Source organism: Chenopodium quinoa, unplaced genomic scaffold, assembly GCF_001683475.1.
Source record: "Chenopodium quinoa cultivar QQ74 unplaced genomic scaffold, ASM168347v1, whole genome shotgun sequence".
Classification (NCBI taxonomy): domain Eukaryota; kingdom Viridiplantae; phylum Streptophyta; class Magnoliopsida; order Caryophyllales; family Amaranthaceae; genus Chenopodium; species Chenopodium quinoa.
Genome location: NW_018742815.1, coordinates 5,293,985 through 5,358,817, shown reverse-complemented (window position 1 = coordinate 5,358,817; position 64,833 = coordinate 5,293,985). Strand labels below are relative to the sequence as shown.

Here is a 64,833-nt window from a genome sequence, read left to right as displayed (position 1 = left end):
TGAAGATCTTAAGAAGAAAACAGTAATGAAATTTTCATTATTTATACATATGGAGATTACATCCTATAAATATTACATTCAATGAATTATTTTGATGTTTATTTCTGCACTTACAGCCTCTAACAACTACTGCACATGAGCGTCACTGGCTCAAAATCACAATACCAACTGCACGGAAAGAGGATATCATTGCTTATGTTGGATGCAGTGTTTGTGGTAACCACTGTGACAATGTTGAGGCAACTAAATTTTACTGTGATAAGTGCAATGATACTTGCACTACAGAAAAGAGGTGAAATACCCTTTTCACTAACATCATAACTTGCATCCTGTTCTATTACTAACTATACCTGACTTCTTACAGGGTCAGTATCACCTTCTATGCAGCCGATGATATTGCAACTATCCGGTTAACTGCATATGGGAAGCAGTGTGAAAAGTTATTAGGCCTGAAAGAAGCAGAACTAATTGAAAAGAAGGTAAAAACATCCAATATGCTACTCTTGGTTAATTACCTATTGTCCATACTTTAAAGTAAACCAGACCACACCTTAATTAACCCTTTTCCTTTGTTATGCAGATATCAGGCTGGGATGGCTTTGACAAATTAGCTGCTGCACTTAAAGGAAAACCAGTGAAAGTTGAAGTTGGGCCAACAAGTGCAATCAAGAGGGTTGGCTACCTCAAATGGGTTATCAAAACAGTTGTTCCAGAAGAACCTGTGAATGCCAAATCAGTTGGTACAAAAGAAGTCATGGATGCTAAATCAGTTGCCACGAAAGAAGTCATGACTGCCAAACACAGCTGCTCCAAAAGAAGTCAAGAATGTCAAATCAGTTGCTCCAAAAAAAGTCATGAATGCCAAGAACCAAGGCTTCTTGTAAGAACACGTTATATCGAACAAGAGTAGTTTGTCATTTTGAACATGTTCTTGCTGGACACCTTTTGAAACAATATTAAGTTCCTTTTGCACAAGTCACTGGAAATGATTCTGTACTCCTTAAAGGCTTTGCGATGTGAACTTTTATATATTTTGTGTACTTAAGTAACAACTTATGTATGGTTATCATGCCTAAATTCAAAACTGAGACCTTATGGCTGTACTTTTTAAATGCAAGCATGATGACCAACAAATTTCAGGTCAAGCAATTGTTGCTTTTATGTCCTATATTCCTTAATGATGACTTATTTGGTGTTGAGTGATGACCTTGAAATAGGCCAAACATGTTCTAATTAAGATATTTAAAGAATGCTAAATGATACCATGGTTTTTAATTACTACATGATCAATTTGGTTCCAAGTTAGAAATCAATTTATATAATAAATCTAATTACATTTTACTTCAAGTACTATCAGTGTTACTTAAAACACATTAAAATTCATATTCAGCCATACCAAAGTGAAGAACAAAATATTTCACCCAAAATATATCACACATTTCAACTCAAAATTGCAGCCAATATATTTCAAGCAAAACACTTCAAATTAAAAAACTGAATAGCAAATTCCAACCAACATATCCATACACCTTATATTACTAAACATCCAAAACAGATTCCTTATATAAACCAAGGCATCCAATCCTTACAAGCATGACAAAATTGGATTGAAGCCAATACTTAGAATAATAAAATAGGATAGATAAAGAGTACTTTAACAACTACATAATGTCTAAATTACTAATAACTTAATCTAACTAATGGCTCTAATCAGAATTAAATCCATATGCATCATCATCACTATGAGAGACCTCAGGGGAGTGATAATGGTATGGAACACCAAAATCATCCTCTGAGGTATCCTCTTCAGTTTGTTGCTCCTCATTTCCTTCCTCCTCATCTTCTTCATCCTCCTCCTCTGGCCCTCCTTGCTGTGGATGTGGTTTCCCTCCTTGAACTACATTAGCATTGTCTTCTTGAATTGCAGGTTGTTGTTGAACCTCTCCGGCCCGAGCTGATGACGGGACGACTTGCTTCTCAACAGTCTCCTCATCACTTATATCCATATCGGCCTCCCCACTTTCAACACCATCATCTTGAACCTCATTGAACTTACTACACTCACCCTTGATTTTACATGTTGGCCCTCTAAAACCCACAACTTTTCCCATCCTCACCGGTTCTTCATCCTTATCACTATCAACTCCAATTGGACAGTCAAAAGAGCTCCCAATTTTAGGCTTCTTATCCTTCTTCCTGTTTCGAGCTACTTCATCACACTTAGCAATTTGAGCATCAGCATCCTTCATCTCCTCCATTAACATGTCCAACTTCTTGGTAGCTTCCAACCGGTTTTCAGCCGCTGCAAACATTTGCCTACTCAAATTATCTTTTCTTTTAACAAGAAAATTGCGATACCAATCATCAAAAATGGAATCATCATCACTCCCTGCCATGGAGAAATTCAAGAATAAAGTGAAACAAAGGAGATTGAAATGCAAAAAGCTTTGTGAATACAGAGAACTCAAACCTTGACAAAGAAAATGGAAGATAGAAAGTTAAATAAAAGGGCCTTTTCAATACAGAAAAGTGATAGAGGTTGATGGCTATTTAAGAGTCAAGCCGTCACTTTTAGTGTGTCTCTTCAAATGTCTTTCATAGCATGGAAGACGAAAAAATTGCATTGTTTCATATAATACACGTAAACCAAAAACACACTTTAGATCAAAACATCTTATTATCCGATATTGTTATACATATCAACTACATAAGCATTTTTCAAAAATAGAATCTAAGTATCTTTCTTAATTGTTCAATTTATACAAACACCATATAATAATTTCACTCGGCAATCTAAAATAATCATCTATATTAAATAAAACACATTTAAATATTTTAAACAATTCGCCAAAAAAATCAAAATGAATATTATTCATTTAACAAACATATTTAATTTGGCTTATTTCGTTTTTATTAAATTTCTTCTTGTAAAAAAAAACGGAAAATAGATCTACTTCATTTAATCAACGATAGTTTTTCCAATGAATTCAGTAACCAACAATATTGACTTTGGGCCTCCCACATTTTACATGGGTTATTGTTTAAGATATCTACATACCAAATCCTATTAATTAACACATTGTCATTATTTTGATATATCTATCAGCCCAACATATTGATAAACTTACATACATTCGAAATGTTTTTCAATAGGAAATTTACACATTCGACTTGTTGATACTAAATTAAAGGATTGTTCTATAATGTTGTGATTTATATTTGATTTATTTATCCCGATAACCAAATTGCTGCATCGCGCACGTGCACCACAACTAGTCTTAGAAAACTCAAATCACTAGCATCATGTATCTCCTCATCTTTTTATTGTTCTTTATGGGCCAATTGACGAGATTGGTAAATGAAAAAGACCCTTAGTGACAAAGTGATAAAAAAACACTTTTTCCGGCGACAATTTGGTAAAAAAAGCTAACTACATGCGACAATTTGGTAAAAACAATAAACTCCGGCGCCATTTAGCCCAAAAAATCTTATTTTTGTCGACAACTTTTTAAAAATCTTAATTTAATTTGTTTTTTGTGTTTTTAAATTTATTTTTCCCGTTTAAGATTTTGAATTAATATGTCATTCCCTTTTTATTTTGCTAAATCCCAATACCAAATTTATTTTCAACCCCTTTTTAAAAGAATTTTGTTAATAAGGGGTATGAAACTTCAGTGAAATTGATATTTCAACATTTTTATTCTTGAAATTGTTATTCCATTAAAATGGTTGATAAAAAAACCACGAAAAACGAACTAAATTAAGCATTCGGGAGTACTTTGTTGGAATTTTTTGAACTTTTTTGGGTTAATTGTCGCCTGAGATTATTTTATTTACCAAATTGTCGCTTAGGGTTAATTTTTTTACCAAATTGTCGCTAAGGGTCTTTTTTATTTACCAATCTGGTCAATTGGCCGTTCTTTATGTGACCTTATCTCTTTTCTTTTTGTCAAAAAGTTTAGTATTATTCCTGATTCAATACAAGTATAGTATCTACTACCTCCGTTACATATTATTTGCAACGATTAGACATTTTTCCTCTCTACTTTATGTCAAATCGTTGCAAATAATATGTAACGGAGGTGATAATACTCCGTACAATAATTTTTATTTTAAAATAAATAAATTATACATGACTAATATCTTTGTGCATATTTCAATGTTCAAACCTTTCGTTCTTTTTTATTTTTCTCATGAGAAGAGTATTTTGTAGATGATAGTTTTATTTTTTCCTATCTAATCTATAACAACCCGTAAATTGCATCAATTGTGATTTGGACAGTCTGGAATCATGTCCGAGTATCCAAGTAAAAAGAGTGAAAAGAAGGTGATTTGCAAGATTTCAATTTAGCATTGGCATTAAGTATGAAATGTACTCAGTAGTTTGTTTGACAATTGATCAGTGCTCACACAAATGTACAATATTCCTACGTCATGCACATTTATGGAGCATATATACTTGCTCATATTTTGCTTGTAACCACTGTCCGCTGTAGTATAATGTAGGAAGTGCAACTTTGGATCCCATAGAAGGGGTTTCAGGTGGATCCAACAAATGCTGAAGCTCAAGCATCCTTTGCAGCAGCAGCATACAGGGCTTTGATGTCTTCAACATCATCATAGCTTCCAAGAAATACCGGCGAGCGCTCGTGGATCTTCTTTGGGATCAAGTCAAGTGCCTGCCATAAACAATAACAGTAGATTAATCAGCAGTTGATATGTGTTCAGTTGAAATCATGCATAATTATAATTTCAAAGTGATGAACAAAGCTATCTAGTATTAAAGGGACAAGAAAATTAGGCTAGCCCCACCTATTAAGGAATTTTGAGTTGATATATCAATAAAACAATCTTTATTAAAGTAAATTAAATATGCGGGGTAGTTGTGGTACTACAAAATATTAGTTGTAATAGTATTTTAAATGGTTGATACTTTAGAGGCTTGTGGTGGTTGAGATCAGTAAATTTTACCGATCCCTAAGACCAACCTATATATTTAGTCTACTTTTTGTAAAGTGGATTGTGGATACTTGTTATCCCCATTATTAATCCCTAAGACCAATCTATAAGAATTTTCATATGTGCTAGCCTAAAAAGAACAAGGTACATCTAGTGAATTACCCGCTCTTTGCCTGTAAAAGCTTGTCCGCCTGCTTGTTCCATTAAAAATGACATTGGAAAGACCTCGTAAAGAACTCTGATTCACATAATAAAGCATAAACAAGATGGTTAATAACAATACTTGTAACAAATATCAGTATTTTACATATATATGAGTATATGACCCTTGAGTACAAGACATACCGTAGTTTTCCATCAGGGCTCTTCTTATCACCGGGGTACATAAAGATGCCTCCATAAAGTAAAGTGCGATGAACATCAGCTACCATACTACACGAAATAGGTGAAACTTTTAGGGACGGTCCTTATTCTAACAGAATTACACGCGTACATTATTACACACACACAGATGCAGATATGTATAGCACTACACACAGATGCAGATATGTATAGCACTACCGCTAGCACAACAGCCACCCCAATTCCGTAGGTCATGAAAATGAAACATAAATTATTTAGTAAGCTATAAGCACTATCATTGTAGCACACTAGCACCTTACATAATTTGAAAGAATGATCTTGAAGGGCTTATATTGCAAACAATACTAGATGCATTATACAGCCATTGACCTGATCCTATTTCAACCCGCAACCTTATTTAAAAAAACTCAGTTGGTCAGGTAGTCGGCCCTTTCATTTGATCTTTCTACCCCACATCAACCCTATGATTACAGAATACATCTGTATCTTTTAGTTCTATTGAATGGAAGCATATCAAGGCATAAGTGGCGGTCTCTCAAATTTCTATAATTCTGTACAGGTTATTGATGCAACTGACAGGTTTCAGCAAATGATAGTTCAATCTTAGAAGAAATTGCTATTTCATAATGAAGCAAATTACCTTCCAATGTATCTGAGAGACTTTGGCGAAGAGCCATCAGTAGGGAACTTACATTTTTCTACAAACCTAAAATCGGCAAGGGTTCAGTAATCAGTATAGCAAGTAGCAACGCCAAATACAAGGACAATCATAGATTAAACAAAAGGTTTACATACTTCGTTGTTGGGCCATCCCAGTTCTTTGCATTGCCTTCATTCACTGAATATATCTTACCTTTCTTTGGGATCTGCACAAGAAAAGGAGAAACCAGATCATCGATAAGAAAAAAAAAAAGGATAAATTCTTCTTAGTGCACGCATCTCCTTGCTTACAAGTTACAACTCCAGATTTTCTTAAACAAAAAGTACCCCGTTTACAGTTTCAGATGTCAGTAAATAAATAAAATGAAGGTATTTGGTAAACATTATGGACTTCATTTGAAACTGAAAATGACAAACTGGAATAATTTACAATGACAATCTGATCAGTAGCCTACTTTACAGTTGGTTTCCACATGGTCATCAGTCATCTCTTGCAAAAAGGTACAACAGGCGATTCACATTCACTCTTCTCATCACTCAACTTCTATTTAGTTCTAATACTTTGAAACTAGGGATCCATGTATTTCCTCGTAATTATTCTAAAAGATCAGCTTGATCTTTCATAAGACGGGAAAACTGAAGCAACCATATGACTTTTACTGCTGTAACTCCAAGAGGGTACTCTTATTTAATATCAAGTAACAGAGAATATTACGATATTAATCATGTCTTAAAATCATTTCTCTCTAGAAATATCTTTGGTGTCTAATTCTAGATAAGTAGACAAAGATGGTTTAATATTATGGCCACACTAGGTTGTATAGATTTCATTACTGCTTGAATTGTTTACTTACAAAAATCCTAAAGCAAAATTATAGTACACCATCTCAGCAGTTCATATTCAAACCATCCATTAGCATATTCTTCTGTAAAGACATGCACCAGTAAATGATGAGAAAGTGTACCTTGATGTCTGGATGAGTTAGAATATACTCTCCAAGAGATGGGTCTAGAGTGAAACCATTGACACCGCTTCCAGCGCTCAAGACAAGCTGTAAAAACAGCAGAAATTGTCATATTTATATGCAGATTTAAGGCCTTGTTTGGCAAATGGCTGTTGGCGGTTGGCTGTTGGCGGTTGGCTGTTGGGTGGTTCACTTGGCTTGTTTGACTAGGAATGTTTGGCTGTTTATAAAAGTGTTTGGTAAATTAATTGTTAGTTGTTGACTGTTTATTAGATAATTTGTGGGCCAACAAGCCAAAAGCCAACAAAAAAGCTACTCAAAGCAGCTTTTTCATTTTGGCTTAAAAGCCAGCTTTTTCGCTGACTAAAAAGCCAATTACCAAACACATTTTTTGGCTGTTTGACCATCTAAAAAAGCCAAAAGCTAACCAAAAAGCCAATTACCAAACATGGCCTTAGTTGTGCAAACATATGATCAGTAACGGAATAAAGAAAGAACAGAGGACTAGGCTGCCATTACACCATTCCTCACTTGTTACTAACAAGTAGAAAATTGTGCACATTTAAACAGGTACCACCAAATTGTTAGCAGATTGTAGCAACAATTCAGCACAACAACAAAACTAAGCAACTACGAAGGAAATAATTAGTACCGTGCAAGAGCTCCCATACATGCAATAACCTGCCGCCACCATATTCTTTCCAGGTTGCAGGACCTCGTCAAGAGTTACATTTTTGAAATCTTTCACCATGTAAATCCCAAAGATCTAAGTGAAATAAAACAAGCCAGCTTGTTAATTACGTCACTGCACATAATAAAGGTTATCAAGATTATAAAATAGCTCCAAGAGCGTAACATTGAAAAGGCTGAGATGCTTTACCGTGCCAATTGAAACACCACAATCAATGTTGGAAGATCCATCCAGAGGATCAAATACAACACAGTACCTGAAAACCAAGGCGTAGAGTTCATTTTACACGTCTAACATAAGCAAAGATGATCATAATGAAACAATTGTACTTGGCATGTGATCTTTTTTGTAGTTTGTAAAGAAAGAAATTGCACACAACAAATAGGGAACCAGTAGGGGAGTGGCTATACTCACTTCCCACGTAGAGCTGGCTCAACGAATGTTGCCTCTTCATCCTCCTCGGACACAAGAATGCACTGCAAACACGTTTCATCTTTTAGCAGATATTACTTCAGGAATTCATCATAAGAACCAAGGCTAAGAGTCTCATTCACTACTTACAGTTCGGCCACTACTTGTTAAGGCATTGACAAAAACTTCATTTGAGAGCACATCTAGCTTCTTTTGCTCTTCACCCTAATGTATAATACAATCAAAAGAACATTAAAAACTGGGAAAATATTACAATGTGTCTGAGTGTAACAAAAATTATTTCTGAAATGTTGATACCTGAACATTAGTTTCCCCTGCAAGTCCTAGGAGCTTGGCAAGACCAGCCTGTTAAGTAAACATTGATAAAATAAATAATGAATGTTTATACAAAACTTATGTTCTCTTCACCTTGTTTTTGAAACTTATTTAATCATAGCATATAAAACAGAAATGAAAACTGAAAATTTCCCACCAAACCAGATCACATTTTTTTTTTCTTTTCATTGATTATTGTCAAATATACTTAATTTCAATTGGAAATAACACTTCAATGCAATCTAACAAGAGCTCATTTGATGATGTTTTTTCTATTATACTGGTGTACAAATATGATCAAAATTCAGTCAAATAGGAGCAGATCAGACCAAACCACAAATTAGACTAAATTAAAGCTTATAAAATTCAAATCAAAGCACATTATATCAAGTCAAAATACCACATCCTAAATCTAGTCCATAGCATTCCCCTTTGTGACTCTCTATACACTAAAAGATTAAAAAATACCCCAAATCTAGGATCAAACCCGGTCAACATCACTTCCCTTGCGTGCGTGTGTATAGTGATCTAAAAAGATCATTGATGTAGACCGGATTTAATCCTAAGACACCACCTCCCAAGTTTTTTGTTGGCATCCACGTATCACTTTCCGTTGTAGCTATCTATACACCGAAAACGAATGGGGTGTTTCAAGACGTGTAAGTTAGTACACCACCTTCTTCAATTACAGATAAAATGTATGACTTGGTATTGCATCATTAGATCCTTCTGCTTAGCTTATGTCTATCCAAAATAGTCAATGAAGTACGGATTGAACTAACAATCATCCGTAATATCTAAGCAACAATATTTTAGTACAATTAATCAATTAAATAGAGCTAAAATCAACTTCTTGCACCAACTAAATTATCCCTTATCAAATTTCGTCTAGTATGTAAAATCCACAAATTGAGCTTAATCCAAATAAAATCAAACAATCAACTAAGCAAAGCCGAGAGCCATAATCCCATAAGTGGGGTCGGCTATATAAACCAAATTATCAAATCAAGTCAAACATTATGTTAACTGATAAAATTTTGCATTGGAAAAATTTATAGAACAATAAATTTGACCAAATTCTTTCATCATCCAAACTAAAAAGTTGACAGTGATATCCCAGGTTTAAATAAAAGGGACCATAACTCCATTAACAATCAGAATTTTAATGGGTAAAATCATAATTTAACAATAAGAAAATTTGACCCCACCAATAAATTTAATCTCCAAAATACCATTGACCCACATTTTGTAAACAAATTCTTAGTCTAACAAAGCAAGGTATACACGAGAACGGGGTACGTTCAACTCTATGTATATCCAAATGCATAATAAAAGTTCCGATAAATTAGTAGCCGAAATCTAAGGAAAAGTACATAAAAATGACTCGAATATGACTTAAAAAAGTACTCAATTGAGTCATTTCAGATCATCATTTCAAAAAAAAAAAAAAAAAAACCATAAAATTTCTGATAAAAATTAAGAAGATAATGAACCTTGTTAACAGCAGAGCAGACATATTTGCAACCAAGAACAATGTGACTGAGAAGAATGGTGAAATCGCCTCGAGACTCGGGATGTTTAGTCTGTTCATTCAACACGTACCGTGTTATGGTCATCAAATCCGTCAACCTAGCATCAGCTGCATGATCCATCTTCTTCTTCTTCTTCCTGTGATTTTCTGACTCCTCAAAGTTTGGAACAGTTAATTGGTTGTTGGGTATTTTGTATGTGATAATATAGGGAATTTAAGATGGGACGTCAAAGGAGGAGAGAAAGTGGGGTTTGGAGATGATGAGGTAAAACTCTCTGCCTGCCTCTCAGTCTTGCAGTCTGCAGATAACGAATTTCGTCGTTATTCTGTGCATATGTCTAGACCTGATAAAACTAACCCGACTCGACTAGTACAGGACAATCTGATTGCCACCTCTAGTACTGCTGTTTGTTGATTCGGGATTTTATGACAGCTTTTTGTTTTGGTTTGGAATGGAAGAAGATATTTTTGACACTTTAGCAGTTCATGGAAATATTGTGAAAAGTGGGGGGATTTTATTTTTGGAAAATGTGTAAAATTGTCAATATATATATGGACGTTATGTGCTGGTTTATCTAATATTTTAACTCATTGGTTGATTTTTTTGATGAGGATATTGATGCAATGACATGTCATCTTGTGTTAATTGCTTTGCCAATGGATATACACACATATCTCACATTTTCTTCCTAATAATAATAATACTACGTATATGTTTATTTTGTCAAAATGTTAATTAAATTAATAATTATTTTTGTCATTAATGACAATAATAAGTATACGTAAGTGATTTTAAACCTCTTAATATAATGCTTATAAATTTCTTTAAAAGTATTGGCACTTTTAAATTTCATATTGATATCTTTGGTATTTTACTGATCAACATTTATTATTATTATTATTATTATTATTGATGACAAGAGTAATTATTGGCGTGAGTTTCCTCATTTGAAAAATAAAATTAGATATTCAATGAGTTTTGGTTTTAATTCTTGCGCCTAAAACCGTTGAATATATGTATATTGTTTTATGAAATCACAAATGACATACATAAACAAGTTTTAATTCTTGCACATCTTCTAAACCCTTTTAATATATTGTTTCCGTACCATAAATGAGTTTTGATCTTAATTCTTGCGCATATTCTAAAACCTTTTAATACATTGTTTATGAACCATGATGTCATATCACAAACATAAAATCCCTCAAAAAAGAAAAAAAAAATTATAAAGAATGATAACAAAATCTATAGCTAGTCTTATAAATATAAATGGGAAATTCTCAATGGTACTCTTGAGGTTTCTATTTTTCTCAATGGTAAACACTAAAAAAACAAATTATCAATGGTAATCTTTAATTAGTAAAACTATTCCATGGTAACATTAGTTAAGCATTTTGAGGAAATATTAACCATGGTTAATGTTTTACAAGAAAAATGCCTAAAATACCATTATTGAAAAAAAAAACAACACCCACTTCTTCTCCACTACCCCCTGCCCGCGCACCCCCGACCCCTTATCCCGACGGCCGGCGCCGAGTTGAACACTCTCCCCCTTGCCGTGCAACCCTTAAACCACCCAATCCCCCGTCTTCATCGGCGCCATTTTCAAAACCCTCCTTCCATCTCCTCAACCCAACCTGTATTTCACCGAAACCCCAGAAATACTAAGCCAAAACCCCCAAATTCGAGCAAATTCGAGGCCAACCCCATTTTCGAGCAACAATCGATGAAAAACCCCCTAAAATACCCTGAATCGGGCAAATAACGACTAAAAATTCAAATCAAAAGCTAAAAATTTCGCCCCCCAAAACCCTATAAATTTCAAAGAAAAATCGTGGGTTGCCATGTCGGGATTTCCGTTAGTGGTTGATGGGATTTGTTCTAGATTTTCGTCGGAGGTTTTGTCACTGGTTTCACGAACCCTAGGTCGAGATTGACGAGGTTGTTAAGGGATCTGTTGGTGGTGTAGTTTGATTTGGGTGAGTTGGAAATCGAGGGAAGAAGAGGGAATTGGGGGAAGGAGATGGTGGTTAGGCTGGGAATCGAGGGAAGGAGAGGGAATCGAGGAAGGAGACGCTCGCCGCGCCGGCGCCAGAAAAAGGGATGGAGAAGGGTTGCTGCCCACGGCCGCCGCTGGCAGGGGAGGAGGGCTAGCAATGGGTTGTGGTTGGGGTGGCAAGGGTTTTTTTTTTTTTTTTTATCTAATTAATAGGGTTATATTAGTCATTATGCCTTTAATTAACTAGTGTTAGGCTAATAATTCTGAATTAATGTCATTAATGTTACCACTGAATTAGTTTTACTAATTGAAGATTACCATTGATAATTATTTTTTTTTAGTGTTTACCATTGAGAAAAAAAAAGAATTTCCCAATATAAATATATAGTCATTTTAATGTATGTGATCAAAATTTATGGTGGAACTAAATAGTTAGTCTTATAAAGAATCGCAGCTATTAAGGATGATTTTACAAATCACGTATTAGTGTATTACTTCTTTACTAGTGAGTGACAAAATCTATTGGTTATAAAAAGTGAAAATTACATGGATAAAATGAACAAAATGGAACTCCTGAATCTGTGCAAAACCAAACAAGTATCAAGGCAGTGAAGAATGAAGATACAGAAGAAAAATATGACATTATCTTCATATATAAAAAGAAAAGTTCTCTTATGATAACATATGCATCCAAGGATATGCACAATCTATTAACAAATTTATCAGGGAACTAGTTCTTCCGAGAAATACTCAACAAATGAAATCAATGTCAAATATGACAGTTACAACAGGGCACGAAAATTTGGTGCCTATCTGTATCACAAACCAACACCACCAGTGCAACGTTTGTTCAACCAAAGCTGTGCTCTGAGAATAACAGTCTCATGCGTCCCCTCAACTCATTTACTCTAGATTCTAGACTGTCCACACACCGGCGGGTATATGAACGAGAGCTGATGTTTGGATCCAACACATCATAAAGATACTACACGATACTTGGAGGATCCCCAGTCCAATTGCAATTTGCACGAGCCCACCGCGTTCTAATACAGTCTACAAGTGGAGCATGTTGGGGAGGCTCAGGTGCAACAGCTTTAGCAGCATCTTTTCCAGCAGTATCACTGCCACTGGAGCTTGAAGGGGGTGCTGCCTCTGCCATATATTCCTCCGGTGTCCACCTAGGTGGAACCGAAACTCGCAGTTTAGTGATCCGCGGTCTTTGAAAGGGTGTCTCACCTTGGTTTCCATTAATTACTGATTTTGCAATTCCATTAAAATGGTAGAGATCAAACACCTTTTTTCCCATTAACCCCGAGGAATCCTTGAAACCTCCCAAGTTCCTGTCCAAATCCAAAAGAACCTGCCAGAACTCACTCCATACTATAAAGCCTGCACTGCAGAGGCGGTCAAGCTTATCAGAGGGAAGGTTTATGCCAGTTTCTTTAAGGACCTGATGCAAGCCCTCAACACTAATGAAGCCGCCACCTCCACTCTGGTCTTGTGCATCAAATGCTCTCCTGATTCTTGATTCCCTCTCCTCCATTTCATTCTCCTCCTGAACAGAAGGATGAAAAGCAAATAGGACTGTGTAATGTGACTCACTCCCAACAACCCATATTGGCCATTTTGGGCGTTTTAAATGCAGTCCAACTTTACAGAAGTTGAGGGACTCGAGCAGGGTGAGGAATCCAACTTCCACATCACTGGATACACCCTTCAAAAACATGCCACCTCCTAAGTCTATCCTCTCATCGAACACATTCGCAACAGCCTCTCCACACAGTAATAGGTTTACAATTTCCTGCACCATGTTATTCAAATTAGTAACAACACTCATAATGCAGATGAAAGTACACCTTATCAACATAAGACCAAGGAGTTACCTGTGAGGCATGACCAAAGGGGGCAGTGACTAGCGGTAGGCTTGGATCATCCCTATCAGCTTGAATCGATTCCTGTACAAGATAATAGTAGGTTAAATAAGCAGAATCTAAATGTGACAGAAGGTACTAATAAAATTACAGCATAAGCATCAGATGTCACTAAGCTACTATAAATAATTCAGTATATTCATTGAAATAATACAATTGTGTAGACTACAGCATTGTCAATAGTGTTTCTATGAAGATAAAAAAAAGGGGGGGGGGGGGGGGGGGGGGGGGGGAGGGGGAGGGGGTGTAAACAGAGCATGTAAACCCATAAAGAGAATCACTTGTAAGCAGGCCAGATCTTACCTGTTCAATGATGCAAGGATGTAACTGTTATTATCTTCAGGTTTTTACAGAAACTTTGTTGGTATAAATAGTAAAGGAAGTCAAACAATAAGGATCAGAGTAGACCACAAAAATGGGTCCTTTGGACCAGAATGGGTTAGGTTGATCTGAGACAGTTCCACTTTCGGTTCGGATCTATTTCAGGTTTTGTAGTAACATGATTCTCAGTGACAATTTAGTGATATTTGGTGGGCTGAAGAACTGAATTTAAACAGCCAGGAAATTGCATCTTTGTTCTTTGGCACCACAGAAGTGGCTTAGATGGCACAGGAGACCAAGTACTTTATGTTCACCAAATCAGGTTAGAGTTCAATTCTCTGAGAGGTAATAGTCATATACCCATATCTTCGTAATGCAAAAGGTGGAAAAGTTATTGGCTTCTACTCTATCTTATAACTTTCACATAGGGACCAAAACCTTGTCATTACAGGAGGGCATGGAGGCTATGGTTGCTAGAATCTACTATGGGCCTTAAAATATTCAGCAGTTGAAGTTCTGTTATTGACAGGGGTCCATATGTTGATAGCTGACCAGAGACTGGACAGAATTATGTTCAGCATCAGTCTATCGAAGGTTCAGGAGTCAAGTGATATAGGATGTGGATGACATTTAACATAGACTTCAGAATTCCTTTTGGGATATAGACTTCAGCTTACCAGAATTTCTTTTGGGAGAATGGGAAATAGACTTCAACTTAGAACTATATAAGAAATCCTCGCAAGTATAAATTAGTATATAAATTAACATAGCTTCAGCATCATTAATGGCAGAAACTAGGAAGAGGAAGATCAATGTAACAAGAGGAAATAACAGCAAATGTGAATAATAATTCTACTTTCCAGAGGTGTCTCACAATTTAGTTTAACTAAGCTACAACAAAATACTATCCATGTTCAACATAATTCTTCTCTCCAGTGAGCTCTATTTATAGAGCTTTCCCACAAACAAAGTGTCTTCTCCAACAAGCTACTAACCATCAATTTAAAATGATACTCCTAAATACTCTTCCCCTTAACATTGACTCATAGCGGAGTATGTCCAATATTCATTGAATCCATCCTTGATAAATCCCTAGACAATATCTACATTGGCAGACAATTTGGCTTTATACAACAGTCACACTTTCTAAGCCTCCTAAAGAGACTTCTTACATGCAGCCTTTTCCCTTTTGTACTCTAATCTAAAAGGATAAGGTCCCATATTACATAGCATTGGAATGGGAATTGAAATGGAAATGTAAACAATGGGAAAATAAATATCTCACAACTTTAAGCTCTTTTCACTGATCCAAGGACATTGCTTCCAATGGACATGATTGTCCTTTGATAGATGAAAACAAAATGAAAGTTCTCCTTGGATTGATGAGAACTGATTAGCTTCTTTACATTGTGATCTTCCTATCTCACTTTTTCTCCATTATTGATACTTTTCTTATCTAAAGAAACTATTTTATCGACAACAAGTATAAAGTTCAAGAACGTTACGTTAAAAGTAGTTACTGGCTAGCAGCTCTCATTCTTCACCCATCAAAAATCATCCCCACTCCATTCCAATTCCACTTGATGTAAGAGTAAGACAATTAGGAAAAAAAAAAAGCAAAAAATCACATTTGAACCAAAATGTAAAATAAAAAACAAACTGTTATCTACAGAACACGTTCAAATATTTTTATATATTGACATAAAGCTCTCCCAAGTATGCAGATTTGCAGGTGCCTAAAGAGGGGACTAGGGGAGGGAAAAGACAAATGCAACAGGAAATTAAGGACGCAAAATAATTGAGATAGACATCTATAAGGTTTAACTCTCAAGTTTTCAAGAAATTAGATGATATGATAGAGCAATTAATCACATATAACAGCTAACAGACATACCAGTCCTCGAGAAAGCAATGCTGAGATCAAAAACAGCATTGCTCCCATACGACTTTCAAACACAGGAAGCATCATCTCAAGTCTCTGAATTGCATTGGCAGATGATGTATATGACGTTACTCTCAGGGTTTTCTGCAAATCTGAAGCAGACTCAATAGAAAAACCTTCTAGAGCTTTCAATATCATCTGTAAAATAGAAAGAGGCACGAGCATTAACTCAATAGAACAGGAGAAGGTATAATTATTACCCCAATCAGCTATAGCGGTAACATAGATTTAAGAAGTCATAAGAACATACCTCATCCAGTGGTCCATCACTGTTGCCTTCACCATTTTGGTCGAGGACATCAAGAGTTGCAACCACTGCCTTTTTATTACTTCCACAACGAAATAATATCTCTGCCATACTTTTCACCAGTGCCCTGTAAATTTAAGAAAAGATTTGCGTGTGTATAGTCTCTATTAGATATAAGATTATATAACACTCCAGATTGACCACAGAGAGAAAAGAAACAAGACATTCAAGTCAGTTTTAGTCTACAATCTCAAAACATCACCTCTCCACAACACATAATTCAAAAAGGGAAAAATGCAGAGTCAAGTTCTTGTCCAGAAATGAGCCATTATTAATTTAGGATGGTGTGAAAATTGGAGGGGGGGGGGGGTGAACAATGGGCCCTAAGGGAGCGGCAATAATTGTGCCTAAGGGAGGGGTGTGGGGCAATGTCTTATCATTGCTTGATGTTGGTAGATTTCTAATCCTCTTCACCTTGTAAGTCAAAGTCACGCTTTTGACTTAAAAATAAAGCTAGTAATCCAAAAAACAACAATGACATATAAAGTATAATACAATCACGTTTAAAATAAATCTTTAAGCGTAGGAGCTTCTATTTGTCACCTTTTTCTAGTATCCTCTGAGAGGGAAGCAAAATTTTCTGGGGTAACAGATTCCCGGTTCCAAGATCTCTGTGGTGTTCTTAATGCATTATTACTTGACTCTTCTGGAACAAACAGAAGATATTTTAGAACGAACCCCTGCAAAATTAGGGAAGAAAAACGTTAAGTTGAGAAAGTCGCTAAAAGATGTAATTTTTACGACATCATATGAGATACAGCAGATTTTCTTTGGATCATGCTCAGCAAAATAGGTAATCACAGGCCGAGGCCGCAGCCCATAGATAATACACTCAGCCATTAAAAAAATGTCACAGTTCTGTTAGCATTTTAGAATTATTTTTTTCAAAAACAAGTCATAGGAATTATACCAATATTATGCAGGGACAAATTTGGAAGCTAAATAATATAGTCACCAATATTTGGGCTATTTATTAAATTACCTACCAAATTACCTTTTTCAACAATGTGTATGTGTGCGCGTGTGTTTCCATCATATGAACTTGCAGGAAAACAGGACAGATATGCAATTCTATGAAAAAACAAAAATAGAATGTCGACTGATGAGAACCAACATGAAACTACAGCCTTGCCATTTCCCAAAGGGCAAGAATGAAAGAAAAATACAACCAAAAAATTGTTAAATGAGTGCAACAACATCATGACTACATAGTGTTAGCCCAGCTCCTAATAAAACATATATTACTTTGTTCACCTTCTCTTCCCACAAACTTAAGTGTACAGCAATTTACCCGCAAAAGTAATTCCGTAATCTATGATAATGTGATTTACAGAATCCAAAAGTAATTCCTTAATCTATAAAAATTAAGTACAGCCACTCGCTTAAAATATATGGATAACAACGATAGGTACCATTATCACTTTAACACGACATGAAAGCTAGACCAACACTCGAAACTCCTAGTCAATTGAGGCCAATTAATTGCATAAGCAAATTATTTCTGTGTTAGGTAAAGCAACTCTCATAGAAGGTTGTAAATTACTCAGCAGAACTGATAAAGACACGGCTAGAGAAGCAGATCATTGGTTTAAAATTCACTAAAAACGGCAAACTAGAGCAGTTTAAAAGCTGTGACATCCAAGAGATCTAACATGTTGTGCTAGAAACTATTACACCATATCTTCTACATTTCCTCTTCACAATTTACCTTTTGTTTAATTATTTAGCAATATGCTAAAAGAGTGGAAAACTAATCTCAAGTGCAAAAAGTTCTTAAAACAAATTATCAATCTTTACAGTCATATTCCAGTCCCCTTACAAAGAGATATTGTGTTTTTTTTTAATATCTGGGACAATTGTCAGCCCAAGGAATCCAGCTTTTCACTAGCTTACCACCACAGATAATACAGAAAAAGACGCCGATGAGTGCAGACGATATCAGATGCCATAAACATTGAAAGCACACACTAAACATATAAATAGCACTGAAGAGAGATATATAGCCACTATGGCTTACACGAACCACTAGTAAAAGATATGATAACTAATAGTCCCAATGTAACATTGAACGAAATGAAAAGTTTGTCTAAAGAGTGCCGAATGAGAATTAATAAATCAAAAGCCACAGCAAGAAACCTACCAATAAACATTACAGTTTGTGCAAGATTAAAGTCAAGCTCAAATGGAGCTCTAAATTAAGCTGGTAATTTGATGGGCTTAGCCCAAGCTAGTACGCAGTAATGGTGAAAATAAAGCTCAAAAAACAAAAAAGATCAAATTCATTATAATATACTCCCTCCTAATTTTTTTTTTTTTTATAAAAAAATGACTGCAATTGCTGCAGCAACAGAAGCTAGGGAAGATATGAGAAAGAGGAAAGCAAATTTTGTATTCTGCTGTAAGTGGCTTTGAGCAAGAATAGATAAGAAAGAGCATGTTGTATGCAGGGCTTGTTGTTCATGTAGGAAAATTTAAGAAAGGAAATGTTGCAACTCTTGCAAGTGGGGCACGGTGAGAATAATGATTTGCAAAACTAGGAATTAAGTAAAATCGTAACCAACAAAACGAAGGGTGTATAAATATATATGGTTAATAAGAAGATCAAAAATATACATTACCTATTTGTCATCCACGGTTTAGATTTTGAATGAGAATGTGAATTTGTAATAGAACTCGTCCTTTTCAATAACATCAAGATCTACATTTCCAGATCTTTTACCTTGCTAAGGAAAGAAATCTTAAAGCTAATTCGAGCTAAAATAAGATGAGCAGTTGAGTTCAAAGTCCAGAACACTAAAATTTACTTCTATGAGTCATATCCAAGATAAAAGGTTTTTGAAAACATACAATTCATCAAAAGAATGATCTCACAGCACTTAATATCTTCTTTCTTTTTCTCTACTTGGAATGTCACGCAGTTGAACTACTTGAACAGCAAGCAGCCAAGCACACAACCTAAACTAATTTTCTCATTTTAGATTACACAGAAATAGCTAGGAACTTCTCTAAAGGTCCCTAATATTTTTCTAATAGTATAAAAATAAACTTGAATTTCATGTGCTATTGGGAAAATAGTGATAAATAAATAAATAGATAAATCCAACCCGTCAAAAAAAAAAAAAAAAAAAAAAAAAAAAAAAAGATAAATCCAAAATAACTTAGGACATGTAGTTACATTAATAAACCAAACTTGTGTATAAAAATTGTCCTAATTGACTAAATTAGCAAAATAAATGAAAAAAATGAGCATGAAGCTCAAGAGTACATATCTCTATAATTGGAAATCCCCTCCCCCGAATTAAAAAATAATAACTAAATGCCTAAGGCCTAAGGAAATGTAAACTAGAACATGATTATTAATCGAAATTATTGTTGAAAGTACTTGAGTAATGAAAGATTTTAAATATAAAGTGCAAAATCTATTTTCATAAGAAGTAAATTTTCTAGATTTATTAGATGTGTTTATAGCATTTTCATAGTAATATTTTGAAAAAAAAAAACTTAAAAAGTTACAAATAAATTGAAATTGTTAAGATAATGATGAAATAAATTAAGTCAAAATTTATATAATTAAAAAATTGTCGTTTTGGCAACTTTAAACTATACCACTTGAAACTCTTCATCCTCAATTCCTATGCATTTTCCCTTCATTTATTTTTTAAAAAATATTTAACTTCCTGTAACTTCCAAATTCTACAAATCTATATTTAATTTTTATTAAAAAAAAACAATAAACTACCTATTTCACCAACTTTTCCAACAACAAGTATTTAAAAGAGCCTCAATATCTAAGATTGTTTCGTAGCAAAGAATATGTCTCATACATTAGCACAATTACATTCTAATAACTCAATAATAATGATAGGAATTCCACCAAATCTAATACTGAATAAACAAAAAAGGAGACAGTTAAACTACATTTTTGGAAATTCATATCCAACCAATAATGCCCTTATTGCAGTATTCCTATATACTCGTAATGTCTATAATACTATCATAGATATTGAGCAATTAATTACTCTATAATTTGAATCCAAATATATAAAAAAAGACAATAGTTACAACTTCAAAAATGGTAGTTATTTGGCTTTTTTTTTAATAAAGGAGATTGAAATTTTAATATTATAGATTTGAAAGATAAGAAAATTTTATTAGATATGTATAAGAAAGGTTGGGGGTTTTGCAAAGATGTGTTACTCCCTCGGTTCTTTTTTTTTTTTATCTTCTCACTTTATGTTTTGATATGTTCTTATTTCATCTTCTCACCTTCCGTTTTGATATGTTATTTTTTCATCTTCCCCCGCTTTCTGTTTTGATATGTTCTTCTTTTATCTTCCCACTTTTGCTTTTTTCCTTTAATGGTAAAAAAAATTTCCGCTGTTATCACTTCCTACCCTACTATATGGTCAACATAAAACTATATAATAATACTATGTTTCTAAACAACTTTCTCTCTTCTGCCAAAAAAGTAAAAATAAGGATCCACTTTCCACTTGCTACTTCATTTTATATCAATAATAAATGGAAGATTAAAAAAAAAAAAAAAAAAAAAAAGAAAAGAGCAGAGAGTATTATTTTTTTAAATAAAAGTAAAGAAGTGGCGAGAAAATCGTACGCCAGATTGTGAGTATTGTGACAAGTGTCATATAGGGACTTTGCTGGTGTAAGTCTTTGTATGAAATTAATACATTTTCCAGTGGATAACCATCACGACTTCAGATAAGAACCAAAGCACTGTAACAACATTAGTTTAAAACAATTGATTCACGAAGAAAAGAAGAAGTAAAAATGGGTAGCATGTGAGATAATCAAGCCATACGAGCAATTTAACTCCAAGATTAGCTTACACTTGACATAATTGTAGTTCTTACAGCACTTGAGACTGAGCTTGGTTCAAAAAAATTCAGAATACTGACTAATCATGCTAATATTTGTTTAATCAAATCATGCAAACACAAAACCTTATACAACAGATCATTTATAATTTTCACAAGAAAACACCAGGAAACTAAGTGTCAAGCCTCTAAAGGCCTAATATCATAGTGAGCAAGAAATCAACTCATACTTGTATTGTTGCTAACACGCCACATGGGCCTCCTTCATGCTGCACCAGGCCCATAGAAGTTTCTGGATCAGGGCTAAACCTACAATAAGGATTTCTATCAATTAAGCTGATAAATATAGCCATAAAATACCTTAAACTTATCATCCTTTCTAAAATACTTCGCACGAAATAGCAGATAAACAGAACCCAGAAAACCATAACAACAAAATAATAGAGTGCAGTATAACTAGAAACATCAAAAGAATAAAGTCACATCAAACTGAACATTATTAGATTTGATGAGTAGTGGACATAAACCTAGCGGCAAGGGGTCTAATAACTAAAACACATAATTTCCTCCAACAAGAAAAGTCCCATACTATTACCCGATGCCTCTAACAAAATTTCCTCCTTAGAGGGTTCAGGAGTGGAAGGTCAAATGTAAGCAACATAACACATAATGCATATAGGATAAATTTACCTCAAGACTATCTTGAAACTGTTTCCATTAGATCCTTAAACAGATGACAAGGCTAATTTGGAGAAACACTGCCTATAGCAGCAGAAAGATAATCAGATATAGTCGACACATTGAAAGGATGCTCAAAAAGATTCTTTCTTTCCTAATTCCCAAGTCCATGTCAAAAAGCATTTTTCACATACACAGGTTCCGCTTGGTTAGGTGGATAACATATTTAATGAAAAATTTTTAAAAGGGAAAATAATTTTACAAAGGAAATTACTATTGCAGACTTCGGCCCTGGTTAGTTCACTTATTTTGTTGAATTGAAATTATTTTCGTTGTACTTAAATTATTATAATTGAAGTGAAATTATTTTTGTTTAATTGAAATTATTTTTATCAAACCTAAATTATTATTGCTGAACTGAAATTATTTTTACAGATTCTCTATTATATTTCTCCATTAAAGTTACTGAAATCTACTACATTGAAATCATTTTTACTAAACTAAAATTATTTTTACCAGACTGAACTTATTTATACTAAAATGAAACTATTTGTACTCAACTGAATTATTCTTTGACTAAATATAATTTTTTTAGGGCCTTACTTCTTTTTGGTTCCCTACAATAAATTTATATAGAAAAGGATTTTAAAGTGGAAGGGACATGATGGATGAGAAGAGAGAAACGGAGGTAATAGAAAAGTAATACGAAGTAAAATGTGGACTCCCTTCACAGCAAAAGAAAAATGTTTCACCTTCAGGAGAGTTATTATCCACCCCTTTTAAACCAAACATTGGAATCATTTTCATAGAAAATGCTTTACACCCAACACTCTCACAAGTCACACGAATACTACAGAAATTCATTCAACTTATAGGACACATGACTCACTCCGTCATCATGAGTTACTCTTCGGTCATATACAATCACCACACTGTATTACATTTTTCGCAAACAGATTCAACGGGCAATGACACAGCAAAGTCCATAAATCACGAGATTTTCTCTTTAATATACAATCTCTATACTGTAATACATGTTTCGCAAACAAATTCAACTATTAATGCCCCACAAGGTCCATGAATCACAAGATTTTCTCAATTTAACATACAATCTCTATACTACAATACATGTTTGGCAAACAAATTCAATAATTAATGCCCCAACAAAGTCCCTAAACCACGAAATTTTCTCAATCCAATCCTCAAACAATAAATCAACATCAACAATCATTTAGCAAGTCATAAAAACAAACCCTCGAAAATTAAAAAGAAATGGCAATCATACAACCATAAACCATAATTCATGAATATACATTGAAGTAAAGCACGCAATTCTCTGTAAAGCTCAAACAATTTAATTTCTCACCCTAAAATTGTTCACAATCACCCTAATAAAACTTCAAAAAAATCATAAAAAAGAAATGTGAACAAAAATCAAGAAAAGAAGAATTACCTAATACCCTGATTAGTCCACTGAGCAAGAACCTCCTTAGTAACATTCCCACCAAAAACCATAAAAAACAACTGATTCGCCTCGTCCACCGATAACTCCTCCCCTAAATTCTCCCCCATTTTCACCTCCCTCACCTTCACCTCCTCCGCAATCTTCACCTCAATCCCACCCTCGCTTCCGCTTTCGTCTCCGGTCCCGGGGGCACTAACACTCAACAATGGCGCTTTCGACATACTCGTAGTCATCATCATCATCCTCTTCTCCGCCGCAGCAGCCATAAGCTCCCGTTGAAGCCGCCGGCTCTTCAACTCCGGTGACTCCTCCTCCACCTTCGGCGAAGCTCCGGCGGAAGTTGTAGTAACGTCTCTAGGCTTACTCCTCTTCGGCTTCGGCGGAGAATTGCTCGGCGGTTGCATACTCATCCTCAACGCCATCTGCAATTCCTCTTCCTCTTGATCCGCCATTGTTATTAATCAGATCGAATTTCACAATTTCTTGCCCTATTTATCAATAAATCAATCCAATTAAATGCTGAATGATTTTCTTGAAAATCCCAAGTGATTTCGAATCTGATGAATAAGGAATCAAATTGAAATCAAATAAAAAGGGGAAATCTTTGATTTGTAATGAATAAATCGTGAATTATTGATTGAAATTATATGAATTTAAGAATTCCTAAAGAATTTGATTTCATTTAAGAGAGAGAAAGTGAGTGGAGAGGAGAGAGAAATGGGAGATTTTCGTGTTTCGACCATCCGATTAACGGTTGAAGGTTGGGGTTTAGCGCTTAGGACAAAACGGTGTCGTATTAGTAGAAATGTGAGGGGTATTTTCGGTATTTCAAAATTAAAGTTGACCGGATATACTTTACGTCAAGACAGAGTCTTTGATTTTCCTTTTTTTTCTTTTCTTTTTTTATTTTATTTTATTTTTTTATTTTGTGGGTTTAAGAGTTTGAGAATTGCACGTGTTTGGTTTTTAATAAAAACGTGGTATTTGTTGTTTAGTGTTCGTTCTACTCGCTTAGTTAATGGAGGTTGGAGCATAACAGATTAGCTAATCGCACCTTACATTGTTTTGAACCTAATGCTGATAAGTGATAACTTATACAGTTATACTGCGAATATTGTGTTTGATCATTAGATTTGTATTACTTCCTTAACTTTTAGTTGCAACTTTGAAATATTTTATATCTCACCAATAATACCTCAAAGTTGCAATTAAATGTTAACGGATGTAGTATTTTTATTTTAATTGTTTTTTATAAAAGTAGTAGTTGTTATATTAGCATAAGTATGAAACAGGTAGCTACAACTCAATTTGTACACCTATATCGCCATCCATATTAGTTAGAATTACCTATATCGGCATACTTTATTATCCACATGGAGAGCTGCTTACGATCACGTGGAAACAGCCCACTTGATAATAAGATTGCTACGTGGATTGACACGTGGCACCAACTTTGGGGATTTCTATAAATACCCAAGCATATTTCACTTTTAAGCTACGATTTTGTTTCTCAATAACTCTCTTTATCTCTCTAAAATTCTCTCCAATCTTTTTTTCTAACTCATATCATCTTTTTATTGACTTTATCATCGGAGCGATTATCCCAAAATAAACTTTGGGCTAACTAATCCACATTGACTATATAGGTACCCAATTGGACGATAAACCTTTTCTGACCCTAGAAACAAGTTACAGAAACTCAACAGGAACAATAGCCAATATAATCAGTCAAATGAAAGTGAATAAGTGATGAATTCACATACATTATAACGTATACTCTTGCTATACTCCTAAACGGGAAATGGATTAGGGGCTCACTGTGAACTATGATAGGAAAATTGTCAACCTTTTTCAGACATAGCAAATTTATGTAGTAGATGCGAGAGGAGAGAGCTCTACATAATCACCACTTCAGTCGAGTACGAGTAGCTAATCCATCCCACACTAGTCCTTTAAGCAAATCTTGAATAATATGAAACAAAAAAGACTATAAGCTATAAATTAAATCAGTATCAGACTTTCTTGCAGAGTTGCGATAGCACATACATGATACATGAAGCACAATAATTCAGCAGTAATACATTGCTATAATGCTATTTATTATTGGATGGAGGGACGACATAAGGACATACATCATTGATCTTGTACAGCCACCACCAGTAAAGATCTGAAATCAAGATAACATCTACTTACAACAAAATTTGGCCAACTATAAGTTAAACTGTGTAAAACTGTTTTAGAAAAAGTTGGAACTGCTAGTGGGTCGAATTAAACAGCCTACTTATCTTCACTCCCAAATTGCTTCTGTATATCTTGAAAAGATACTGTGGCGGATCCCCTCCTTTTGGCCTTCGGTTGAGATGCATGCTCTCTCCAACCCGTCATGAAAATAACCTGCAGTGTTCATTCCCGAAAAGGCGAAAAGGAAAGATTATGCAAATAAGAATTATTGCACTCTCATCAAATTTAATGACTCCTCTGGCATATACTGTGAGGAGGCTAATCACAAATAAAAGTTCCAGCAAGAGTAATTAACATTGGGAAAAAAAAAAAATCCTTCATATCATCTTTTTAAAATTTTGAAGCACTAAGGTCAGGAAAAATATACTTGCACTATCCAGTCTACAGAACGGCAAGAAAGAGAGAGAGAGAAAGAGAGAGAAACTATAGAGGACTACATCCAAATTCCTAAACTGAAAACAGCAGACAATAGAACAAGGTATTATTCTTAAGACATGTGGACAATGTAACATTCATATTATAACTTCAGAAAAATCTAGCTACATGATGGGAATACTGCATAAATCACTTTTACTCCCCTTTAATATGAAGCCATCAAGACATGCACGACATTAAAACATGGTAATGAGAACCTCATTCAAAATCTGCAGCCTCTTATAAATTCCTTCAATCAAGGCTCACGGAAGAAAAGGAGTTAAAAAATGATTATGGTGTCAGCTTCACATAATCACATGTTTTCCTCAAGGTCATATGCAATGTATATATGTAATCCACCAGAAAGTTAACAATGATTCCAAAGGGCTAAATATAACAAAGGCCAGCTCCAGGAGAAGTACATAAGCTGAAGGGTAAAACGGAGATGCATTTGAGCAGTAAAGGAAAATAGTTCATACTAGCAAAACTTGATCATAAGAGTTGAAACCAGTGAATGAAGGCAACAGTTATAAATTCACATGCTTTTTACGAGCACAATTAAATGAAGACTTGCATTTATCCCAAGAAGCATGGTGAAAATATAGGAATAGCATTCAAGCAGACGGCCAATCGAGCAAAGTATCCTTAATCACCTGGAATGTTGCAGGAACAGTGCCATCTTCAGCTCCAAACATGGATTGATAGACAGCAGCCGTTGCCAGAGCAGTATTTTTTTTAAGATCTAAATATAATTGCATATCATCAATGTCTCTATAAGATGCAGAAGAATATAAGAAAGACTACAATAGAAGATTTTCTCACATTGTTCCTCTGTACAAGAGCATTAGTTTCACCCATAGCACGAAGATGCTCAATCAGCTGCAAAGCTAAATCAGCAGACAGTTAACCACCACATAAAATAGAGGTTAGGATGAAAAGGTAGCTCACTTTCTCAATTCAATTCATATTACTCAATAGCATGTTACTTTGAAGCTGATAAACAAGTTAAACAATTGCTACGCACATGTAAAATTGGAGAAAAGAAGAACATTTACTACATTTGTCCCACATATAACTTCTCACTTCTAAGCATAGGCGGTTCTGGGCCGGAGCTAGGTGGTCGACGGAACAGGGCCCCCAAATTTAAGGGGCCCCAAAATCTAGATATATGTAATTAAGTTTGGTACAAAATCATGAAATTGCAGTTGGTGTAGTGGTTAGAGCAATTGTGCTGTATGTACAAGGTCTTGGGTTCGAGCCATGCATGATACAATTTTTTAATTTTTTTTGGGAACTGCAGCAAACCCATCTAATTCCCAAATTCTTTTCCCAAAAATTCAGATTTCTTTTTTCCCAAATTTTTTTCAATCTACTATTCTAATTCCAAAAAAACTCTATATCTTCTAAAACTCTATTAATCTCCCAAATTTTCCTATATATGCTTTTTATTTACTTTTTCAATTTTACAAATAAAAAAGAATTCTTTAAGATAATCTTAATTCCAAAGTTCTTTGCAAGTATCGTGAGTAAAGGCTATAGCTAGTAATTGGAAAAAATTTCATCACAAACCTCTTCGAATTCAACACCGGATACGATTTTTTGTTAAATTTTAATATCTGGGTATGTTGAATTATTTCATGTTGTTTAATTTAAGTGCATTTTTCTGATTTTTATTAACTTGCAATTTTAGAAGGCATTTATGTTGAAAAAATTTCATCACAAACCTCTTCGGATTCAACATCGGATCGAGTAGAAGGCCCCATTTTAAAAAGTTGAACAGGGCCCCATAAATAATTTGCAATTTTAGCCCCGGCACTGCTTCTAAGTGACAGAGTTTCAAAGCAATGTTAAAAGTAGGATGAAAAAGTAAAAATGGAATGATGAGGAAAGGTAGTACAGGAAAGTATTGGATTTGAGAGAGTGACTAACTTGAAAAAAAAAAAATAGGAATTTATGGGACATCCCAAATTGAAAGTTGGAAAATTGATGGAGACATTGCAGTTAACCTTTTGTTGGAAGAAATTTCCTAAAATATATTCCCTTTATCTATGATAAAGAAGCCACAAGTCTTTTCAAACAGCCCCATTAAATTAGGAGATAAAAGATTGAAGTGATATAGGGAAAAGTTATTAAGTTTCCTCCCAGCTCCCTTTTATGAAAGTAAAATAAACAAAAATATGTGCAAAACTTCCTATAAGCATCTTTCTCGAGCAATGCCACAATTTCTTCCTTTGAGATGAAAACCCCCAATCCAAGCATGGCCTAATAGTTGCAATAAGAAGAGAAAAAAAAAAGTTCAGGATGCACGTGAAAGGCGAAACTCACAAGGTACGATTGTTGCACATTTGCGCATTAGAAGCAAAAGACTATTAGCTGGACTAGTAGCAGACATCTTAACCAATCGATTTTTAACTAAGGCATTTAACTGGAACTTTGGAAGTGATAGGATATTTTTAACTCAAGGAAAGAAAGGAGGAGATCAGATAAGAATAGAAAAGTTTAAATCTATAGAAGTGTGGTTATAATTTGATTATTGACTTTGAACTAATATTTTCTAGCACATTATTCATGATTTTCTGAACTCTAAAACTGAGCATTAGAAGACTCACCATTCTCATACTTAATAGTGTATTCATCTACATCAACACCTGGAAGAGCAAACCCTGCCCTTGTCAAAAGGTTTCCTGCATCTCGTACCTGAAATTCCAAAGTATATGTATTCCTTCATTAGAGGGAAAAAATGCCCATTCCTGGGAAGACTTTTATCAACCTTTTACAAATCAAACAAAAGAAAGTCACAGCCTTGATCTGACTGCTAGAAAAGCTGTCAGTTCAAGTGACATCCTGGCAATTGGTCACAGATGCCAGATAGATTAAGAACATATAAGTAGATGATATAAGTGACCCTGAAACACAACATCTTATGATTCTCATATTTCTCATGCAAAGAACCAAGAAAAACTGATAATTAAAAAGTACACAAGGCTTGACACTAGAAAGTAAGGACAGAATACCTGTGCCAGGGGAGATAGACGTGGACTAATGCCACCTTCACGTTCCATTTGTGCCACAGTACATGCTATCCTCAATTCTCTAAGAATTTCCAAATATAAAAATAATTAGAACCCTCAATACCCAAAAGGCTATATTATCCATAAGTATGAGTCAGATAAACAACTTCAATGAATCTCCGCCAAGAATAGCAGCTAAAAAGAGCCCATCAGGTTTCAGTGCCAATTTACTCTGCAATAAACAGCAATTTAGCATATCAAACTCAAAACAAAGAATAACATATCAAGTTGTACATATTTTCCAGAAAAGGGGAGATTATAAATGAATCTATTGTCAGTGAAGCTATACCTGTATCATGGCTCCAGGAAGATCATTTGTCCAGTGCAGTCCTAAACAGCTGATGACTAGATCTAATGAACTTAGAAATCAAAAGGCAAAAGTTAATATGAGGTAAACAGAAGTCAACATCTTATATTTAAGTAAGCACTATAATATACTTCCTCTGTTTTTATTTATTTGCAACACACCCCCTCGGTACGCATTTTAAGGAAGATATTACACAAGGTAAACGGACAAAATAATTTTACTGACGATAAGGAGAAAGTGTCAGCTTGTTAGGGTTTAAATATTACCTTAATCCACCTGTTTACCTAATATAATCACTTCCTCAAACAGCGTGCTGAAAACGTGTGTTGCAAGTATTAAAAAATAAATAGGAAGTGTATAATTACAGCCTAAAGGCTGTGGATAAGGAGCTAAAATGGAAATACTAAGCATAATCAAGCTTTGATTATACCTATCGTCTATCGATGCATGATTCAGCCATGCATTCTTATAATAATAATACCATATTAGGAAATATGGTTGATGCTTAATTACAACCCAATGATTGTATACTTGTATATCATAATTTTTAAAGTAATGAGCAGAAATTTAGCTGAATCTCTTATAATATAAGGGATCCTCAGGATGTATCAATGGCATTGTCTAAATCCCTCAAAACAGATATAGTCATTTTAAGAAGTCGCGATGATCAAGGAAGTAACAAGGCATACCTTTCTTTCACTGGTAGATACTCTTCATCACCTACAACAAAAGCTGTTTCAACATTTTGGTCAGGCATATCCTTCTCAGCATCTTTACATAGTTTCACCATATCTACTGACGAATCTATCATTATGAGTTTTTCGACACCACCTGACAAAAAGACAAATTTATCATATGATTAGTCTAAGACACCAATGCAGAACTAGTTCCTACCTCAAAACATTAGTTTAATAAGGATTGAACATAAATATTCCACATAAAATCTTTCATTTTTTTAGGAACAAGTAAACCTGGGTAATGGAAATTTTTGAACTGGCCAAAATCAGGCACAAAACCAAGCAGGCTGGAGTGCCCTATTGCACTCCATGCCTCCAGCAAGATTTTATTCAGAAACATCCAGGTATTTAGAAGAGTAACCAACAAAAAGGACGGGCACTCAGTCACACAAGCTCAAACATTCATTCATAGATTTAATTTGTTTTCACTTGACGAATGGAGCTTGTAATTAACAATTATTCAAATGAGTAGTGTGCTTTGACTTCACACAGCCTTAATACTCTACACTCTAGTACAGTACATTATTGATCAATAAACCACTAAATTATTCTACATAGCAATTACTCTGACAGAGAGAAGTATCACAAGCTGATATGTTCTGAATATTAAAAACAAAAATTTTAAAATAAAATTGATGAAAGCAATTTCAGGATTGCCTAGGATTTTTATAAATCACAACAAAGGTGTTCTTGAGCTAAAATGATAAATGATGACCATCAAGCAAATGTTATTTGTATTCTTTTAAAAAAAAAAAGGCTTAAAGATGTTCTTGCCCAGTTTGCTTTCAAATTGTGTGCTTGTTTAAATGTCATAGAGCCTAGTTTGAGCTGCTTTTTACCTTCACCTTTTTACTCCCTAATGCATTTTATTACAATTTATTCATTTTTTTCCTGATTTTATTAAACAAGTACACTTAAAACATAAGCCCTTATCTCAGGAATGCCATTTATTGGGTGCATAAACTAATGACACACTACAGCCCTGATAGACAATAATTATTTTGTAGTTTCAAGCTAAGATCAATAATAACCAATTGACACATACTAAACCTTGACGGACTAATAAATAAAAGTCTAGTCAATGCAACACAAATGATACCCTAATAAAATGCTACTGTGACGGAAAATTCACGAGTTTCAAAAACATTCACCATTCAAATACAAATTTCCATCAACTGACCTTTTTATAAACAAATCATTGTCCAACAGTGAATAAACAAAAAACACTTTAAATAAATAAATAAACCCAAAAAAAAAAAAAAAAAAAAAAAAAAAAAAAAAAAAAAACACTTGCCCAAATGGCATACTCCGTATTCTGTAATACCAAAATAAGAATAGCAGCTGGTCAAAGAAGTATTGAAGTTGCAAGTCTTCCCATTGGATTAATGTGATCTAGTAACTTCATGGCTAAGGATTACTCTTATAGCAATCTCACCTTTTCCATTGATGATGAAAACAAAAATAAAAAGCAGTAATAAGTTCTAACAGTACTGAGGTTCATATCTTCTTAGGATTAAAATTAGCTCAAATAAAATTCCAATGAAGCTTCACCTTCAGACCTTCAATTGAACTCCCAAAAATTGCAAAAAAAAACCACTGGATCATAGAAAAAATTACTAAGACTTGCACTGAATTCCCTTAATGAACCAAAAGTCAACATTGAGGGATATTTCCCACAAAAATCAACTAAACAGCTTAATGGTGTTAAGATACATCATACATGTGTACATTAACTTCGCCTAAAAAAGTCACTTTCACTCACTATCCAATTGCAAACAATGAAGCAGCCGACAGCCCTCATTGACGTGCATATTTTACTCCCAAATACTACAATTGAGTTCAGTTACTTCAGTAATCGCCTAATTATGGTTAAGTCGTGTCAAATTAGACCTATTATAACTTTATAAGTAAACAGCTTTCTTCCAAGGCCGCTACTCATGTGTATTCTATTTCCAGCTTCTCAGACGCTAAAAAATGATTGTAAGGACCATTTATCCTGACCCAGTGACCCTTATAGCCTCCATTTTTGCCAGTTACATCGGAGGTGCTCAAACAGGACCTGTACACCTAGATCTAACCAAGAAATATGAACTTGGTAGGATTTTCTGATTCCATAGAGGAAAAGTTATACACTTGGTTACTAAATCTATGAGCTTTCAGCAGATTTCTTGTATATACAAGTTAGGCCCAAAAGTTTTCCAGCTTCAAATTTCTTATATTCCAGGATCATTACAGTAACTTCTAAGAGGACAACTTCTTCAATATGCACAGTAATTCCTTTTTGCTAAGTCCCCTTCCTATAGGCGGTAAAAGACCAGGAGTTCTGCCTAGAGAATGTAGCAAATGCAGGAATATTAAGTTTAAACTCTTACCCCGCCCACGCAACGACTGCCTTATCGCCTTTAGGGAGCCTCCTAGACATAATGCTGTGGGAAATTCTCTTTTGCAGTCCTACAAATTAAACAAGAAACTATAAGATTTCTAGCCGCAACACCTTCCAGTGGAAATTACGGCTAAATTGCACTGCATGATCTTCCTCAGGGACATGTTTTGAAAGATACTTACAACAGAAGCATATGTACTATGTTAATGGTAGCAAATTGCTTTGATCCGACTACTAGTCTCATTAAGACAGTGCTAACTATATCAAACCTAAAAGTTGACTTATTCCACAAATAGCCCAACAAAGATCATAAATAAATTCCAATCTGATATGGTCTAGCAATCATGTACACGGTAAAGTTGGTTCATACACTACCATACTTGCATCATATTCTTAATTTTTTCAAAGAATAAAAAGATATAGGATTGTTTGGAATTAGTGGCATAAACCATGGGATAAATCAGGTCGAAAAGTCAGAGCACTGCTACATATGAGCAGATAGAAGTCATAGAACACAACTAGAAAGATAATACCCGCTAAAAATTTGGTCAACAACTGCTGTTGGATAACAAATGAAAGATCAATTAGCCAAACAATTTTACCAATTTGCACAGGGAAATTACATACTTGATACTTCATCGCATTGAATATCTAACAAAAAGTCATATAATTATTAAAAGAAAAGAAAATGAAGGAAGTAGTTCCCACTTTCTGTCACTGAAGAGACATAATATTTTAATATTACATGAAAAATAATATACAACCAAAACAAGCACGGGTAACTTAGTAACACCAAAATTACCAGCCCAAATACCAACATAAAGGTATAGCGCCATGTAAATGTCTCATTTCAATCCATTCGGTCCCTTAACTAAAAACGAGCAAACTAACCTCTAGGCGATCCAGAAGATTATCAGCCACGGAATTGATAAATGTATCTTTGAGCGTGACAACCATGCTGCTCGATCACGCTGCAAAGCAAGGAATGAAATTTTTTTATGGTAATCCTAACATAATCTATTATCATAAAAATCTAACAGATTTTTTTGCCAATAGCACTAAGGTCCAAAGTTGTTGTAATTGCACACTCGCCAACGCAACTATTATGAGAGATACAAAGAATAAATGAAGTTCACAGTTTCACTAACCACTACTCTATACACAAGCACCATGAATTCACAAAATGACACAACACAATCTTGCCAAATTACTCAATATACTTTCACTCGGTCAAATAGGTTCTGTCTAGGCATGAATTGGTAATGATTTATTTGGATACGGATCGATAACTCGAGTCCATGCCGAATGGACAGAATGATTACAAGGCCAATTAGCCAAAGGCCCCTGAGATAAGCAACCTATGACACTTGTATTACTGTCTAATTCCTAGATTCTGATACATGTTCCGATAATTTCAAAACAACCGAATAATTGATCATCAATAATATAACCTAGAATATTGAAATTCAAAATCAAATCCACAATAATAACAAATGCAATCAAAATGCAACCAATAAAATCATCATATTAACAACATTATACATTACAAAACAACGTAAGTCAAAAAAATCATTACTCATATAATCAAATAAAATTTGCAATAAAAATTGAACAAATTAAAACAATTTGAGTTCAAATTGTGAAATGGACCTGTTTGCGCTTGAGATCACGATCGAAAATCTTGACTTTAGAACTGCTAATTCCATCCAAATTTTGGGTGCAAAATGAACTTCTACTCTCAAATGTAGTTGCTTTAATCCATGTTGATAGCAATTTTTTCCGAAAAATTGAATTAATTGCTCTAATTTTTTTCGAATATAATTGGGATTTACCAAACAAATTGTAGAAGCTAAAACCCTGCGCCAATAGAGGGAATTAACGGCTTATGGATTTGCCACGGCAACTATACAAGTGGGGTGAATGGCTTGAATGCGGTAACAGGCGGGTTAATGAGAGCTAGTTCACCGTATTTTTGTCTTACTTGGAGCTAAACTTGCTCTTACGTGTGTATCGCAATTTATAATTTTTTAACTTATTTTTTTTATCTAATCTAATTAACTTTTTTTCGATAAGGTGAACTTTACATGAATTAAACTCCCTCTATTTTGAGAGTGAGGGATAGCTCAAGAGGTTGTGTATTTTCATATTATTCTATAGAATATGAAATTAACTAGGTTAGGTCCCATGCCTTGCACGGAAATTTTCAATAATCATTTTTAAACTATCGTTATAATTTATAATCAAACAAAATAAAATCTAAAAATATAGTTGACAAATTTTGATCAAAATAAGGGATTACAGGTATAAAATGTGTAAAAAGTTATCAAACTTATGTTAAGAATGTCTTTTTTATAGCTATAAAAATATTTTGTGTTAAAGATATGTCAATTTTTTTTTAAGTAATTATATTGTATAAATTTAGAGAGCTATATTTGTATAAGATTTGTTTCTTAAAAAATAAAAAATAAATAAAAAACTAAGGACACACCAGGAGATGACACGTGTCATTGCTGGTGTGTCTTTTAGTATATAGTTATTGATTATTGATAAAATAAAATTCATGGTAGATCCACTAGGTGAAATAAATTAATTAAAAAAGTTTTCCAAATAAGAAAATGAAACAAGTATTTAAAAAACGATCGAAAATGAAAAGTGGAACAAGTATTTAAAAACGGAGAGAGTATATTATTATTTTTAAAACGGAGGGAGTATATGTTACATTGCTTAGGCATTTCTATTTTGATATCCCGCATCATCTAATTCATAAATTTCTCATGTTAAATTGTTAAGTTACAATATTTTCATGTTTTCAAAAAAAAAAACAAAAAAAAAAGTTACAATATTTTCATGTCAAGGGAGTGAAGAGACACATAGGATGGTGTTGGATAAAAAAAAAATCTATTTTAAGCAAATTAACACAATCTAAGAACAAAACAAAATGTTTTTGTAAGAATATGAGCAGTGGTAAAATAACATGAGCTAAATGTAAAAGCTAAGTAAGCCCATACTCGTGAGTATTGTAGTTATTAATAGATCTATGGTAAACCCTGGTCCATCTAAAATAGGTGGATCACTAGCCCAAATATCACAATCCTTCATCACAAACACATTACAAATAAAGCGGCCCAACCTCTCCTTTCTTTCTTTCAACTCCAACAACACTCTGACATAATAAATTCTGAACTTATAGCCATCAACACAAACACTACGAAAAATTCTCGTTTCTCTCTCCTCTGAAAATTCAAGCATAGCAATGGATGAAAAGCAAGAAAACAATGCAGAAAGGTAAATAAAATTTCTGAACTTATATTTTCTTTAAATTTCTTTGAATTTGCAATTACTCGTTCGTAGTTGTTATAATTTGTTAAAATTTCATTCGTAGTTTTTGTAAATTGGGTATAATTTTTGAACAATTTTCACATTTTTTAGGGACCCAAATTCTTCTGATAGTGATGAAGATCAATTGTAAGTAAATTAAAACCCTATATAATTGTTGAATTTTGAAATTAAATGATGAATTGAAACCCTGAGTTATTTGAACAGGACAATTTCTCAAATCCGAAACAAAAGGAAGAGGAAATTGGATATAACAAGTCCAATTGTTGATCCAAAGATTTTAAAAGAGATAGACAAGAAACTTTCAGAAAATTGAGAAACCGGGTAAATTATAGGCTTAAATATTTCGTGTTTTTAGTTCATATAATTCGTAATTGCTGTTCAAATGATTTGTGGTTTAAGTACATATAATCTGTGATTATCGTTCAAATATTTTGTGGTTTTAGTTCATATATTTCATGATTATTGTTCAAAAATTGATATTGTTATTTTTTAAACTAAGAAGCATTTATTTTATTAGTTCAAATGTTTTGTGTTTTTAGTTCATATAATTCGTGATTACTGTTCAAATATATTGTGGTTCTAGTTCATATAATTTGTGATCAATGTTCAAATATTTTGTGGTATTAGTTCATATAATTTGTTATTACTGTTCAAATGTTTTATGGTTTTATTTCATATAATTTGTGATTCCGGTTCAAATTTTGATATTGTTATTTTTTAATCCAAGAAGCATTTGTTTTATTACAGCAACCAATCTGAACTTCAACCCAAATCCACCACCCAACACCAATCCAAGAAGCTGAGAATCAAGCTCAAAAGGAGGCTGAGAATCAAGCTAAAAGAAAAGTCAAAAGGAGATTGAAAATCAAGCTAAAAAGGAAGCTCAAAAGAAGGCTAAGAAAGAGTCTCAAAAGAAGAAAGTTCAGAAGAAGCAAGAAAATGTTAAGAAGAAGAGAGAGGAAATTCAGAAGAGTGAAATTAAGGAGAAAAAAAAAGAAAAAGAAGAGATAATGTTGATGATTTCTTTGATCTAGACAATGTTGTGGATCTAAATTATGATTGAAAAAGAAGTAAAAAAAACAAATTAAATAGGGAAGAGTGATCTTATAAAGAAGGAAAAAAAAAAGTTAAGATGGCAGGATTTAAAGAACAAGGTAAAGTTGTGTTTAATTAAAAGAAGAGTGTGTTTAATGCCTGGTCCACATAGGATAGATGGACCAGGGTCTATGTAAGAATTTGTACCTACATCCTAGTGTAGGTATTAGTACCTACACCCCCCTCCCCACACACAGTATACAACCTATACCTACATCTTTTTTTTTTAATAAACCTATACCTACATCCTAGTGTAGGTATTTTCACTTTTTCTCTCTCCTCTTATAAATCAATTTTCCTGTAATTTTACTAATATTTTATATTTCTCTCTCCTCATAATTTTATCCCTTTCTCTCTCTATTTTCTCACTTCTAAAATCTCCCAAATTTGTTTTTTTTAAAAAAAAAAAAATCAAAACACTTAGATCTCTACCAAAATATAGTATGTAAGAGAAAAAATGGCAGAAAATTTCTACAAAAGAACGACTAACAATCAAATTGTAAGTTGATTTTAATTTGTTTATTTTTGATAAAAAAAAAGTATAAACCCTAACTTTTTATTTGCCTTATTCTTCAATTGCTTTCTCTAGGTATATGAAATTCCTTGCCCGGCTAACGATTTCCTTAAAAAAAAAAAGGTATATGAAATTCTAGTATTACTTCATGATTTCTTATAATTTTTATTATAACAATGGTTTTTTTTTTTATATAACTTTTGTCATAACAATGATTTCTTATACTTATAGTAGAATGATGTTTGGTATAATAATCCACTTTAAGTTAAATTAATTTGTGGTGTATTATTAGCTTAGAAATTTACTGGACAAAAAAAAAAAAAAAAAAAAAAAGAGTTTAATTGCCCTAATTTTCTAGATTTGATATATTTCGTATGATTATAGAAATATAAATTTAGCTCATATATAAATGTTCATTTTCATTTTGATAAATGTTCATTTTCATTTTGATAAATGTTCATTTTCATTTTGATAAATGTTCATATATGTTCTAATATATGTTCATGCACATATTAATATACGCTCATTAAAATTACGATAAATGTCCTTATCTCCATTTTCTTCCTATATTTTCTATTTATCTAATAAGGAATATCAGTCTATAGTAAATTTTCATTTTAGGTGGAACACTGATCATTTTAGATGGATATCATGTTCATTTATATTCAATTAATTTTGATACATGTTCATTCTCTTTACATTATATGTTCATTCTTATATTGAAAGATGTTCATTTGCATAGCAATCTAATTCAATATTTATTCTCATATATAAACATGTTCATTTAGATTTATACTTATTCATTCATTATCACATTAAAAGACATTTGTTTCAATTTTAATACTTGTTTGTTATCATATTGAAAAATGTTCAATTAAATTTTAATATTTGTTCATTCTCGTAATGAAAAATGTTTATTTAGATTATGATATTACTTGTTTATCTTCATATTGAACTATGTTCATTATTTTCTGGCAATATGTTAAAATTTTGTATTTTAAAATGTTTATGTCTTGTTTATAGGACGTGTGTTTTGATTGCTACTAACACTTTACTTTATAAAATTTTGATCTCTTATCACACAGGATAATCAATGAAATAAAAAAAAAGTTGAATACGATAATGTATGTATTGATGAAAAGATATGTACCAAGGAAAACACACACATATCATAAGAGTACGTAGAAGGCTATCTATTACACAAGGACTATGACTCTAAAAACTTTTTATGTATACCAAATGTTAAATTAGAGGCGATGTTCGATTTAGTTTGTAAGACACATATATATTAAGTATATGATATGTACATTTTTGAAGTTTAAGATTTTCACTTTTGATTTTTTTTATAAAAGTTTATACTTTTAATTAATAGATTGAGCTTGTGTACATATATACATTTGAAAAGATAAAAAAGTTATGCTTAAGAAACAATAAATATATAGTATCATCGTATTAACAATATTAAACATTTAATGATACAAAACTGAACATTTATATCTACAAAACTGAACATTTATATCTACAAAAATGAACATTTATATATACCAAAATAAACATTTTACATATGATTTGAAATCGAAAAATTATAATATGAAGTCATTATGATGAAGAGAGGGTACAGGTAGTGTTACCTATATAGGGGTGTAGGCAAAAATTTGTACCGGAATAGCTCGTAAACTCGTAAAGGCCGTAACACATTAGTAGAGTTTGAGTAAAGTCCAGTATACACTTTTCTCCCAAAAAAAAAGAAACCCCTTCTTTATGTGGAAAGCTAAACGTCGCCCTCGAATATCTAACTAACGCCCGCAAAATAAAATAAAATTACAAATTTACCCTTATTTTAAAAAAATTACTCCCCTCAAATAGAATTTGATACTGATCTCCAAAGGTTCAAGCTTTTTCCATATTGACATACACTATCAAGTATCAAGTGGTGATACGAATCAACATTCAATCCCAGCTTATATATTTATAACACAATGAATTAATCTCAAACAACAACAGATTTTTAGTGCTTAATATAATTCAATATCAAACACAATCAAAACTAACGCCAAACTATGAGTAATTAGTATATCATGATACTACCAAAATTAACATCATAGATTAATCGCATGATTTACATCATAGATTAATTGTTAGTTCGTCCCTCATATTTCTTAGTCTACCCTTGATTTACATCATAGATTAATTCGTATCTCATCATAGATCCCAGTAGACATTATAAATATCAAACAACAACACTAAAAACCATTTAATTAAAAACCAATTTCTAAAAAAAAGGGGGAACCGCCCAAATTTTTCGAACCACCGAGGCTCAAACGCCCAGGTGTTTGAAATTTCTAGGCGTTTCATCTCAACCGCCCAGAAATTTCGAACAACCATACATTCGTTCGAACAAACTTGGCGTTTGAGCCTAGATTGGTCGAAATTTTTGGGCGTTTGAACCCGATTTCAGAATATAAAAAAAAAATAAAAAAAAAATAAAAAAACTTGTCTCCGGCGACCGCCATTCCCTTGTTCTTTCTCGTTATTTCCACGGCTAACGGTGTAGATTGAGAAATTGGAGGTAGAAGGAGGTGGTGGTGGGTGGTTAAAAGAGGAGGTGGTAGTGATAAAAGCTTGAATTTCAAGGTGGTTAAAAGTTGTGGGTGATAAAAGGACGTGGTAGTGGTGGTGGTGGTGGTGGTGGTGTGGAGAGTGAATTGTTTTTAGTAGAGAGAAAAGGGAGTGAGGGTTTGGGGGTTAAATTGTGGGGGGTAAATTCCTTTTTTCTATATAAGGGTAAATTTGTAAAAATATTTTACGTTGTGGGCGTTAGATATAGATTCGAGGGCGATATTTAACAACCCCATTATTATACACCATATACACGTCACGTGTTAGGCCAAAAAAAGCCAAACAGAGATTCATCATTCATGAGCGTTAGATTTCTCGAACACACACTTTGATCATCAAACATTCAAACCTAATTTTTAGATGAACGAAAGCGACGACTCTAATTTCAGAGAGGTTAGTTAATTTTCAAATTTTCATTTTACTTTAAAAGTATAATTAACTTTGAATTGTAATTAGTTTTGCAATTATTAAATTTCCAGTCAAATTTCTTTATTTGCATGATGAATATCTTCGATTATTCCAGCTATTCTACCAAATTCGTCTAATTAATTAAATTTGCTCAATTCGAATTTCAAAAGTGTTTGTTGTCAGATTATTATGGCCGATTATATGTTTCTAGTTGTGGTTGATCTGTATTTTTGATATCAAATTCGTGACTATTTGAAAATTTGGTATTGAAGTAGATATTGATAAAAAAAAAAAAAATAAAAAAAAAAAAAATTCAGCAACATAAACCATTGATTAATTTGAAAATTTTAATAGTAAACAATTTAAGAGTAGGAAAACTTTTAGTTCTATATAGTTTAGTATGTAGGAAGATTTTTTAAGAGGGGTCGATTTGTTTATTCGAGTGCTTTTATGTTTCTTTTCAAGAGAGTCACTGACGGATTTTAGGCTAAGGAAGAGACTCAGATTTAGTTAATGATTTTTTAAAATAAGCAGTTATATTTTTCGAGGGATTGATTTTGGCTATGGCTAAAGACAGTGATTTGCTACTGGATAAGCAATTTTTTTCTGTGTATAATTGTATGGCTAATTCAAATTACTGTTTTTGTAATTTTATAAAGAGAAATGCATAGAAACATGAATAAGAAGATGTATATGATAAATCTTCTAAATAGGGAGATTTTTGGTTTTGAAAAGTAGGGAGTTCTTCGGTTGTGATTATTTTGGGAAACAAGAAAAGGAGGTTTATTGTAGCTGTGGGATGAAATAGAATTTTGTATGTAGGAATTTTGTGTGATTATTCTACTGAGAATAAGAAAGAGCTTGATATTGGGTATAAATGTCAGCATTACACGATGTAAAAAAAAAGTCAGTATTGCACAAAAATTGGATCTGGAAATATGGGTGAGAAACTTCCTGTTTAACATAAAGAATATTGTGAGGAGGATAGACTGGTTGAGATGTTGAGTTTATAGCAACATTATGGGTAATTAATATGACACTTAACGATGTAGGTTTTAAGGGTTTACATTATTGCTTAATCTGAATTTCTATTTCAAGCTGGGAGAGATAGATAGGCATTACAACAAATTAACACTTGTGCCACATGTAAAATCGAGGCACAAGTCTAAAATTGCTGTAGCAATGCAATTTATCCTCGGAAATATTGAAAATTACTCCCGTGGCACAAGAAGGCGTGGCTAGGAGCTTTTAACATGAAAATATAGGGTGTGAAAATCTTGATTGTTATTCCATGGGTATTCATGTGGCAAACATATTCCCTTGACACAAATTTTATTGTGGTAAAAAATTATTTGCCACAAATATTACCGTGGGTAATAAACTTCTTTGTCACAAATATTACCGTGGCAAATAATTGCCACAAATATTATTGTGGTCTTGTGGCTACCAAACTCACTAGACATTAGCTTTTGCTATGGCTAGAAACATGGCTAAATGTTTAAAATGACGAACTTTACCTATATATGTCACATTTGTTATTGTGAAATAAATATATATTGCCCAATAATTTTAGAGAAATAATAAAATTTAATACTTATATTTGATATACATACTTACAAAATATACTTGAAATTAGTATTTATCATTATTGTCAACCAAAACCAAAAAAAGAATAAAAAGCCTTTACAAAAATAATAAAAAGAAATATTTGTTCAAAATAACAAGAAAAAAAAACTAACATATTATTGTTATAAAAGCATAAGAAAATTATTAGAACAAGAAATCAAGAAAATTATTAGAACATAATTATAAAAAGGCTAATATATTAAGTAAATAAAAACAATATAATCGTGATATAGTTGCCTCTCAAGATCACAATGTAACAAACCTAGCTAGAGGGCCACGTGGCCTGATTACATGTGAGAGGAGGCGCAAGAAGGAACTGTTGAGGGGTGCAATAGTGGAGCAGTAATTTCAGAGAATGTGACAAAGTGTGGTAGGGGAGTATTGGGATCCTTGCTCTCTTTTGCTGACTGTGTGTACATATAAAAAGGGGAAGGGGTATCAGTTTTGGGGTGGCTTGAATGTGGTAATTGGGCATTGAGATTGTAACCTGAAGTTACAATTTTGGAGAGTAGTGGCCTCAAGCCACTACCATTATGAAAGTTTTTGTCTTTGTTAATGAAAAGCTTCCAACCTTCCCTCAAAATAGGTTTCTTTGTTTTCTATGCTTGATTAGTAATTGAATATTATTTTTGAGTAGTGAGTGTAGCAGTGGTTTGTTATACACACTAAGAAGATTAAGATTTAGCTATAGATGTCTCTTTAGTTTTGTCTTATTTTTAAAAAAAATTATCTTGATGGTCTAATTATACTTGGGTGACGGGGGCTCTAGCTATATTTTTCCTTTTATATTTTTATACAACTTCTGCACTCAATATATCAAATATAAAAAGATAGATGGCAAACCCAGACCAATAACTATCTCACCAAAACCTCATCAAACACTTCATAACCTTTTCTTTGTAGATGTTGTTCTGTGTTTCTGTTATGGTTGTGTTGTACAGTAGCCTTGCACTGCTATAATTTTGGCCAAGGCATCCCCGTTCTCCCTGCCTGCACACTATAACCCACACCAACAAGGCAACAACCCCCCTTGTCCTGTGCCCACTACCCCCTTCCTACACCTGACCACGCCCCACAACTGCTTGCAAGTCAATTGCCACTCCTCCCTGGACCTGTCCAAGACCCACAGCTCTGCTACACACTTACACTACATCACCACCCCATGACTAGCAATTAGTCCTTAGAACATAGTCCAAACAAAATAGAAAGGAACATAATAGGTCTAAAATAGAATTAATAGGGGATGTAGGAATGACAACGGATCAGATTAGGGTCGAATCTAACAAGATCCGAATACAATCCGAATGATAAAGGAACTACAAATTTGGATCCAAATTCGGATCCAAGTTTGGACAAGCTTCCTCCAAGTCCGAATCCACCAGATTTTTGGCCTTCAAACTGCGGACCTCCGAATCCAATTAAATCCGATTATCTAACATCATAAACTATTGTAACAGAAAATGAAAGATGTAATATCGATATCCATCCTTATATATTTACAACAAATGACAAACAAAGAAGCCAGGTCCAATGCTTGGAGTATGATGATGATTTGACGACTTTCTCCCATTGAAAAGTCAAATATTGAAAGGCAATCAATTATTGGGTAGTGGAGACTCTTGTATCACCATTGTCGTATCTAATTTCTTCTTGAAAATAAGAGTGAGTAAAAGTCAAACAATGGAATATATTATCCTAGAAATTTTCTTGGATTATAGTAAGAAATTAAGGGAAGAGGTGCTAAGAAAGAGGGGATAGAAAAAGATATTATATAGGAGATGAATGGAAGTGGAATGTGGCAGTTGGGGTGAAGGACATAGTTAGGATTTGGTTTCATATGGAATATTTATATACTGTATAAGGAGTCAGATGAAATAAAAAAATAGACGATACCTTTAAATGGTTCGTGGACCCATACACAAGATCCGAGTTCGATCCACCACTCATTCGGATTTGGACTTTTGTTAGTGGACTCGGATTCAAATTTATTATTATCATATTCGGATTGGAGATTTTTCCTCGAATCAAATTCGAACTAAATTGCCATCCCTAAGGGGGTGTTTGAACCTACTTAACTCAAATTCAACCACTTTGGGATAGTTTGAGCCTAAGTAGGCTGAATTATAACAAATAAAGGCATATTTGAACATATCCCACCCAAAAGAACCAAATTGTGCACAAATTAGGTTTCTAGGCATAAGCTAACCTATTTGGATAAATTCGAAGCAAAAATAGCTGATAGAGAACATAATGGGACCGAAATGGAACTTATGGAAGTATGGGTCAAGATTAACCTATCTAGCTCAAATTTAACCAATTTGGGTGTGAGCGTATCTAAGTAAGTTTGAGCCTATGTAGGTGGAACTGGAATGCAAAAGGAATAAATGAACATATATGCAGAACCTAATTGAGCACATGTATTTCTCACATTGTCAAAAAGCTAGCATGTCATTCGATCAAAGTTTTAGATTCTCACATGGAAATAAAAACAAACTTCTTAAATTATTTAAGCACAGTAGCATAACTAAGACATTAGACTGTGATTTCTTAGTGACATGTAGAGATAAATGGAAGTTATTATAGGTAAATCAGCAATAGGCAGACAATAATAATATCAAATAAAATCACAATTGTATTTAGCCAATGTCTTGTCTTGAGTGAGTTGACTCCAATTACCACAACCAAAAAGATTGATAATCACGGAGAGATTGTGCGATGTGGAGAGAGGTTCATATTATTACCATGCATATAATATACAAAATAAACCATTTACCCAAATATTAATCAAATTGCATTCTTCTGAATTTAATCAGTTTTATTTTACAAAAAAGAATTAGAATAATAAATACGAAACTAACAATATTATAGAATCTAAACCAAATAATGGAAACCTATATTACAAGATCTAAGCAAGTACTTCTAATTTACAATGCAAGTGTGCCCCCATAACCATAATCATTTAGATAGGCAATTAGAACAGTGTTTGAAAAGCGCCTAGAGGCGCAAGGCGATAGAGGGTAAGCACATATTTGGCCTCGGCGAGGCCTTTTTTATTAGGCACAGGTTAGGCGCTTGAGGTGCACGAAGAGCGCACGGGGTGGTAAGGCACACTCGATGACTAGGAAACAAAATGTTACTAATACTCAATGAACTAAGAGTTAAAATGGAATAATTCATATGGAACCCACTTTATAAAAGCTCTAAAAAAACTCAATTCAGATTATATTCGTATGATTGAATGAAAAGTAAGTTTAAATCAATAATATCCATAATTAAAAAAAAAAAAACAATTAAAACTTGTAGAATTGAGAAGTATAAAGAAACAAAAAATTACTAGGAGATGACTTGTTTTAACTAATTCTATCATCATTAACTTCTTTAATATCAATGAATTCAATTTAAATGATATTAAAGCCACATATTAGAAATATTTTAACCACCAAACCTCTCCAATTCAATTGGTATAATTTTATTAAAATTAAATTTATCTAAATTAGACTATTTAATTTTATTGGAAGCCTGATTAAAACTCGAATGAGCAAACTACCTTGACTAGGTACAAGTACTGCTGTGGTTGGTGGTGGTGGAGCTTCGAATAAGGTGGCAGCTTGACGGATGATATGATGAAGATGTTCGGTGGTGATGAGATGGTGTTAGTATGAAGGTAAATTGCAGACAAACAACCGTGAAAAATAATAGAAAAAAGGAGGGAAAATAAGAATGTAGGCCCCTTAGTCAACTGGCGGGAGTAGGAGAAGGGGTGGTGATATCCACTGGTTTCGACTTTAAGGGGTGCTATTTTTTAATTTTGTAAAAAATTGGTGGTTTGCTAACATAGTGTGCTTTTTGGGGTGGTTATTTACGATATTTCAAAAATAAGAAATTTCTCGTAGACATAGAAATCTAGTGGCGTGGAGGGGTGGACATCGGAAGGTTCACATTTCTCTTGACTCAGAAGTTGTCATTAACATGTTGGTGGAGGATGTTCCACCTCACTCTCCTTTCATTCATCTAATCCGAAAGTGCAAGGCACTAATTTCAGAACGGGCTTGGGATGTCAAGATCTCACACTGTTTTAGGGAAGCTAATCGAGCGGCAGATTGGCTTGCTCACTTTGGTGTGACGATATCTCAAAAGCTTGTCATGATTGAGGCAGTCCCGAAGGACCTTCATGTAGTTTTATTGGAGGACTTGGGTGGATTGGCGTTGCCAAGGATGGTGCCGGAAGGAAGAGCTCAGTGGGGATGATCTCGTCTCAATTGTGGCTGAATAAGTGTCATTTTGACATACTAGTGTAGTTTATTTTCTGTTTTTCTTTGCTCTTTTGTTTTTGAGTTTTCCTTTCCAGTTTCTTTGCTTTTCTTTGTATGGGGCTTGCCCCTCTCCTTCACCAAAAAAAAAAAGAAATCTAATCATTTTAAAAATATCTCAAATAGAAAAAGAGACATTGTTAATTTTGGTACCATCCATTTTTGTAAAGTGTATAGAAGGGAGTATAAAAGTGGTTCAGATTGATACAAACTAAAATAACTGCAGGGCATTGGCTTAATCAACAAAGTCGTTAGGCATTAACATTACCATGGGGCTAGATTCTGCATGGCTTAATTTTCAAAATGCAAAGTGAATCAGAAAAGGGAACTAGAGTAGAATACAAAATCTACTTTTTACATCACATGCATAAAACAAAGCATCAAATTAGATTTTGAAATTCAATATATGTCAATGTGGTGATTGTTGTAACCAAGAATGATTCTCCCATCATCAAGAAATTCAATTAATTACTTTAAGAATACTAAAAGCCAAATTCCACAAACCTTTAACCATGTTTGGAAATCCAGTCCCTATGCTTTATGTATTATCTGTTATATAAAGGTGGTTGGTAATACCGCTTTAGTTGTTACTTGTTGGTTTGAAAGCTTGTACTTAAAATTTCTGTAAGATAGGACCTAATCTAGTTCTTGGGAGTTTGGTGTTTGATTTCTGTGAATCGACATGATTTATATTGAGTGTTATTTGGGGTACAGATCACTTTTCATATCTTCCTGCTTTGCTAAAGTATTGATTAATGGAGATATACTATGGGAATATAATGTAGAAATGATGTGGAATTTGTTATAGTCTATCTTGTCTATTGTTAATTTTATTAGTTTGGCCTGTGTAAAGTTACTTACTTCATCACTCTTCACTAAGTTACCGGCTCATTTCTTTGTCTTCTTTGTATAGATTACGAGGATGTAGTTTTGGTTGCTGTCATCTAAGGATTTCATGTTGTGCATAGATTTATTGAATACAAAGGATGTAGTTTTGGTTGCTGTCATCTAAGGATTTCATGTTGGGCATAGATTTATTGAATACAAAGGAAAGTAGGATTGGAAACTTGAGGTTAGTAATTTTGTTCTTTTATAAACAGTGCTTTACATATTACTTTCTCTTAAATTGCACATTACATGTTACCTATGTTGAAATTAGGTTTAGCTAGTTTTCTTATGCGAGAAATGAATATAAAGTTTTTCAAATCCTAAGTCCTTAATGTTTCCAAATTGATTGAGTAGTTTTATTCTCGGATAAATGATATTAATTAACAAGTTCTTTCTAACGTCTTGTTATGTGATTTATAAGGAATAATGTTATGCTAATTTTGATCCATACGCAACTTAAAATTTGATTTGAACATAACAATGGAATAAACATTATAGGATAAACCTTGATGGAAAAGTTACACATGACATAGGTTTACAATAGTGTAGTGTAATATAACACTATCTACTCATATGTGTCACTAGTCCTAACATACCTCTTCCATAGCCAATGCCTACTCCAAACCTTGCTAACTATGTCAGAATTTTTATGTTAGTTGTTTCTGGTACAAAGAAGACTATGAATAAACCAACTATGACATCCCAAAAAATAAATAAAAAGAAAATTGCTTTGTTTAACTTGCAAACTAATAATAGATAGCGTTTTGGAGTGGTCCTAGTGCCATTGCAAGTGTGGATCCTATTTCTTTTGAATCTGTTGTGAATGATACTTTCAGTCAACCAGGGGAGGTTCTTCATTAGGGCTCATAAGGGTTCGGCCTCTATTAATTTTATAAGAGTTATTAGACTAGCGTGATAAAAATATTATGTCAAGCTAGTGACAAATACAACAACTTTTTCAAGTTGGTTCAAATAAATGGAAATTAAAACCTAATATAACATAGATACTTTTACTACTTAATTAAGAAAAATTAATATTTAAATTTATTTTTTATCGAGACCTTAATTTTTTACGCTCGAATCATGACATCATTACAAATTTATTTTATTATTTACAATTTAACAACTACAAATCAAAATGGTATGTATTTTTTAATAATTATATTATTTTTGTACATATATTGTACATATATTGTACGTGTATCATGATATGTTGTTTGCATCTATTGGCCCATATAAGCTGTATAAAGTAAAATTTTAGATCAAACTCGCATATTGTTTTCTTATAGTAATTTATTATTTAATTATCATATTTTAATTGTATATAACAAGCTTCTATAATAGTTGTTCTTTTTTTTTTTTTTTTTTTGGAAGGAAGCCTCTATAATAGTTAAGTAAGGACGATTGATGTCATTTTTTTTAAACTTGACACCAGTCAGATTATTGTTTTTTGTAAATAGTTATATATCTATAATTTTAATTAGAATTTATTAAATTTTATAACTTGGCCCCCCATATAGTTTAGTATAAGATCCGCCACTGAGCCAATCATCTGGTAATTGTAAAAATGAATCCATCGCCACGTAAATGCCTCCAATGATGAGCGTAGATTGTGAAAAGTTAAAATATGTTAACACGTGAGAATTCTTGTAATATTCAATGCATAATATCACCTGCAAAAAGTTGTAGATAACATTAATTTTTGACAAGTAAGAAAATTTTTTCATTATACAATTGCGTAATATTAAGATTTCTTCATGATGACTTATCACATGAAAATAAATAAAGGTAGATATAATGAGATGATGCTAGTCATTTCCCATTTTAAAAATAACAAATGCGCTATGATTCGGTTCGTTCATTAATAGTTCCGACCATTAAGGTTATAAGATATATCATATTGCGGAACTAGTAGATATATGATGCTTACATTTGGAAAACGCTAAAATCCATTTATTTAAATAGTATTTCAATGAAACATCATAAGGAAAGTAAATTAAATTTACCTCCAAAATCATTCTTGACGAGATGGAGAACAACAATACCTTTTTTCTACCAAATATCTTTACCATGCCCAGGCTTAGGAGGCTAGTGGATATTTGTATTACTACTATGAATATGGGAGGTAAGTATGTAGCTTGCTGTGAGATGTTGGCTGATTGTAATAATATGGGACCATAAAATTGGATCGTGCCAACGGTAGTAAAGATGGGTAAGGTGGCTATAAAAATGGTGATGATGAGTGGTGGACGGCTTAACTGTTTTATTAGTGTTATTGGAGAAGTTGTCTTGCTTCTAATTACTAAATCCTCCAATTTATCCAATGTCTCTTCAATATTATCTTTCCGACTCATTCGTTGGAGAATCCTTTTCGCTTCATCTTTTTTATTTTTCTCCAACATAAATATTGGGCTTTTAGTGAGGCAAAAAGATAAGGTGAAGATGATTAAAAACATAACCCCAACAACTGCAAATGAAACCCTTCAACTAAATAATGGATGGTTTGATATCAATAGGTTTACTATACTAGATCTTAAGGGTCCAAACTTCATTGCTATTTTTGTTAATAGAGGGCATGTGTCAGGGGTGATCTCCGATGCAATTATAAAAATGACCTGTAATTTTAACATAAAAAATGTTGTTAGAGCTTTAACTAGTATGACAATATGTTATTGCAAACATATAATTAAGGCATGTAGGTAGTCCAAGGAAAATCATATATAAATACTTAAGTTCTATTGGAAAAATACCCGTTTTTTCTTGCACTTATAATGTAAGTGATTATAACAATGAAACTTAAAAGATTCAATTATTCGACAACATGCATTATAGAGAAGTCGTTTCCTTTTTTTCTTGTGTATATTTTTAGCATAAGATGTTAATTTATACATCAAGAAACTTACAATTGAAAATAATACCTCCGTTACATATTATGTGCAACAAAAACATCAACACGGACTCTTAGACAAAATTTGTATGTGAGTGGTTAATGGAGAGAGAAATATAAAAAAACATGTGATGAGGAGAGAGATAGAGAGAATTGACAATCAATAAAAGGAAAGAAAACATTTGTTGCAAATAAAGTGTAGCATCCATTTTTAGTAAATGTTGCACATAATATGAAACAGAGGTAGTATTAAAAATTTATTCTTAAAGTGAACTCAATATGATGTTGGTTTACTCTCCCTAAAACAAAATATAACATGAGAAAGAAAAGGAGAAAAGGGAAAAGGAAAAGAAAGATAACCAAATTCATATTCATGATTTGGTTATATCGAGAGAAGAATGATGGAAAGCAGAAGAAGAATAACAAGAGTATTGTATGTGTGCATTAAATAATATGGTAAGGTAGTTATGATGTGAAATAAATATAATATAGATGGTGAGAAATTGTTTAGGTTTATAAGTACCATTATTAAGGATACTAATCGTAGTTGTCCTTGTACCTAATAATTTAGTATTGGTTTTATCATTGCTCTCTAAATATTATTGGTTAAGTTTTTCTTCCTGGGTGATTAGGATAGTGGTTTTTTTTTCCCTTATTGTTGAAGAAGGGTTTTCCACATCCGTGTTGTATTTCATATTTTGTACTTTATATACTTCATATTAAGAGAAGATATACAAGTATTGTTTTAGGGAATAAATATTATGCTTAAAACTTTAAAAATAATAGGATGAATATTTTTTTTTACCACATTAGTTGTCTCTTGTAATTCTTGGTTGATTGTCCTTTCTACATCTTGTGAAATAATATTATGCAAATGTATGGAAAAAAAAGTCATTGAGTTAGCCAAAGGCTTGTAATTTGTTTAAGGTATTATTGCGGGTGTCTAATTATGTATCAAGCTTGTCATCTTTCCTTGTCTTAAAGTGCTTTTTAGACTTCACTGAATAAGGATTTAATTTACGCATTAGAATAGATTGGTACATATATAGGCTCTTATTACGTGTGTTTCAGCCGTTGAGGCCAAGAAAGGCAGGGTAAGACCTCCTGACTTTAGTTTTTTCTTTACATTTCTTGCAAAGGTTTTTGCTAGCTAGTAACATTTACTTCTTAATTTGCAGGATACTGCTAAGAGCTTTCCATGCTCCATCTCCAAGCTTTTCAAAAGGCAAGGGGAGGATCTATAAAAGACTCCAGCTGCCAAGATTGCCCGGATATTCTGCCATTAAAATTCTGAGTGAAAGCTCAGAACGCTTGCAGAAGAATGCGCCGGATGCCTCTACGGCATCAAATAGACGGAAGTGAATGAATGCCAACTATGTTGCATCCTTCTCACCAAGTACTTCTTTTGGTGCAGATCTTACATCTGACGAGCCGGATCTTGTTTGGTTTGCCAAACGGATGGTGAGGACCCTCACCTGGTTAGAGAAAAGTTCCATACCTGACTTTGACCGGATAATGGGCCACCACAAGATTGGATGACTTTGTAAGACAAGAATTTTAGGATGACTTTGATGAAGTGGTGCAACAGGTTTAAGGAGTGAGAAGTTGGTCATTGGGGGAAATTTCAATGGACATGTGATCTCTCACCTATTGACTTATGGTCCTAAGGAATGCTCGAAGGAAGAGTTACGTTGATTGTAAGGTGATCCCTAGTACAACAACTCAACATAGACTTGTGGTGCTTGATTTTTGAGGTCGTAGATATGTAGGGACGTGAAGACCTCAATCTCCATGTGAATGTATTGTGATTAAATAATTTAAAACATTCTTCTTAAGGACTTTAATTTTCCAACTATTATTAAATAGTCTATGATGTGGATAGTGTTTATCAAGTCTTTTGTTTAATGGCCTCATTGATATAGTAATCCCTTTATCAACAAATAATAGTTCTATTTCACCCAAAACTATTGTCCCTAGAAAAGAGTCTCATTTCTCCACTTTTTTTTTTTACCTAATTCACCTTAATAATCATGTCCCACTAAGTATTTTCTTCTACGTTTTTAATCAACCAAAGCCTGAAATCATTTGGTAAAACAAAAGGGTATGAAATCAAGAAAGGGAAAGGAGGTGAAAGGAATTAAAAACCTTTGTGTTTACTATGATGTTTGTTTAATAATCAAGAGAGAAAAAAATTAACAGCAACAATCACCCTCCACAACTAAACTTGCAGCACATGAAGCTCCACCGGGCTACCACCATCCATTTCATTAGAGTAACTTCCCTCTATCTATAATTCTCTTATAGTTCTCTTTCTTATTTCTATCTTAGATCTACATTTTTCTAGATTAAGAAGGGGGGTGTTTGGTGGATGGGGTGGGTAATTGATAGTGGGGTTGGATTTATGGTGGATGATGGTTGATTTTTGGGTAGGTTTGGGTGAGTTTCCAAGGTGGCGGTGGATTTTTAGTGGATGACAGTTGATTGTTGGCGGGTTTCTAAGGTGTAGCGGTGTAGGTTCGAGTAAGGTTCGAGTAGGGTTGTGGCAGTGAGGGCGGAAATGGGGGTTTCATGGGTTGTGAAAGGGTGGTGTGGGTTAAGGTGGGGGTTTTGTGGGTGGTAAGAGTGGTGGTGGTGGGTTGTTGGTGGAAGGGTTGCGCCAATGGTGTGGGTTGGTGGTGGTGTAGGTGCGCTGTCGTGATTGGTTAGTGCCTTTAGTGGTGCTAAGGATGGAGTTGCACTACAAAAAAATGAGAATAGGCAACACTTAAGATTGCAACACTTACAAAAATGTTACTCTTAATAATCTAACGCAACAATATTTATTTGTTACCTTGAACTAAAGTAACGGGAAAAAAAAATGTTACTCTAGACCATATAAGGCAACAGTTACTTAAAGTGTTACCTTTTTCTTGTCTAAGACAACAAATATAATAATTGTTGCATGAAAAGATAACAATAGCAAAACTATTGTTTGAAAATATAACATTAATATCTATGTTGTCATCTACAGCCACATTTATATGTGTGTGTGTGTGTGTATATATATATATATATATACATTCAAAGTCTGGTGGGAAACTCAACTTGTGACTTTGAGGTCACAAGTTCGAGCCCTACCAACTACTAAATGTTTGGGAGTGACAACATTTAGAAACACTTTTTAATTATCTCTTTAGATGGCAACATTTTTCATTTGTTGTCTTTGTAAAAGTGTTGCCTTATGTATCTTTTTACCCTGCCTTTCAAAATTGTTGCCTTTGAATAAAAATGTGTTGCCTTATGAATAGACAACGGGGGCATAAATTACGCCTCATATGTGTTGCCTTAGCTACAAGGCAACACTTTTTTAATATTAGGCAATGGTTTTCCATTGTTACCTTTTATTTATTTTGTTGTAGTGGAGGTAGGTGTATGGTGGTGAGAAGGTGCCAAGGAATGGGAATACCAAGGGGGTTTGGGGAATCAAGCTAGAATATTTTGGGGGAATGAAGAGGGCAAAGGGATGAATAAAATGTCATTGCAAACACCAACAATGGGAATCAACCCTCTTCATTCTCTTTCCCTTTATTAATACCCTGTACCCTCCCATTGTCTTTTTTTTAATCACCTTTCTAAAAATGTCTTAAATGGGAAATGTGGCTTTGATTTGGGAATATTCAAAAACTTGGTCGATTGTAGCTATTTATAATGTTTTTGGTCATACGAATAAGGGAGAGGTTGTCTGGTGTTTGTTTTTTTTATTTGGGGCAGAAGGAACGAAAGATAAAAGGTGGTTAGTAGATAGAGTTGTGGTTTTTGGGAAAAAAAAAGGGGAAGGTGTTTTTTTTGGAAAGCATGGAAGAAAAGGAAGGTCAAACAAAAGGATGAGTGGCATATCTGCATATGTTTAGTTGTGGTTAATTTTTTTTTTTTTTGAAAAAATTCCTAAATGGACACTAAATTTCATTAATGTAAGTCATACGGCATCTACAATTGACAATGAACGATAATGAAAACGAATTTAACAAAATCAAACAAGAATTAATTGGGGAAGGGCTAAGAATCCAAATACATAAATATAACAATTCGGCATATTCTCGATTCGTTGTCTCATACAACTTTTTGAGTGGATTCGTCGTCGCTTCGCAACTTTGTGAGAAAGTAAATTCTTGTGTTAATTCTGTAACCCGAATCCGAGCCACAATCAATAGTAGCCCCGCACAACCGGAGACCAAATTAAGCACAAATAAAACCTTGTCTTTCGAAGGAGTACGAAAAACCTTGTCTTTCGAAGGAGTACGAAAAACCTTGTCTTTCGAAGGAGATCGAAAAAACCTTGTCTTTCGAAGAAGAAAAACCCTTTCTTTCGAATTGTGGTTAATTTAATTGTGAATTGTTTTGGGATGAGGCTATATGAGCAAGGGAGAGGAGGATGATTAAATATGGAGCAAAATCCAAACATCAAAGCTGAGATGTGGTTCTCATTTCTAACTCAACAACAAACAAAGTTAAATCTATTAACTAATACTAAAACAACATGCTGACATCATTTTTCTCCAAAATTGTAAACATGTTGTTTTCTGATAAAAAAATTTCCTGCCTAAATGCTTTATGACATCATCTTTATTTTTTTATTTTATGTTAAAGCTAAACTATTATATTATTGGTTTTGAAAATTGTTTTATGAATTATGACTAAAAAATCAAATAGATGATTTTAACTACTATACAAACCTGTTAATTGTTGGAAGCTAAAATAATAATTTTGATGACATTGGTTCTAATTGTATATTGTGTATTTTTTTCTTCATATTCATTAATATGCATTCATAAAAAAAATTCTTTCAACTTTTTCAATTATTAGCTATAAATAATGTGGTATATATGTATCCTTAATTGTAAATTGTTTTTATATATATGTGACTCTAATTTTTATATACAACGTAATGCACAAGAACATAAGTTATAAAAAAAAAAAATTAATTCTAACCGTGCATTGCACGGGAATAACCTAGTATGTTTATAGTCTGCTTTCACCTCATGTCCAATTAGGTTTTGCTATTCCCTTGTGTGAACTAAGTGTATTCTCTATACTTGTAATAGCTACCTTGTGCTTATTGTAAAGCTAGTTCTCTTTCCTCGTGTTACATTGATCTGTCAAACGAGTAGGATGACTACATGAGTTAAATTTCTTGAATGAGTCATTATGTATATCCATAAAAAATACAGTGGTACTGATTTGTGTAAGATCTCTTAAGAGATGCAGCTATCTAATTAGTTTCTAGTCATGGTGTGTAAATAAGTAATCCCTCCATTACGAATTACTTGCAACAATTACTAAAAATGGTTTTTAATATTACTTGCAATAAACTTTTTTTTTCCTTTTATAGTAAGTTTTTATATGTGATTTTACAAAATTGCCCTTACTTTTTTTTAAACACCCTAATTAAACTAATTATTTTAACTTATTAACTTAAATCCTAACATTGATTAACTTAATTATTTCCATCAAAATCATTCCCCTTCCATCTATATTCATTCTCACCACCACCACCACCACCAATCTCCATTCTATTCACCAAAAATTTTGTTCTTTGTTCATCTCCCCTCGATTCGACCACAACATTCTATGGAGACACCACCGTCGTCGGAAGTCACTGCTGTCGTGCTTACTGTTGTGGTCGCCTCCATTTTCTTTCTCTTCCTCTTCTTATTGCTTTTCCACTGTCAGTGAAGCACATATTTGAAGGTTTTATGGTCAAATTTAACCATGAAAAATCTAGATCTAGAATTTTAATTGTTTAATTCGACCAATTAGAGCTTTAATTGATGATAGAGAGTTGTGGGTTTTAAATTTTTGGGGTTTTGGGTTTGGGTTCGAGTTATGGGTTGTGGATTTTGGGGTTGTGGGTTGTGAGTTTTGCTATTGTGGGTGGTGGATCTGAGTTCGTGGGTTGTGCATTTCGGGTTGTGGTTCTGGGTTCGTGGGTTGTGGGTTTTGGGGTGGGTGGTGGTGGGTTGTAGTGGGTTTGGTGCTGCTGGGTGGTTAGTGGGTTTGCGTTGTTAGGTGGTGGTGTTGGGTGGTTTTGTGGTGCTAGATGGTAGTGTTGGGTGGTTTTGTGGTGCTAGATGGTGGTGTTGGGTAGTTTTGTGGTGCTAGGTGGTGGTGGTGGTTCTTGAATTCAAGTTGTTGGAATATGATTTTTTATTTAATTTGTTTTTTTTTGGGGGGTGGTAGATTAACACTTAAGTGTATGCCCTTATTTTTCATTAATCATGTTTTCAATATTTTGCCTAGAAGTCCGCAAACTCCCTCTTTGTTGCGAGTAATTCGTAACGGAGGGAGTATAATATTAAAGACTCTTTGTTATAGAGGGATTAAATTTGCACAAAAAGAGGTTTATATTCTTTTGTCAAATGTGTTTATCATGTACGAACATGTTGTGATTTGAATAGCTTCCTGTGTGCTTTTGATCTTCTGTTCGAAGATAATGAGACCAACATAGTCCAACATGTATTTTAACAACTTCTTTGACTATTGTTAGTTTGTTACACTATCAGATTGTTTTATTGTTGGTTATTTAGTTACTTAAAAATTACTTTCCTAAAAAAAGGTACTTTTGTACCAACTTTTTTGATCTTGAAGATTAGATGTCTAGAGGCATATTGTCCCTTTTTGTATTCTTAAAATATGTGTTTTAATTAGGGTTGTACACAGTTTGTTCTGGACCGTACCCAAACCAGACCAAACCGTATATTAGCGGTTTGGTTTGATTTACGGTTTATAAAATTACGGTTTGGACTCGATTTTTTTTGTAAATATGGTTTATGGTTTGGTTTGGTTTTGCAAAAATTATAAACCAAACCAAACCTTAAACCAATAAACCATATTTTAATATTTATATAATTTTTCAATAATTTTTTTTTTTTTATATTATATAAAAAAAAATTAAAGAATAAATAAAAAAAAACCATGAAAAAATAGATAAAAACTATACCGTCAATACTCTATAATTAATGACTATAATGTAGTACTCATATGAATATCTTTTATTGTTATGTATTTATTTTTATTATGTGTTAGCACTTGATATTTTTATTGCAACTTTGTAGTACAATTTAATCCGTTAGGGCTACTTATTTAAACATTATTATAAATTAGTGAAGTATTATTTGACAATTTTTGAAAAAAAATATCATCTCATCATAAACCGCAAACCAAACCGTATTATTACGGTTTGGTTTGGTTTGGTTTCAATACTAATATGGTTTAGTTTGGTTTGAAAAATTTACCAAACCGTATTTTGCGGTTTGGTTTGGTTTGGACTCAAACCGCACCAAACCAAACCATGTTCACCCCTAGTTTTAATAGATTGATTTTGGAGAATAACTTAATTATTCAAAAGTACAACAGATAATTCTTACTTACCGCATCAACAATCTCTTGTGGTTCTTGAGATGTTGCCCTTTCTTCATCTTCTGTGATAGTGCTCTGTCAATAGAGCAGACAAGAGTTATGAAGGTTATGATTTGTGTAAGACCTCTGGTGAGATAAATGTGTTTTTATTGGTGTCAAATTTTCTATTAAACTCATGGATGGTGTTTGCATGTTATCAAACTGTATCATTGGAGAAGGATTGAATATATGCGTCAGAATTGATTTGTGCTGCGTGCTTAGCATATTCTATCATGTTCAAGTGAAGCGATTTTTCTAGTGAAAGGGAAGAGATTAATTATTGTGAAGTAAAATACATCTTATGTGGAAATTCAAAGCTTGTGTAGTTTCAAAAGATCCTGAAGTCTACTGTGTTAAATTTTTTTTCACAGTGTTGTTTCTTATGGTAATTTATTTATTTGATGGAATCATTACTTGATGTGAAGCATAGATTTCTCTTAGCAACCATAATATAACTGTTAAGATAGCTATTTTTTAACGGAACTGTTAAGATAGTTTGATACCAGTAAATAACGTAAATGAGCAACCAAGATTTGTGATTTTAATGACCATTTTGGACAAATAGGTGTTTTGGTGTCTAATTTGCTGTAAAACCTTTTGCCTTGTCAAGTAAAATCTGTAAGTTTTAGATTGTTGACAAGGTCCCTTCTTTAGAGGGAAATAATTCATACTGTATGGCTTTTAGTCTCTTCTAGATGAAATGTATCTTCTGATTCTTAGGAAATTCTCCTTTCTTCTTCTTGTGTATTTCTCTGCCAAATTCACAACCAAGTCATGAAGGTTATAATATGCGTTAGATCTCGTAGACCATAATGGTGTGCTATTGGTGTCCAACAATAGTGACTTGTTACATACTACAAACCCCTTCCCCCCTCCCCCAAAAATAGTGATTAAAATGATTGGTACGTAGTCTTTTTTTAAGCATGTCCATTTGTGTTGTGATTAGTTGCAATAGCTTGAGAAAAAGATTTTGATATACACCAACAATGTTGTAATCAGATTGACTGAGAAACAGTGGATAGAATAAGAAACAAGAATAAGTAACAAGAGGGAAGGAATAAAGATATAGTACAGAAAGGATATTAGTTTGATTATCAAAAGACTAATAACAAATGTTTGAAGGGAATAATAGGAAGACTAGTTAAACCTAACTATCTTTGTTTTAAGGAACAGATTGCAATAATCTGTTACATTTTTCCTCTTGAAGAATAAAAACTAATCTCAACTCAAGTACAAACATGTTAAATTTAACAACTTCAACTAGGAAATTAAGATACTTGGACTCAAATTTTCCAGAAAACTCCTAAGTAGCATCAGCTGCATTAGATCTTTCTCAATGAATTAACTACTGAACTTGAGCTATATTGTGATGCTTGACTGTTCTTTAATCAATAACATCTCTCAGAACTAGTTCCAAATCAAGCCTTTTTCATTGTACCATTTTAGAATATGAGTCAAAGCAGGAAAGTCTCCTTAAAGGTCTTCAATTAAGATACATGGAAAACTGGATGCACTTTGGCTGAATCTAACAGGTTCAACTTAGAGCAAGTTTAGCCCCAAGTCTTAAGACTTGGATGTGACATCATTTTTGGTGGTCCCCATTGAAAATGATGTCATCAAAATCTTGTTAAGACTCACTAAGACTTATACAAATTTATCACTTTAGCCTTAAGACTTAAATATTTGATATATTATATGTAGAAAAGTTGAAAAAAAAAAAAAAAAAAAAAAAAAAAAAGAGATAATAAAAATAAAAGTGAAGTGGGTCCCAATCTCAAGTCTTAAGTTGAGTCTTGAAATTTCAAGACTCAACTTGAGACTTGCTTGAGATTTTTGAAGAAAAATGGGAAAAGTCTTAAGTATAAATTTTAAGACTCAAAATGATGATGCCACCCCAAGACTTGGGGCTAAACTTGCTCTTATTAGCAGGCCCTCTGATTACATCTACAATCTGGAAAGGGACTGATAATTAGCAGGAAGCTTCTCATTCTCATAATTTTTAAATTTTTTGCTTGTATGGCTGAACTGTAACCAAACCCAAGCTCTATTCTGAAACTTCTTGTCACTTCTTTCATTAGCCTATCTTTTCATTCTCTCCTGTGCACTTCCAAGTTGATGTTTCAGAGCTTGAATCACCTTTTTCTGTTTTTCAAAGACCTGTCCACCAATCAACCTTTGATTGTCCAACGAGATAGGATAATTGCAAGGGTGGTGGCTGATTATACACCATTTATAAGGTGTAATTCTCCCAATGAAAGCCATAAACTCCAGTCTTTTGGTGCTTCACATACACCTCAAAAATGTTTCTGTACATTTATAAACACCCAATCTGGCCATCCATTTGAGGATGGTTTAGCAAATCTGACCCCTTAATAGAATATAGATCTTGTTAATAAATGCTTAATTAGAAAAGTTGCATATCTATCACTCACAATGGACCTAGGTCAACCATGCAACTTGAACACATTATCCAAATACACTTGAGCTGGATTAATTGTAGTCGAAGGATGTTTTAATACCATAAAATGGTTGTACTTGCTCAATTTGTCCACTACAACAAATGTTACTTCCTATATGAGTTAGGCAGACGAGAAATTAAATCCGTAGAAAACTCTACCTAACCTCTGATTATATATATTTTTTTAATATCTGGTTTTTATAAATTTTACACATGAAAATGGAGATGAAATTGTTTTAAATCATGTGTTGAAGATTGCGAAAAGTCGAATGGAGCAGAATATTGGGGACGGAGGGAGTAGTGTCTTGACTTCTAGTTCAGATTTTGTTTTTACTTTTCTAGGCAAAATTCCAGCCTATAACCACATGCTTAATTGCTTAGGGCATTGAAGTCAAGCTCCATCAATAACTTCATAAAATCCCACTTAACAGTGCCTAAAACACTGAACGATGAGTCACTGAACACCTAACACCATATCACAACTTAAGTCACTGAACACCTAACACCATACCACAACTTCCCAAAGGTATGGTCATTAATGATGACTCATCATGTTAAAGCCGAATTGAATGTTCTGCAATTCATGAAAACTATCTGCAAACTGACTGTGATGCTAAGTGGTGCCCATCAGCTACTGGGACAGATTGTGTAGCAATATTCTTCCTTTGAAGCTGCTAAGTGCTCCTCCCCTTGAGAATAATCAACCATCTCACTCAACCCTTGAAATTGCAGGCGCCAGAGTTGATATTTCAATCTGGGTTTGCTTTACACTTATCATGGAATGAAGGATAATTCTAGAAATGAGAATTCCTTGATGAAATTTACAGCAGAAACGTAGAAAGGGGGATAAGTCGGCTCTGATACCCAGTAGAAAGGGGTATAAGTCGGCTCTGATACCCAATGGGATAGCTCAAGAGAACCTATTAATGTGCACCAGCAATGGTGTATTCCGATTGACTGAAAAAAAGGATAGCAGAAAAAACGCAGAGAAGGGAAGAAAGATATAATAAATAGAGATTGAATATCAGTGTATTGATCAAAAGCGTGAGTACAATGATAAACTATTTATAATTATAAGCTCACTGATCCTCACAAACAATCAACAAGAATATAATGGGAAGAGTATTTAAAGTTAACAAACTTCTAATATTTTAAGGAATAGACTATAACAATCTGTACGATTGATTAGTTTTCAAGGCTTCTTAGGGACTCTGTCTTTTCAACTCTAACTAGATAGACATTTGGAATTTTTTTGTTTAATATAAAGTTGCAGATCCCTATAAATACTAGTCTTTCCTCTAATGATCATATATACTAGATGTATGGTTCATATTATTCTAGTAATCATGAAATTTTCAGTATAAGCTAGATACAGTGGAATGATCATACTTATGTAAAGCAGCCTTGTATTTTCTTACCAGATCAGCTGCATCTTCTGGCTCTTGGGAAATTGTCCTTTCTCGCTCTGGTGCATTGCTCTGCCAAATTCACAACCAAGAGGCATTAAGGTTATAACTCGTGTTTTATTTTGTAGAACATAATGGTGTGTTATTGGTGACCGATTTGCTATTAGTGTCCTGTTCTATTAAGCCAGTCAAGTTCCATAATTAAGAATAACTTAGTAAGGATGAGCAGATTCTTTCCTTACCCGTTCATTGATATCTTGTGATGCTAAACCTTCATCCTATGTAATATTGTTCTATTAGATCACAGTTATAGAGTTATGGAAGTTAATATCAATAATAATACTAGGTATTATCAAGAGTTAGGAGGCATCTAATCAACATGTTCCCCAAAATAGTGCACGTGCGCACACTATTTTACATGGACTCAGGAACGGGTGTTGGACACGACACATGTCCAAATATCCGATCTGGGAAGTTCCAAAATTTTATGACATGGGGACTATGTCCAATATTTGGACACTGGTACAGGATCACGTCAATAGATTACATATATATATATATATATATATATATATATATATATATATATATATATATATATATATATTACAAAAGCTTTAAATTTTTCATTATGTCCGACATTTTTTTTTAATACTTTTCTCAGAGCCTTTGGCGCACCGGTTAAGGTGTCGTGCGTGACTTTGAGGTCACGGGTTCAAGTCCTAGGAGCGACCTCTTGTCAAAATTGACAAGGGAAGGCTTTCCCCCTATACGCCCTTGAGGTGAGACCCTTTCTCGGACCCTCGCCTAGCGGGGTCGCCAATGTGCACCTGGCTGCCCTTTTTTTTTTAATAATTCTTTTCTCGGTAAATTCTCCATTAAATTGGCAACCTTTTTCTCTCCATCAATGGTGCTCTTTGAACAAGATGTGTTTTTCTTTGATGTTTCTCCTCTTTTATCCTCTCCACGCTTAGAGCATGTTTGGTTGGAGTGTTTTTTGATTGGAAACGGATTCAAACAAACCATCACTGTTACCAAGTGTTTGGTTAGAAGGTTTAGGCAGGTAATGGTTTCCACCCATTTGTTAATTACCTCTCTAAAACCTAAGGAAACCATTATCCTTAGGCCCTGTTTGATTTACCTTAATTTTGCTGAACTGAAATTATTTTTACTGAACTGAACTTATTTTTACTAAACTGAAATTATTTTTAATGAACTTAAATTATTTTTACTGATTTTCTATTATAATTCTTCTTTAAGAAAACTGAATTAAACTTATTTTTACTGAACTGAAATTATTTTTAATGAACTTAAATTATTTTTACTGATTTTCTATTATAATTCTTCTTTAAGAAAACTGAATTAAACTTATTTTTACTGAACTGAAATTATTTTTAATGAACTTAAATTATTTTTACTGATTTTCTATTATAATTCTTCTTTAAGAAAACTGAATTAAACTTATTTTTACTGAATTGAAATTATTTTTACTGAGCTAAAATTAATTTTACTGAACTGAACTTATTTTTACTGAACTGAAATTATTTTTACTTAATATTATTTTTTTAAGGTGAAGAGAACAGGGCGTTACTCTCCTCAAACAAAAACAAAGGAAGATAGGTTTAAGTGATTTTTTTCCAAGATTAAACCAAACAAATTAAATGAAAAGGTTAGAGTTAAATGATTTCATTCCTCTCATTTATTTTTTTTTCCTTTCCACTCCATTTCCACTAGTCATACCAAACGCCCCTTTAATGGAAGTGTCCAAGTGTACAATGAAGTGTCGGACACGTATCTGTGTGACTGTGTCGACTGGACACTTATCTGTGTCGACAGGACACTTTGTGATTTTAGCCGTATCCGATTAACATAGCGCGCGCATACACACAACGAACAAACAAAAGAAAGGCTATAATCATGTGGCTACTAATCGATTTAGATCCTGTTGAAGTGTGACAGATTAGAAACTATTCCCTGCTAAGTTAAAATAATCATTCTTGTCTTAATGAATAATTTTCAACTTATTTAGAAACATGAGGCAGGAGGTGTTGTAACATTATCTTCACTTTAAGGATGTGCTGAATTTACTATATTGTTTCTACCAGATCAGTGATTTCTCGTGAAGCCGACCATTTTTTGTTGTTTAATAATGTTATAGCGAACGAAGAGAACAACAGTTCTGGTCTATGGAGGTGATATTTCGAACGTTTTTCCAATTTGAGCTCTAAACGTAAACTATTGACAAAAATGGTTGCGTGGCAAAACTATTTACCAAACTAAGCTTCCAGGGTAAATCGCTGTCTCGGACAGCGTTTTACCCCTGGTTTTTTTTTTAAAAAAAATTCAACTGGTAAACGCTGTCCCAGACAGCGTTTTACCTTCTGTATTTTTTTAAATTCAGTAGGGCATAAAACGCTGTCTCGGACAGCGTTTTATCCTTGGGTTTTTTTTAAAAAAAATTCAATGGGTTGTGACACTAGTGTACAGGTTGTGGAGAGTCACCTGCCCGACCGAGTCATGAGGCAGTTTGGACTACGCCAGACTATCCCACAGGGGTGTGACACTAGTGTACAGCTTCACGGCATTGATCGTCGGGGAAAGGGGGAGACCAGCTGGGCGCTGGAGCATTGGCGTTTCCTTCAGCTATGGGAGCAACGGTTGGAGTTCATCGTTGGAGGTGATCTAATGCAGGGGGCTATGGATCCCGACGATCCGTACATGGTGTGGTACAGGCGTATCACACGACGCTTCATCAACCCCAGCTACGCACCACCATCCACACATTACCATCCAGCATATGACATCATTAGCGGATATGTGAGTTATTATTTTTCTACTCCTTTTCAACAATTTCCATATTTGTATGCCATAGATCTGACTGATCGATGATTACTGCAGGCGGCGGATATGGTGGCGATGGTTGATGCGCTATCAGTCTCCCTTGAGTGCGGACCCACTAGAGCCCAGGTCGAGCAGGTGCGAGATATGGGCGTCGCTACCTTACGGAGATATGGTCACGCTCATCTCGCCCACCGGCGGGACGGTCATGATGGCAACTCACAGTTCGATCTCGGCCAGAGCAGCGGTGGATGTGATCCTACGTCACCCAGACACGCAGAGGATTACAACATCCACAGTACTGCGCCCTCTGGTACCCAGGAGGACCCCTCGTCCAGTCAGCTGACTCCCCCACCGCCCCGAGACCCATTCACCACCGTCACTCATTACAGGCGGCGACGTGTCAGACGGAGGGCCGACACTCAGGAGGCAGGACCTTTACCCCGAATAAATGAGTCGGGCT

The 64,833-nt window shown here is 33.7% G+C and overlaps 3 protein-coding genes, 1 long non-coding RNA gene and 1 pseudogene across 4 annotated transcripts in view; 2 read left to right on the top strand and 3 right to left on the bottom strand.

Annotated features, from left to right (window-relative positions):
- Positions 1 to 4,328: 4,328 nt before the first annotated feature.
- Positions 4,329 to 10,437, bottom strand: LOC110725867 (fructose-1,6-bisphosphatase, cytosolic). The gene is made up of 12 exons (XM_021905330.1): positions 9,879 to 10,437; positions 8,368 to 8,415; positions 8,200 to 8,274; positions 8,053 to 8,114; positions 7,828 to 7,894; positions 7,600 to 7,713; positions 6,948 to 7,034; positions 6,118 to 6,188; positions 5,963 to 6,028; positions 5,305 to 5,391; positions 5,122 to 5,197; positions 4,329 to 4,679 (listed from the first exon to the last, which is right to left on the bottom strand). Exons 1-12 carry the CDS (start codon positions 10,035 to 10,037, stop codon positions 4,566 to 4,568), a joined length of 1,026 nt encoding a protein of 341 aa, XP_021761022.1. The 5' UTR covers positions 10,038 to 10,437; the 3' UTR covers positions 4,329 to 4,565.
- A 2,077-nt stretch (positions 10,438 to 12,514) lies between these two features.
- LOC110725866 (ubiquitin carboxyl-terminal hydrolase MINDY-3-like) lies at positions 12,515 to 24,173 on the bottom strand. Its single transcript, XM_021905328.1, has 7 exons — positions 23,384 to 24,173; positions 21,483 to 21,561; positions 16,961 to 17,097; positions 16,361 to 16,484; positions 16,063 to 16,248; positions 13,800 to 13,871; positions 12,515 to 13,717 (listed from the first exon to the last, which is right to left on the bottom strand). Exons 1-7 carry the CDS (start codon positions 23,845 to 23,847, stop codon positions 12,902 to 12,904), a joined length of 1,878 nt encoding a protein of 625 aa, XP_021761020.1. The 5' UTR covers positions 23,848 to 24,173; the 3' UTR covers positions 12,515 to 12,901.
- A 1,276-nt stretch (positions 24,174 to 25,449) lies between these two features.
- Positions 25,450 to 34,423, bottom strand: LOC110725516 (annotated as a pseudogene).
- Positions 34,424 to 39,569: 5,146 nt separating this feature from the next.
- Positions 39,570 to 52,198, top strand: LOC110725865. The gene is made up of 3 exons (XR_002512243.1): positions 39,570 to 40,508; positions 47,373 to 47,531; positions 51,413 to 52,198. It is a non-coding gene; the product is annotated as an uncharacterized LOC110725865 (long non-coding RNA).
- An 11,827-nt stretch (positions 52,199 to 64,025) lies between these two features.
- The window catches only part of LOC110725864 (serine/threonine-protein phosphatase 7 long form homolog), a 969-nt gene continuing 161 nt past the window's right edge, over positions 64,026 to 64,833 (top strand). The window contains exons 1-2 of the mRNA XM_021905327.1: positions 64,026 to 64,349; positions 64,431 to 64,833. The exon at positions 64,431 to 64,833 is cut by the window's right edge and continues 161 nt beyond it. Coding sequence (XP_021761019.1) covers positions 64,050 to 64,349; positions 64,431 to 64,833 — 703 coding nt within the window. The 5' untranslated portion in view covers positions 64,026 to 64,049. The remainder of the gene's footprint in view (positions 64,350 to 64,430) is intronic.

Excerpts from the sequence above, each read along its gene's own strand:
- LOC110725866 (XM_021905328.1), bottom strand. The coding sequence starts at position 23,847 with ATGGCGGATCAAGAGGAAGAGGAATTGCAGATGGCGTTGAGGATGAGT. Across the intron at positions 16,249-16,360 it reads GTGATGGACCACTGGATGAG|ATGATATTGAAAGCTCTAGA; the intron begins GTATGTTCTTAT and ends TCTATTTTACAG. Across the intron at positions 13,718-13,799 it reads CCTTTGGTCATGCCTCACAG|GAAATTGTAAACCTATTACT; the intron begins GTAACTCCTTGG and ends AACATGGTGCAG.
- LOC110725867 (XM_021905330.1), bottom strand. The coding sequence starts at position 10,037 with ATGGATCATGCAGCTGATGCTAGGTTGACGGATTTGATGACCATAACA. Across the intron at positions 8,416-9,878 it reads TCTGCTCTGCTGTTAACAAG|GCTGGTCTTGCCAAGCTCCT; the intron begins GTTCATTATCTT and ends TTTACTTAACAG. Across the intron at positions 7,035-7,599 it reads TGTATGGGAGCTCTTGCACG|CTTGTCTTGAGCGCTGGAAG; the intron begins GTACTAATTATT and ends CTGTTTTTACAG.